Raw genomic sequence first — 72,089 nt, forward strand, 5'->3', positions numbered from 1 at the left:
AGTCTTGAATTAGGTCACTTATCACCTCTCAAGACTAACAATTTATGCTCATCATTAGGGGAGGCGGCATAGGTTTTACAAGTACCTGTCTACAGAAACCGATTTACAGTACCTTATAGACCTTCACGATACTGATGATATGTTTGTTTTTAGAGCAATCACAACCTGATGCAGGTACATTGCCGATAATAACATCTGACGTGTTACAAAATAAAGTACATATGCATGTAGGTTTATTAACTTGAGGCATACGAAAGGCTGAGTACGCCAATTTGATTTTGTAATCTTGCATATGAACATAGATCTCTGCAAGACTCTGAAGAAACTGAGCTACCTTCTGAACAATGGCAGCACTCAAATGTATCAATATACACTTCAACTTTTGCTATTGCACAAGATAAAAAAGAGCCGTGCAGAAAGGTGAGAATGCTACAGGAGTTGTGTCGCAGTGAATGCACAAACTATGCATACAACTGTGAGCACAGAAGGCTTCAGGATGAATTAATCAGAGCAGAATGTACTTGTCAACAACAGACAAGCAATAGGTTTATCCTCAGCAGCATGCCATAACATATCCTGACTGATTTATGTTATGTGAACAATGGAAACTGACTTCTTTAGATAAGCCAGCCGTGGGTCCCCCTCCAATGTGTGGTCACGGGGCAAGTGCCCCTTTTGCACCCCCATAAAGACGTCTCTGCAGACATGGTGTTTGGGTTTTGGTGGTGGGACGCAGGATGCCAGGTAAGAGGGCTTAGTTCTGGTGGTAGAGAGGCAGGATGCACCGTATGGGTCCTGAGCTCTGGTGGAGGGGTAGCAGGAAGCCAGGAGTAGGGCCTGGGTTCTGGGTGGTAGGGGGAAGGATGGTAGTTATGAGGCCCACATTAGTGTGGGAAAACAATCTAAGAGCCCTTTTATAGGCAGCCTCCCCTACTTTTGCCTGTGGCCCCTTCTGTGCCCCCCCTCCCTCCTGGAGACGCCACTGCATTCTGGATGGGAGAATTCATGGGATTTTGTTTATTTTTCTCAATGCGAGGATTCCCCATATCACGTGACCCCCTACCCTCCTTTTGCTACACGCACGCGCACACACACACCCTCTACATATATCAATTTCCCCAAACTATGAACCCTACCATGATGTAAGCTACCACTTTGTAATTTATGCGGATGAAACGACAGAATGAGGCCTCCTAACTTGCCAATGAAACATTCATGTGATTGCAGGCCGTATGTTTTATTCATATTTGTGTATTTATTCATATATTCATATTAATCCCCATTGTTGTCTCAGTGCGCACGCTCAACCCTTCATTAATTAATCGATCAAATCAATGTGTCAGGTCGATCTCGTATCACAGACTACGCTGGTTGGTGCAGTTTGTCTGATGCAAATGTCCATCACACATTTACATTGAAAATACAGCAATAATCTGTTGAGGTCTGTTATCGGAGGTTGGGAGAGTGAGCATTTAGAATTTGTATTCCTCTTCGAATTGGATGTTTTACATCTTTCCTGAAACATTAATTATTCTTTAGTGGCTTTTTTAACTGGTGGTTCCATATCCAAAGAGTGACGTCCAATGTGATGGCATGTTATGAGATGGGAAAAGTCGACCTCCCTAATGCAGATTTTCTAATTTTTAAAAGCAGAATGCACTAATATAGAACACCCGAAAGCTTACAATTTCCAAAGAGAAGCAAAGTTTCCTATTTGATTATCTTTAACAGGGCCATTCCCATTCCCCCGTTTTTATTCCTTCCCAGGTGTACCTATGCTCTTCCTTTCTATCTCTTAGGCAAAACCTACTCTCGAGCCTTAATCCTGCCATTTATATTGATATGATATGACATTTATAACGCGCCTATACACAAGTGTTTCAGGTGCGACGAGGCAGAGGAAGGGAACAAGGGGACACAAGACAACGATCTTACTTTGCCAAGTGACATTGAGATTGCGCAAGTGCAGGGGAGAGGGAAGGGGAAAAGTGTCAGGGGAAGGGGGGGAGCAAGTGCAAGACATAGGGCCTCATAACGAGGTAGGAGGTAGCCATGGCATGGCTACCCCCTTACCGCATTCCGGGTTCCAGAAATAGGCACTTACCGGGTCATTCCAACCCTGGAGGACCCGGTTAGTCCCCATTCCGGGAACCATTCCCCATTCCCATTCGAGCCCCCATAGGGATCAATGGGAATGGGGATGGAGCTAATAACGGTACCGCAATTTGCGGTACCGTTATTAGCCCTGAAGTCCCTTAACGGGTCCCATCCATAACGCCTGGTAAAACCAGGCGTTAAGGAAGGGACACGCTAAGGGGCCTCGGAATAGGGTGGTAAGAGATTACCAGCACCGGTGTCCTTACCGGTGCCGGTAATCCCTTACCACCTACCTCGTAATGAGGCCCATAGTATCGAAACATCGAAAAACAAGAAGTGCAGCCAGCAGGTGGCAGTGTAGGGGTTAAGTGTGGACACAAGTGTTAGGTAAGTGCAGGCAGGGGGACTGTAGGGTTGGAGATACAGCCCCAGGTGTAGGGTCGCCAGGAGTCAATGCAGGTGTGCTACTGGGAGGGCAGGGACCTGGGCCCGTGGTTCAGAGGCTAACCAGGTAACCAATGCAGTATCAGACAGGCGATCAGCAGAGAAAAGGAAGAGAGCAGGCAGAAGCAAAGAGGAAAGTCTTGAGCTGCTTCCGGAACAGGAGATGGTTCTGCTCAAGTTTCAGAGATGCAGGGAGGCTGTTCCAGAGGGAGGCGCCAGCCAAAGAGAGAGATCTGCCCCCAACTCATTGCTTGGAAAGGTGGCTGACCCTCAAGGATTTGGAGGTGGAGGAGCGAAGAGCTTGAGTAGGAAGATACTTCAGAAGAGAAAGATGGAGATTTTTTCGTCCCGGGACCCAGAAATCCTTGTGGACAGTGCAAATGCTCTTGAACCAGATCCTGTAGACTGAAAATGTGGGTTGCCCCTTTTAGAGTGGTACAGCTATGGTGGGGGACTAAACCTGATCCTTGCAGCCACTGGGAGCCTATGGAGCGATTTCAATGCTGGAGAGATACAATCCCTGGGCTTGAGGCCAAGGACAAGTCTTGCAGTCCTGTTTTGGATGAGATGCAGAGGTCAGGGAGTAGAGGTGGGCAGATTTAAAAAGAGGCTGTTACAGTAGCCAAGCCTAGAGAGAACCAGTGCTCTAGAGACAGTGAGCTTCTGGGGGACGGAAACGAAAGGAAGAATACCTCTGGGGAGGTGCAGTTCGTAGTTTGACTTCTTAGAGATGTCGGAAATGTGAGGAGAGAAGGAGAGTGTGGAGTCGAAGATAACTCAGAGGTTCTGAGCCTCACAGGTGGCAGCAGGAAGAGGGCCAAGGGAGGCCAGCCAGAGAGTGACAGGAAAGAGGGGTGCATGTGTGCCGATGAGGAGGATCTCAGTATTGCTGGCATTCAGGCAGAGATCATTGGCGGCGCACCACTCCTGGATTGCAGACAGACAATCCGGGATATGAAAAGGAGAAGAGGCTCAGAGGAGCCTGAAAGTGAAGCTGGGTGTCATCCGCATAGTTCTAAAAGTTGGAACAGAGAGCAGCAATTCAGTGGGCAAGAGGTGCCAGGTATTGGTTGAACAACCAGGAAGAAAGGTGTTAGACCCTTTGGGAACACCGCAGGTGGAGAGATAGATAGAGGAGAGGAAGGACCGAAGTTGGACCTGCAAGGGTCGATCACAGAGGAAAGAGGTCAGTCAGAGCCTGACCAGTGATACCCAGGTTATCATGGAGCTAGTTGAGCAGGATGGCATGGTTGACTTTGTCAAAGGTAGAAGAGAGATCAAGTAGGATGAGGACAGAGAGGAGATTAGAATCAAGGTTAGAGAGCAGCTCTTCACAGATGTTCAGGAGGGCAGTTTCCAGCTGCTCTGAAGCCAAACGGATGGTAATGGAGACATCTAACAGATTCAGTGTGAAGATTAAGCTGGGAGATTTTCCAGGAGTTTGGCCAGGAAAGGAGTGATAGAGATCAGGCGATAATTAGCCAGAAGGGAGGGTTCCGCTGAGGGTTTCTTGAGAAGAGGGTGAACTTGTCAATTTGTTCCTATTTGATGATGCTGGGTCAATATAGTCTTAGATTAGGCAGCCTCTCATTTGAAGCCACAATGTTTGACCTGATACTACTCTCTCTAGGTTGTTTTATAGCATTGCCTTGCCCTCTTCCTTCATCTTTTGTCCATATCTAATTGCCGCGCTATCTCACTCCTCCCCTTTCTCATGAAGTTGGTGGAAGCACTGGTGTCCCCCTTTTGTCCAACTTCCTCGAAACTTCCCACTTCAGTCCAGTTTCCGGCCTGGTAGGGGCACCGAATCTGTCCTAAACTCGGTACTTGATGATCTGGTATGTCTGGTGGACAAGGGTGATGTCGGAGCAGTCCTGCTCTTAGAGCTGTCAGCTGCTGTCGACACTGTCGATCATTCCAATCTGCTTTCTCGTCTCTCCGACGCTGCCCTCTCCGGCTGGGTCCTTGACTGATTCACTTCATTTTTGTCTGATCTTTCCCAGTCTATCTCTCTTCCTCTTTCCGCTCTGACTTGGTTACACTTCTTTGTGGTGTTCCTCAGGGTTCTGCACTGTCCCCTATTCTTTTTATCATTTATATTAGATCTCTTCTGCTTCTTATCCAGTCGCACGGGTTCCATTACCATTCTTATGTGGACGACACACAGATCCTCGTCCGCCTTGACCTTACTCAAGCCGAGACTGCAGCACGGCTCAGGAGCTGCCTGGAGGACCTGGGGTGCTGGATAATGAACAATTGGCTAATGCTTAATGGAAGTATGAGGTCCTGGTTGTGGGTACTTCATCTCCCCAACTATTTTGTCCCTCACAATTCTGGCCATCTAGTCTTGGCACTCTCCCTCTTCCGGTCCAATCGGTCTGAAATTTGGGTGTTAAAATCTCATCCTCTTTGTCCCTGGATGACCAGGTGGCCAGTGTATGCAGTGCTGGGCATTTCCAACTTTGCATTCTGCGGAAAGTCCCGCCCTTCATTCCTGCTGAATGTCAAGCTCCGGTAGTGGCTGCTTTGGTTCTCAGCACCCTTGATTACTTTAACTCCCTTTATTTGGCCCAGCCTCGTTATCTGATCAATAGGCTTCAACTGCTGCAAAATGCTGCCGTCCGCTCCATACTTCGCCCTCCTTTTGGATGTCACCTTTCCCCTCTGCTTAAGAAACTACACTGGCTTCCTGTGGCCAGATAGATTCTGTTTAAATCCCTGTGATTGGTGCACCTTGCCTTTCATGGCATGGGCGCAGAGCACTTTCAAGCCACATTCATTCATTATGCCCCTAATCGTTTGCTGAGATCTCAGTCTGCGTCCCTTGTCGTAGTTCCTCGCTATCGTCTGTCGCGCAAAGGAGGCCGTGCCTTCTCTGTAGTTGCTGGCAGAGCCTGGAATGATCTTCCCATTGCTCTTTGTGCCACTGAAGATCACCTCACTTTCCGCAGGCTATTGAAAACTACTCGTTTTTAGTTAGTTTTCTCTTTCTTTTTACTGTTGTTGGTTTTGCCATTTGTTATCCTCTTAGTAGCCAGCCAAGATGCCTTTGGGTGTACGTGCGCTTTACTAAGTTTCCATTACATAACATAACATAACATAACATTAACATTTGTCTCCTTGATCAGGTTGGCCCAGCTGAATCCTAGATTATAGGTAGTCGTACAAAGTGTCCATAGGATTTACATCAAATGTAACCTGGTTTCTCACTAACACACTGCATCTTGCTTTGGCTTTGTGAACACCATATTTGCAATCCTCTTTTTCCTCGATCCACAAAATACAGCATTCCCCACTATGGTGTGTTTAATATCTTCCCCTTCAGGGCCAAGCATAGAATCTTTCTACAATGGTACAAGCTTTTAGTAAAAGCCAAAAATGACCAAAACTCAAACAGGCTAAATTATTGATTTTATATTTTACAATTTTACATGGTTCAAATCTCTATCATGAGCTAAATGCAAACTTTGGGCAACGGGATCAGCTGGTGGCGGTGCAGGGAATAACTTTGGCAATCACATTGGAATTTGGCACTGGAATGATAATCCCTGTTTAGCACTCATCTATAATCTGTATAATTCTGAGTTAATCTCATTGTCTCTTTGGAGTCAATTTGCAAATTGGCGTAAGGCACACATTGGTACAGTGATTGATATGTTGAACTCTTCCACTAACACTGCATTCTCCAGTTTCCAATCCCAACTCTATGACTTGTTCTTCTCTCACTTTCCACTGCTAACCTTCAACCCTAAGTCTCAGCATCCTCAGCCATGGGTCACCCAATGCATTTGCTCTCTCCACACAGACATGTGTTGGCTGGTGCGCAGATGGAGGCATTCCCATCCCTGTGATGTCCTGAACTCTGCCTCTCTGCACAGAACGCTCTCAAGTGTTCTCTTGATGGAGTGAAACAATAATTCTTTCTCACCCTCATTGACCTTCATCTAACTATCCTCGCTGGCTACAGGAAACACTAAACTCACTCCTCATTCCTCCTACACCTCTGGCAATCAACTCTCACAGCTAATGGCCCAACTGAATACTTTGCTGAAAACCTTTCCAAAATAAGGGACTCTCTCCAGACCTTCCTCGCACTCCGTCCTCCTCATCCTCTGACTCTTTCTCTCACTTTAGTCACACTAATACTGAAGAAGTACTCTCTCTACTGATAAAGGCTTTTTTCTCTTGTGCGCCATCAGACCCATTTGCTCCTCAGATAGTCAAACCCATTGCCCCTTTAGTGGCCTCTCAATACACTGAACACTTCAACCTGTCCTTTGACTACACTTGTTTTCCCTCTTTTTTCAAAATGGCCACAGTCATCTCTCCCGTAAAAACTGTGCCTTTCCTTCCGTAATGCTCTAAAGTTCTTGAAAGGATAGTATTAAACTGTATTGCGAATTTCATAGCCATTCACAACCTTCAAGACCCCCATCAAGCTTGTTTTCACTCCCATCACTCTTGAATGCCTCCAACCTCATTGCCTCTGCTAAGCACTCCAACCTGTCCTCTATCCTTTATCCTAATTCTCATTGACCAGTCTGCTGCCTTTAACACTGTTGATCACTCTGATCTCCTTAATATTCTCTTTCTTCTTGGGATTCACGATCAAGCTGTTGCCTGTTTTGAATCCTACCTGGCACCTCGCTAATTCTCTGACTTCTGGAACAACAGCACACCTCAACTCACTTCTCTAACTGTTGGTGTTACACAAAGCTCTGTTTGGGTCCTCTCCTCTTTACACTTTATGCATCTGCTCTTGGGGCACTAATCTCATCCTTTGGGTTCTCGTAACAACAACATAAAGGTTCTTCTCTTTTCCTGATCTCTCCTCTGATCTCTTATCGGAATTTCATACTGTCTGACTAACATTCAATATTGGATGATTTCACACTCTCTGAAGTTAAACCCTACCAAAACAGAGGTGCTGTTCTTCCCTGCCAAATACTCTCTATATTCTCTTCTATTCACCTGCATATCCAATTTCTATCTGACACTCTCCCCTAATCTTCAGCTAGAAGCCTCATCATCATCTATGACCCTTATCCCACCTTCTCTACTTTTATCTCCAAAACTTCAATGGAGGTTCACTCCAACCTCCTAAATATTAGGAAAAAACCTCCTTCCTTTTAACACAGCCAAGCATCTCTTAACCGCTTGTGTCTTCTCTAACCTTTACTACTGGGCCAGCATCCTCTTTAGTCTCCCCAACTATGCTTTCTGTCCTCTCCACAAGACAGATGTCTTGTGGGCAGATTTACATTTGTACTCCAGGTTCACAAATATATCCACAGTAAGACAACACCATTGTATCTATCATCCTCTCTCCAAATCTAAAAGCTTTTTTGTAATCTCTGCTCTGCCTCCTCGACTACCATTATGGCACCTCACCCTTCCTGTGCTTCCTCTCACCTCTGCACTTTCTCTGTTCTTGCTCCACGTGCATGGAATTCTCTTCCCCCAGGCATCCTAGAAACAAGCTACACTGATTTATTCACAACCAAATTAAAAGCCTACATCCTCGCAACCAAGTTACTCTCCTAACCTACTTCTCATTTCCATTCTAGCTAACATTTGTCCCTAGCCTCTTACCTGCCTGTGTCCCTCACTTTCTCTGCCTCCACTCTAGCACTTCGTCTATCCTAGTCACATCCCTAACATATCTAGCCATACCGCCTACCTGCACTTACAAATGTATAATGGTGGTTGTCCTTAATCTGTGTATTTCCACCCATGTACTGGCCATGGTAACTGTTCCATTTACTCCCCTCCTAATCCTGGTCGGAATGTCTCTCAAACTCACTGCATTGTGATAAGCATACTGCTTCCTATAAAAACAGATTTGCACACTCTTTTGTGATCAAAAGAAAAATGTTCCTCCCTGTATATAAACAAATAAATAACTATATGCAATATAATATGTATTGGTAAACTATTGACAAGCTTTGATTCATCAGAATGGACAACCCCTCTACGAGGGCACCAGGGCAAGGTCAACCATTAAACGAGCAATGGCAATACATCTGACTTTGAAAATATAAAGTATTTTTTTTTTATATAGAGCTTCCAAAGGACAAAACATGTGTACCTAATACATTAGCAAAAGCAGACCTATTGGTTTTGCCATGGCTTGATTTTTTGATGTGTCCTTGAAGGTGATTCTCAAAACGTCCACCTCATAATGCCTACCATAATTGCAAATTCACTGTTTGCTCTGCAGTGTTATTTGTGTTTTAATTTCTCTGACCAGCTTCCATCAGTCAGGTCTCATTTGCATAACGTGAATCCTTTTGTGCGGATTCGGCACGGCATCTTTCTTCCTGTAAATCAAGGTATATTTTCCCATAGGATGGTTTGCAAAGGATTGAGCAGAGAGGGACCATGTCGCGAGAATTAAGATATGTGAGTCTACGTTTGACATTTTTCAGAAGCAGTGATACACACACACACTCACACCCACTCTCATGGGTTCTGTTTTAGAAGAAACTGTTAAGTACAATCACAATAAACATTACAGGCTGCTTTAACAAATGTTACGCGTGTTTCCCCCCGCCCCTTCAACAACTTTAAAAACTAGAAGAAAGCAATTACACAAAGGGTGCACACATATTATTTTTTCTCCATAGGGCCTTGTATGGCGAGCAGTAGTTCAGGGGGACTTTTTCTCTGGACATTTTCTTTTAAAAAAATGGGCACTTTAAGTATATCAAATAAATTGAACGCTCTACGTATAAGTTGTAACCTATCCATCATATCGTATGAAAAAAAAGGTCGGAGAAAATGTGTCAATTTTTCGTGGAAACATAATGAAAACCCTCGAGTAGTTGAAGCCTTACAAATAAATGCTACTGGCATTTCACTCATGCACCGCATCTACCACTAACAAGTAGTTATCTGCACTCTCACAATCTGCTTTTGTTAGTTTGCAGAAAGCATGACGTTTGCAGATGCCGATATGTGGTGCTCTGTGCAAAGATTGGTGAGGCTGAGGAGGAATTGGCACACATAAAGAATGGCTTCTGCAAAGTGCTATGCGTTATGTTTAACTCTAGAATAACGAATCTCAGATTGCACAATGTTCCCAAGTTCACAAGGCTGCTCTTCAATAATGCATTTACTTTCCTGAGCAGATTGTTTCAATTACTCCCTTTGGCTGCTACACGAGATCTATGGATGTAATGTTTTTGTCCAAAATCACAAGGCTGTTGTCAGTACTTTGTCCAAACCAGGTACTTACTGGACTGCACAGCTGATTGCTGATTGCTTGCTTGCTCATACTTCATGACTGGAACACAAGTGCTCAGAATGTACTAATCACCAATAATCATAAGTGTGTTCTGCATTGAATCCCTTTACCTCCATGTTCTGATTCCTTTTCTTGTCTCACCAGGAAAAAGAAAACCTCACAATATACTACTTTCCCTTGGTCACATGGCTGTACTGTAATGCATCTTTCCACCTTCCAGTGTTGATTGCTTTTCTTTTCTCTCCATAGGACACCAAACCTCCAATACACTCCCTGTAAAGATCACAAGGATACTCTAAAATGAGTGTCCTATATCTCAGTACTGACTGTCTTCGTGTACTCCTTATCACAAGAGCTGAATCTTGATGAAGTTTGTTTAGGACTGCAAAACTTCCATCTCTAAATCCTTATTGCATTCCCTTCAGCCCTATAAATAAAACAGCTTTAAATATGTGATTTGTTGCATGATCACAAGACACTACTTACTATGGTCAAAAACAACCAACCTTCTCCACCATTTATTTATTTAAATAAATCAAAGGGAAAGCAATGCATTTGTGGCACAAAAATGCGTACACAATGTACCTTTGATAACAGAGTGGAGGACATTGGGCCTTTACAATGAGGTGAGAGAATGTGACTTGAAGACCAGATGTTGCAAGGGAAGGTGTAAACATAAACTAGAAGATTAGGACAAGACAGGGCAGAATGACATAGAAACGGGATGGTGGAGGAAGTGCTGAATTAAGGATGGAGGGTTGTAGGCTTGCCCATGAAAGGTAGGGAGAGAGGAAAACAGGGTGATGCAGTAGCAGAGTGCTAGGAAACAAAGAAGGAGAGCTTTGAGGTTGGATTTCAATAGTGGTAGAGTTGGATTGGTACAAAGAGGGAGAGCAAGAGCATTAAAGAGTATGGGAGCAAGGAGAGAGAAAGCAGAAATGAGAGGGAGCACAGGGGATTGAGTGGTGGCAAGGAGGTGAGTAGAGGATGATCATAACGAGAGAGGAGAGTAGGGAGTGAGATGAGCAGATAGGTAGGCTGGGGCTAGTCCATGAATAGCTTTGAAAATGATGAGAAGAAGTTTATACTTAGCCCTTTGTTTCATAGCTAGCCAGCCAATCTGGCAAAGGCAGAGGAGGTAGAGGTTAAGTTGGGAATGGCGTAGAGGAGACAGGCACAGTAGTAAGATCTAGAAAGGACTAACGAGAAGATTAGCTGGTTAGCAGTATGAAAGGAAGAAGATGGCAGATTTTTCAGATATTGAGGAGGTTGAGTCTGGCTGCAGTGGTGGCAGATTTGGAGATGAAGAGTGGAAAGTTGTTTGATGGGTCGAAGATGGTAGGAAGTGGAAGCAGAGTAAAGAAGGTAGTCAGGAGAGAAGAGATGAAGAGAGGGAGGGGAAGAGATAGCCTGTTTGTCTGGGAAGTAGAGAACTTCAGTCTTATTGGAGTTGTGCTTGAGTGAGTGAGACACCATCCGATATTTGATGGCGACGAGACAGTTTGAAGTTTTTGGCAACAGCCTTTCAGATAAGGAGAGAAAGGAGAAGGAGAAGATGAGCTGAGTGTAGATAATGTAGAGAGAAGGTCAGAATTGTCAACGGTATTGAAGGCAGCAGAGCAGTCAAGAAGAATACGAATATGCAAGCTTTACTTGATGAGAGGAAGAGATGAAGATGCTGACATTGAGCAGAGCTGTCTCTGTAGAATGCAGAGGTCACAAGCCAGATTGTAGAGGGTTCCAGAGGCTGGGAGTACCAAGGAACTCAGTGAGTCAATTGAATACTACTCACTCTAGGATTTTGAACTAGTGTGGTAGAAGAGAGACATGGTGAATGTTGGCAGGACTAAAACAGCCATAATTGTCCGCAATCATACAACACAGTGATATATTCAGTATAATGTGTCAAAACAAGCTGCAGCTGAATGTTTTCCCTCATAAGTAAAATGCACACTGAATAGAAACATTATTGTAGAGCTGCACATGCACACATAACAATTACATTTTTAGGAATCATTTTAGGATGCAAGGACCAATGAATGGCACTCTCTGCCTGACAGAGGAGATGATTTGCATGGATTGGGAGCCTTGCTATTGTATTCTTTAACCCAACTGACACGGAAAACAATAGACAATTAAATTGCATGTTCCAATTAAAAACAAAATCACCAATGTATCAAGCCTCATAAACAATAACAATAGTAATAATAATAATAATAATAATAATAATAATAATAATAATAATAATAACAATAATAATATTAATTTTACAAACCATTCAATGGAGCAAAAAAGTGTAAAAAAACACAGTACCAAGCAGAATGGAAACAAAAGAGGGTCTTAAAAGCAGCATTTGAGAACTTGCTATATAACATAAACATTTGTCCATGTTTTTACAAAATGGCTGTCAGTATAACAGAGCTTTCTCCATGATGCCGTCATTCTGCATCATAGAGCATCTGAATGGCACCACTTCCCCGCTAATATGTGTCATGAAGACCTCTGGCATAGAAATTAAGCTTTCTCTCTATGCAGACTTGAAAGCGTTAAGTGGAAAGGATGGGAAATGTTACCAGAAAAGGGGAAGATGCATGAGACTTGGCAACAGTGAGGGAAAAAAGTTTCCACATGGGAAAGAAAAAAATACATTGCCAGGAGAGAAGTATAATAGGTTGCCTGTGTGAGAAGTAATGGATTCGGTACACAAGTAATGGTATCATACTTTACACTGGGAGTGGAGTAAGCATTAGAAGAACAGAAGCAAACGTCTTAGCAGGGGGAGTGGTACAGAATATAAGGATAAAAGGATCATCATACATGGGGTCTAAGGAACTGTGCAGTTAGCACACACTCAAGCATGGCGGTTTAGGCAGAGGGTCGAGCATTAGATACCGTAACCTGCAAGGGAAATGAAGACATGGGTCCTCATTACGACAATGGCGGTAGCCATGCCGCTATTGGCGGCATGGCTGCCGCCGAAATCGCGTCCGGGTCCTCAGAATGAGGAATTACCGGGCCATTCCTCCCTCCATGGACCCGGACCCGGCCCTTCGCCATTCCCATTTCAGCCCCAATAGGGCTGAATGGGAATGGGAGATTGAGCAAACAACGGGCCATTACGAGTTGGCCCGTTGTGTAATGGCCCATTGTTTGCTCCCTCTTCCGCTCGCGGGACCCGGTAAGCACACCTGGTTTGACGAGGCGTTGCTTCCTGGGTTCCGCGAAGGGACCTCGTAATGAGGCGGTACGGGGTAAACGGCGCCGGCACCTTTTACGGCGTCGTTTACCCCGTACCGCCAGGGCCATAATGAGGCCCATGGACTGACTGCAAGACCGAAATAAAGAAAGGCAGGCTGACTCCGGGTCATTTGCATTTTAGTTTTTTGCATACTGTGCATAACAAAGGATACCCAGGCTAATTTGGAGTTCAGAATGGTATCATAATCTGTGCGAGTCACTTGGCCAGTATCTCCAATGAGCCCCGAGGGCCTCAGGAACGATAGGGAGGTTGTGATGTGAGCCAGCATGGAAGGGAAGGCACGAACTAAAGGTACATCAAGGATACTGAACCCTAAGGGCAATACTGCTCTGGACTGTCAGTGTACTGAATCTCCACCCGACTAAACTTCACCTCAGTAGAGACATTTTAATTCCTTGGTGGCTGTAAAGCACACGTTAGAAATTATTTTAAAGTATGTTTTACATCCCGCATCATCAAACAAAAAACCAGCACATTAATTTCAGTATATTCATCAATGAAATGCAACCCTTGGAGAATATCCTGTACAATGCAGAAAACAGAATAAAGAATTGCATGTCAATATATGATCATTGTCACTGCCAATAATTATTCAATTTTACAGCATACCCAGCTATTTGTGTGTGGATACATAGATGTGTATGTATGTTAGTGCATGAGTGTCTGCCTCTGAGCATGAGTTAGAACATGTGTGTCTGTGTTTCCTTAAGTATGCCTGCAATTGTGAGAGTGACTGTGTGAGAGTGCATATGTGAGTGCAGGTATCTGTGTCGGTTTGTGTCTTTGTATGAATTTGGGTTGAGTGAAGGTTTTCATGGGCATTTCATTTAAGGTGGAACTGCATAAGCAGAAGCAGAACTGCCCATCTGGTGGGATTATCTGGAAATAGGAGGGGAGTATCAAGATTTAATATCGGGCAAAAGTACATGGTGCGTGCAGCTAGGTATGTACGGGCAGTTCCTGACATTTTCTTATAGGACCTGATTTATAGTGAGAGTACTAGGACATACATTGAGAGTACCTAGGCACATGGTGTGATTTTCTCATGCACGTTTCAACAATAGACCCATTCAAAACTACATAAAATACACACTTAATACAGGCCATGCCTATGTATGTTTTAGACGGATTGTCTCTCTGCCTCTAAACTCTCTATGTTTTGTGCCAAGCAGCTTGAATTGTCTTCTTTGCACCACTGACACGGCCAACAGAGTGCCTGCACCTATGGGGTTACATGGCTCTGCTTCTTGTTATTTAAACATGCTTGTGCAGCTTTGTTCTGTAGTCTTTGCTAATTCTGGTGTTGAGATATGGGGATGCCAAGGTACACAGTGTTGCAGTAATCCAGCTTGGATAATACCAAGGACCTCACAAGCTGTGTTGTGCGGTTTGCACTCAGGAACGCTGATCTCACTTGTGACTGTTTCCAGAGGAGGCCTAGGTTTATGGACTTGTTCTCCAGCATGGCATGGGGCATCACACAGAAAATGGAGTCAAGCAAAGGGAGTGATTTGACATTTTTGTAGCCCAATATTAATACTTCTGTATGTAGATCTGTTCAGGCAAAACCACGTATTTCTCGTGCATTGGTATGGCGTTGCATTTTATTCAATGGGCCCTCGTTCGGCTGAAAGAAGCATCGTCTGATAGAGAAAGCTGTACACATTATGACATATTAATGAACAGTATTAGACAAAATATTGATTACGTATTAAAGTGCATTACAGCAAGCAAGAAGGTGGGATGAAGAGAAGGGGTATTCATCGACAGTCTTAGGATCAACAGTGACCGAACATTAAGGCATATGGGATCAAGTTGTGGATAAGAAAAAAAACTCTAGGAGAGGAAACACCAGAGGCCAGATTACAGAAACTTTGCACCGGTGAAGGTACACAGTTGCACGGTAGAACTACTAGGGCAACGTTTGCCCTAGTTATAAAAATACTGGGACATATAAACAAAAACAATGGCACCATGACAAGTGCAGTTTGACAGTGTATAAGCAATAGGGCAAAGCGCCAAAAAGATACATTTTCAATGCATTTTTTCACCAGGGCATCCGTATTAGCACTAGGACAAACGTTGCCCTGTTGCAATAATGCAATGAAAATTGATCTTTTTTGCACATGGGCAATTTTTGCTCTGTTGTTTATACCACGCCCAACAGTACTTGTCATGGTGCAATCGTTTTCTAAAATGTCCCAGTGTTTTTCAAAATAGGGCAAACTTTGCCTTAGTGCCACTACCGTGCAACTTTGCACTTGCACCAGTGCAAAGTTTCTGTTATCTGGACCCAGGGCTCGGGGTGGACAAATTACCGTACAACAACTACAGGCTCCCCCAGAGTCACACCATAGCCGGATGGCAGAAAAGTAAATTCAGAGATGCACGTCATTATGTTATGATATGATATTTTATTTATAGCGCGCCCATATACAAGTGTTTCAAGGCGTGACATCCACATGTTCCTACCACATTTTCCGGAGAAGCTCAATATTATTAGGATGTGGTTGGAGGGGTGAAGTGGAGGGGCAGAAGATTAATAACATACAACTGTTAACTCCTCTGCCTCAATCATGCCAGATCTAAGCTCCTCCACACACCTCCCACAAACTCTCCATGCCAGGCCTAAGCTCCTCCACACACCTGCCCCAAACGTGAAGGAGATGGTGTTGCCTTTAGCATTTGAAAGGTTGTTTGCATTCCAACTATTCAACCATTTTGGATTTTATCTAGGCATTAAATGGTCATTTGCTTGGCAGGGCTGTCATATGACTGGGTACTCCCATCATGTGATAGCTGTTGCCATTTTATGGCCAGATAGTTGTGCATGTGAGATACTTTGATCTAGAGACCAGGTGTGTATGCTAGAAAGGAGCCTATGGGTGGGAAGCATAGGCGAACGCTGACGAAGATGGCCGCCTGATCCAGCCGCTCCGCCTCACTATATTTTAAAACTGGCATTAAGCACCCTTACCATACAGTATTTACCCTTTTTTCTGTAAATCAGCTGTTCCACCGCTCCATTCCTTATCGCAGAGGTGGTTTGAAAGTTCTACGTTTCTTTAAGTAACACCGTCATCCGACGCTGTAGCCCCGACTGGTGGCACTGTAACGCGCCGCTTCTCATGTGGAGAGAAGCGGCGTTGCATTCCATGTGACGCTCCGGCCCTGGAAACTATCTCATCGTTACAACGCCATCTACTGGCGAAATTATAAGTGAGACTTTTCTTTTTTTCTCAATATTAACTTTCTGGCTTCTACTATACAACTCTAATGGAACTAAAAGCGATTGCTAAATAATTACACAAAAACTATATTACATTGGCGCTCTCAGTTTTAACATAATCTTTCCTCATGATACCTCTATGGATGAAAATGATACTGTGCTCAGCAATATTTTCATCCTAAAAGCAATTGGACTTTATAATATATATCAATAAGAGAATTAATTATTTTCTCTTCAATCAGCATACGTTTTTTTCTTCTCTACTACATGCATGCTTATCTACAAGAGTTTGTTTAAATGATATTTTTCTCATCAAGCACAACTTCTGCCGCTCTCATCTAAATTATACAGCACTAAATCCTAATATCTACTCAGCCTTTTAACAAATTGGACTGCGGAGCCCGAGTGCATGAGATCTTCGCCATATGCCCTCAAGTGAATTGGTGGTTCTATACTACACCTCAATATCTATAGTCTGCTCTTTTTTATTATTTGTCCATTCACTTTGACCTCTTATTATAGGGGATAGACAATCTGAATAATATGGATATAATAATTGCATACTACCAGATACTATAATACCATAATGGTGCACCATTAACTTATTCAGTGCTGAATATAAACTCACAACAACAATAATATGGCATATATACCTGCAGCTGGTATCACAAATATACTTCTGATCTACAACTACCTCCTGATATTGCTTCATCAATCTGCTTTTATACATTTCTATTTTTGTCAATCACTTAATCTACAACTACTGACGAAATGGCCACCAGCAAAGTCAACCAAAAAAATGCTTCCACCACTAAAGACTCCAATATTTTGTCAACCAACCTTAAAAGACTGAAAAGTGACTCGCCACCTCCGCTTGCTATTTCTGACCATGCCATTGAAGCTATTTTAGCTGAAATCAGAGCACTCAAACCTTTTATCGAGACCACTAATCTTAAACTGCAGCAGTTAGATGACAGGTGGATGGCATTTGATAATAGAGTAGAAGAAGTAGAGAAAAGAGTTGGGTTAATAGAAGACCTATCTCCCAGAGTGGTTCTGCTGGAAAAATTAATAAAAGATCTTCAAAAACGCAATGAAGACTTGGAAAACCATAGCAGACGTAACAATCTACGCATTTCGGGCCTTCCTGAAGGTTCAGAAGGCTCCGACCCCATTGCCTTCCTGCAGAAATATTTGCTGGTCATACTACATCAATATCCGGATACAGCATTTAACATACAGCGTGCTCACAGAATTGGTCAACCTATGATCTCCACCAACTCCCGTCCTTCATCCAGAGCACTCATTTTTTAACTTTTAGAATACTCCCGGAACGTAAATCCCTTATCTGGCATGGCAACAAATTATTTATTTCCCAAGATGTGGCTAGAAGCACAGCCCAATGCAGGAAAACGTTCCTATCCTTTCGACCAGCCCTGAAGCAGCTAAATGTACTATACCACCCATGCTCATTTAAGGTTACAAATGAAGGTCCCACTGCAGTGTTTGAAGATCCTGCCAACCTACAAATTTTTATAAGGTTCATCAAAAATGAAGGCATGGACACGTCCTCCCCTACCAATGCATCAACCTAAACTATTACTTGAAAACATGATCCATTTACTGGTATCTTTTTTTTTATTTTTAATAGTGGGGCAGGCGCTGCAACAGCGTCTATCTTCCACTGTGAGTCGTTCATTTTCCTTTTTGACAACTCAGATGGTGTTGTCTATCCCTGCCATGTATTACTTCTCTCTGTTTTTCTCCTTTTCCCGTCTGATCTCTATTGTCATCTTTGTTTCCTTGTATATAAGCACAATGTATGTGGTCAGACTCCCTATCCTCTTCCCAGACCCTCAATGTTTTAACCTTTTGTATCTACGCTTGGGTATTTATGACTTAAATTACATTGCTATTGTACTGTATCTTAACTTATGCTATTATATCAAGCTCTATATCTTTCATTTTTTGAATGATTAATGATCTTTAAGTGTATCACATGGAACATCAAAGGCTGTAACAATTCCATCAAAAGATGTAAAATCTTATCACACCTGAATAAGTTCAAACCATCGGTTGCCTGTTTACAGGAAACACACCTATCTATTAAGGAAAACATGAAACTTAAGTCCCTTTGGGTTAAGGAGGTTATCTCCAGTCCTGCCATTGCCAAAAAAAATGGAGTAGCTATATAAATCAGTAAAAAACAATCCTTTAAAATCCTAGATACAAGGTGCAGACACTAATGGTAGGTGGGTTTGGGTAAAACTTTTAATGGGATCTACACGTTTCCATCCTAAACATGTATGGCCCCGCTATGCCAGATCCAAACTTTTGAACTTCTATCAAACAGATGATACTCAAAAATAACTTTAACAAACTGATCATGTGTGGTGATGTTAATCAGGTCCTTGACCCATTTCTTGATAGAAAATCCAGCTGTATGTTTAAAACTAACAAAACTCATAAGTCCTTTAAGAATTGTCTACATGAAACAGGACTTATTGACACATGGAGATTGTCCCACCCCACACAGCTAGATTATAGTCAGGGTAGAGTCTGAGGAACTGTGGAGCTGGTGTGCTGTTCGTCGCTAGTCTGATTACTCTGTTTACTGTGGGAGTGTATCTTCAAAGACTCGTTCCCTCCGCGGAGCGGGCGCTGAGTCCGGCCAGAGTCTAAGGAACTATGGAGCTGGTGTGCTGTTCCTCGCTAGTCTGCTTACTCTGTTTACTGTGGGCGTGTATCTTGAAAGACTCGTTCCCCCCGCGGAGCGGGCATGGAGTCAGGGCAGAGTCTGAGGAACTGTGGAGCTGGTGTGCTGTTCCTTGTTAGTCTGCTTACTATGTTTACTGTCGGCGTGTATCTTCAAAGACTTGTTCCCCCTGCGGAGCGGGCGCAGAGTCAGGGCAGAGTCTGAGGAGTCTGAGGCAGCCGAGCATCCCTGCGGCCCCATCCTCGGCCGTCCCCCATTTTGTGTCGGACTAAGCAATCATGAGCGGCGCTTTAAGAACTATGGAATCATCTGCATCTGTGTCTGTGGCACCCTCCTGGGCTTCTCCGAAGATGCGGGCACAACTAAAACAACTGAGACCTGCTGAGGACCTGCAAGACACGCCAGACCCGGCTTTACTTCGACAACGAAATCAAGTAAGTCAACTGTCCTGTAATGGTCACAATGCGACGACGATCGGTGACTGTGCTGCTCTCTTGCCACGCGCGATTTTTCAAGTAGGCGCTGCTTTAAACGAGAGCAAGAGCTTAAAGCACAAATCAGTACCTGATCATTTACATGGCGAGTCCTCCCCAACAACCGAATTGCCAACTGAATTGTCAACAAACATGGCTCTAGTTTTTCTGTCAGAGTCTACAGAGATTGTGGGGAAAATGGGAGGAGCGATACCCCTTAGACCTGGGTGGGTCTCGACCATTTGACACTGATACTGTAGTCAACTTGGGCAATTTGGAAACCTGCCCTACTGTATCTCAGCTCTTCATGCCAAAAAAGCCGACGACTAATGCTCACAAAATCGGTATCGCTGAGGGGCCTGATTACGACCTGTCTCAAACTTTGATTTCTGATACGAATGTGGCAGTGGAACTAGACCCAGCTATATCCCCGGCAATGCTAAGACGCTCAATTTACTTTAGTGCCTCTGCGACTCACACGGAGAGCGTCTTTGGCTTCTGCGGTGATAACGTTTTCTTGGACCCCACACAACACAATGACTCTCATGATAAACTGCATGTCATGGCTGTTCCAACCCCCTTAAGTGATGGTCAATGCTTAAACTCCAGTGGAATGTTGCTTGCGCACGTCACGGAAAACAGACGTAACTCTTTGGACATCGCTGACAAGCTGTTAACCGATTTCATTTTGATAAATAAGGCTCGGCAAACTCAACACCTGGAAATAGTGGCCTCTGAAAATGACGACCTAACTGTGCAAACGAAAATGACTGACACCCCTGCTCCTCACTTAAACCTCTAAGGGAAGTCTCAGACAAGAGACACTGGTGTCAGCAGTTCTTCAACGCTGAGATGTTCACAGAGAAAAAAACCTAAATGGGGAGCTCAATTGGAGCAGTATAAACTTGAAAACGACACTGTGCCTCAAGGAAAGGAGTCCAGGAACAAATCTTCGAGATGTGTCGGAAAACAGTTATCAGATTCATCTTTATCTGAAACCTCGTCTACTAATTCTTACATGATGGAACGCCCTTATCCTAAAATCAGGACAAGTACACGCTATTGACGACAAAAACAGGTATCTTTAAATCAGAATTTGTCCAATATCAGTGACCCTAATTGGGCAAGAGACCTGCAGGCTTCCGTCATGGCCTCAATGGCCATATCTATCGCTCCTTTCACCAAATTATACGAACATATAAATGAAAACATTAAGGACCTGACAACACTGATCGCGGTTCTAAATACTAAACTTATTGACATCGAGAGCAAAAGCTCCTATTGTAAAGACGACTTAACATCTCGAAGAGACAAAACCGAGTCCACGTTAAATATTACATTGGATCAAAACAAAAATAACCAGCAAAACCAGCAAAGCTCAACACTCGACTACTTCTTTGTCTCTGAATCACTTCAGAGGAAGGCCTGTCGTCTAGAGGTTACAAGCATGGTCTCCAGCGATCATGACATTCTGAAGTTGACATTTTCCTCTCAAAACACTTCAACGCTGCCGACTTGGTCACATCCTATTTCTTTCCGCTCTGGGCGAATACGACTAAATCTTAAAACCACTTTTGTTAACAGGATCGTGTCCAGTCTTAAACTAGAACTAGGATTGATTGAATATCAACATCTCTTGGCTCATTTCTCTGAACAGAAACAGGGCCTCAAACAGCCAAAGTTCTGTCACAAACACAAGTTGGACATTCAGGTGTTACAGCAAAAACATCTGCTGTACCGCGAGATATGAAAGTTATCTCGTGAGGATCATGGCCTTTATCATACCAAAAAGAAACACACAATGCAGCAATACAAAAACTGGAGTAAGGCCCACAACCTAGTTCTACTTCAGAACGATGATGAGGAAATGCTGCTGAAACTTAAAAAAACAAAAACCATCTGAGTTTTGGAGCCTTATCAGTGACATATCAGCACGACAGGGCGTGGTACAATCCTCACCCATTCCTGAAGAAGTTTGGGTGAAATATTACACAGAAATGTTCATAAAAAACAAAGGTGTCAACTACCAGAATGATCCAAAAATAGATCACTGGGATCTAAAATTTGAGAGAGCAGATATTCTGAACTCAATCAACAAAACCTGTGCATTAAGAGCCCTGGGACCTGATGGGCTTACCAATTACACCATCAAGTTAAACCCTGAAGCATAGGCAGATTTCTGTTTTATGCTGTTCAACAGAATTACTATCAAACGTGCTACGCCAACATCGTGGAAAAGCGCCATCATCATTCCCATCTTTAAAAAGGGCAACTGGTCTAATCCAAAATATTACCGACCCATTGCCCTTCTCGATGTTCTGGGAAAAAGTTACACAAGTCAACTCCAACAAATGCTGCTTAAATGGTCAACCGAAAACAACTATATAGATCTTCGGCAAGCAGGCTTTGTGAAAGTTGTTGGTTGTGGTCTTAAAACATTCTTGCTGAACATAATGAAAATGGAATCTATTAGGACAAATACTAAAATCTATGTAGCAGCAATAGACTTCTCCCACGCCTTCGACAGCGTTGATCGCAAAATCCTGTGGAACAAACTAAAGGCCTGCAAGTGTGCACCAAGTTTACTCGAAGCTATTAAGGAACTTCATTCATATACATACATCAACATTAGACTGGACCGTGGTGGGACATTGTCATCTGCAATAAACACCTATAAAGGCGTGAAACAGGGCTGTCCCTTGGCATTCATTATTTTCAATCTTTTCATCTCGGACATCGGTGACACATTTAACGACGTTGCCGATTTTCATCCTAAGATTCATGGGTCCCCTGTTAGCTGGCTTGTCTACGTTGACGACTTGATTCTTCTTGATGCTATGCCCATCGGGCTTCAACGGATGCTTGATGCACTCGAAGTATATGTCAGCAGGAATGGTCTGTGTATCAACAAACAGAAATGTGAAATCTTGACCCTTCAAAACTTGTCAACTCAAAAACGTGGTTGTAAAAAACATGTTTGGCATCTTGAAAAAACAAGTCTAAGAACATCTTCTAACATCAAATACTTAGGCATATTGATAAGCTCTAATATAAATGATGCACATGGGATGGAAGCAACAAGGAGAAAATGTCAACAGCTAGCTTGCCAAGCAGCCATTATTAATAAAATATTTGGGAAATTTTCGATAAAGCCCATAGTAGCTTTTTACTGCCAAAAAGCCATGTCGGCTCTTATCTACGGAGCAGAAAATATGTTCGGTTGCTCACACGATTTGTGGAATTCGTTGGAGAACAGCTTTTGGGCTCGAGCCTTGCATCTTCCTAAAGGATGTCCAACAGCGAACTTAACGTATGAATTAGGCCTGATATCCATTCATGCCAGAGTGTGTTGGAACTTATTAAATCTGTACAGGAAGACTGTCATAACAACTCCAGCACCACAGTTCAATATCCTCCACAACCCAAACAAAGACCTGGATCACACAGTCTTTTCCATGTGGGGGCAAACTTTGTCTCGAAGTTCTAGAGGAGAATGACATTCTGGTTACCACCTTGATAGACAATCCTGATAAGGCGAAACAAAAACTATGGAGGTCAGATTGGCAACAAACCTGTGCACAACGTTTAAGCTCCCGCATAATGAAAGACGTGTCTTCTGAAGCAAGAGCCTATGACGAACTGCAGCCTTATTTATTACTATCGCCTGACCAAAACTCGAGACTGCTCTTTATGCAATTTCGACTCAATCTCTTCTTCACGAAAGATCGCACTAGAACTTGGAACATAAAGGGAAACAAAAACGTAATCGGCTGTTTTTGCGACTTATCAACAGTCTCTTGAACACCTGACTCTTTTTTTGCCCTAAGCTACGAAGCCTACGAACTCGCCTATTTGGCCCCATTTTCTGGGCACGGCAAACTTACTGTGCAGATGACTGGTGGAAATCCATGTTCGAGGTGTTAGATCGAAAACTTATGTTTTGTGTTGGTATCCTTTTTGAAAGATCTAAAAACTTGCCTAACTGAATGAGACTCCTCCTACTGAGACTCAACAAACGATGTACTTGTTATTCTTGTTATTCTTGTCAGTATATCTAACGTCCATGATGAAAGTCACTGCTCTGGATGATGAGAAAGTGGAGCATTCTTGCTGTTTTGTATGTTAGTCTGTCTTTTTAAAGGTTTGTACAAACCAATACAAATAAATAAAAAATAAAAATAAAAAAAGATTATAACTTTCATTCACCCCCTCACAACACATTATCACGCCTGGATTATATTTTTTCCACCAAAACTCTTACTGGTTCCATTGTTGATTCTAACATTTCCAATATTATTATTCCAGCCCACGCTCTAGTAAGCACCTCCTTTAGTCTTTCTCTACCTGCTGGAAACTTAACAACTTCTACCTACAAGACCCATAAGACCCATTGTTCATTCAATCTGTACACTCACATTCTCCCAACAATACTTTGCTGACAATAAAGGCTGTGATATTTCAGTTCAGTTGTTAATAATTGGGATGTATTCAAAGCAGCCTTAAGAGGTCACATAATGGCTTTCTCGGAAAAAAAAAGAAACAACAAAAAAACACTTAGATGATCTTTATTCTCAACTCACTCAAGCTGAACAACATTACTACCAGAACCCTAATCCGGTTAACATCCGTCAGGTCTTAGATTTACGTTTCCAAATTAATAAAAATATCACTGATCTCGTTGCAGGGACCATCCTCAAATATAAAACAAAAATCTACCAAACATCTAATAAAGCCAGTAAGGCATTTGCCTCATATTTAAAAACAAAAAAGGAAAGGTTCCACATATCCCATATAAAAGACACCTCGGGCATCTCACATCATCGCCCTAATGACATACTCAACTTCTTTAAAATGTTTTATGCACACCTATATACTCCCGAAAATCCTATTCCTCATAATAACATTGTGGCTTTTCTTAATGATATTAACAGATCATCATACCCAAAAAATGACCTTTCCCATCTAGATCACACTTCAGGAGATCACTAAAGCTATTCAAGGCTTGGGTAAAGGTAAAGCACTAGGTCCCGATGGTTTATCCACTGAATTCTATGATAGCCTATCTGAGTCTCTTACTCCGAAACTCAAAACACTTTTTTCCTACTTTATCTCTAAAAAAGCAACATCTGGCTCATTCTCAGAAGCTTTACACATCATATTTCCCAAACCTGACAAACACCCTACAATACCCAGCAATTACCGTCCCATTTCCCTTATCAATATTGAAAGTAAAATCTTTGCAAATATACTCGCTAACAGAATAGAATCCTCTCTCCCAACCCTTATAAAATCAGACCAAACTGGTTATGTAAAAGGATGCATCATCTTCTCAAATGCCAGGCTGCTTCTCAATGCCATTCATGTAGCTGAAAATGACAACAAAGATAAACAAGGCTATGCCGCCATTGCATTAGATGCAGAAAAAGCATTTGATCATGTAAATTGGGATTTTATGTTTCAAGCACTACAATGGCATGGATGAGGTGATAAATTCATTTCCCTGGTCACACTTCTATATTCTTCTCCTACATATTCTATCTATCTTAATGGCCAAACTTCATCTTCTTTCCTCTACTTCGAGGCACTCAACAAGGCTGCCCCTTCTCCCCTATTCTATCTATTCTCTCATTGGAACCCTTATTAGAACTAATTAGATCAAATAAAAACATCCTGGGTATTCCTGCGGGAAAGTCACACTTTAAAATACCTGCATATGCGGATGATATCCTTATCCTTATTAAGAATCCTAAACTCCATCTCCCAACCCTACTAAACACGTTATTTCAGTTTGGTCTTGTTTCTGGATACAAACTTAGTAAAGATAAATCAAAAATCATGCCCCTGAATTCCTATTGACATAAACACAAAATTGATTCCTTCGGCTTTAAATGGTGTAGTATCTCTATTAAATACCTAGGCATCCGTTTTGCCCGCACTATCCAAAAAACAATTAAACTCAATACCCAGATTATGTTAGAAAAGCCTAAAGACCTAACATCTAGATGGTCTCCCCTAGATCTTTCATGGTGGGGATGATTAGACACTATTAAAATGATGCTTTCTCCTACTGTTTTATACTACTTGCAACTCCTTTCGATTCCCTTAGCTCAGTCCTTCTTTAAGTCTATCTATTCTGTTCTACTAAACTTTTTATCGGGTGTAGGAAAAAGTAAGAGAATAGCCTTAGCCGAGCTGAAAACTCCTTATAACATGGGTGGTGTCAAATTTCCCGATTTCAAACTTTATCACTCTGCATTTCTACTAAAACAATCCCGTCACTGGTTTGCTGACCCAGAAATATCTGATACCCCCACATGGTGTATCCCATATGATATTACTGACCTTATCGACTTATTTAAACGGTCATCCATATTTATATTGGATCCTGTTAAAGCCTCCGTCACAGCCTTACAAACCTTTCTCTTTCATCATTCTAAAACTCCCAATAAGAGCCTCTCCCCATTACTCTGGTGTAACAAGAATATTGTGGTTAATAATAAGGCCTTAAATAGGAGAACATGGTTAAAAAAAAGGGTATTAGATTTATTCAACACATTATACATGGTCCATCCATTCTCTCCTTTCAGCAATTATCACTTCAATTCAATATCCCCAAAGCAGATTTTGAATACTATAACAAGCTCATCAACTCCTGCCTTGATGCACTTACTAACTTCTTCAATGAGGTTCTCTCTCCAGACCCCTTCAGACTATTACAATTGACCATGATGAAAGATATCAGAGCTTCAAAATTCTATTGTATTCTTGCCGATACATCTGAAGTTTGTTCAATCCGTCTCAAGTGGGAAAATGACTTTGGCCGTACGTTGGATGACCACACATAGTCCCTTCTGTTCTCCAAAACCAAAAATGTGTCGGTATCATTGAATATTACACATTACTTCTTCTTTATTCATAGGGCATTTATTACCCCTGCAAAACTCGCAAAATCCAAAAATAATGATGATTTCAAATGCTGGTCTTGTAACATGACACATGCCTCATATGTACACATGTTCTTTGAATGTCCGTTTACCTTCAGCTTTTGGCAAGATGTTTGAAAGTTCATTAATCTAGTTTTTTATGTGAATATACAGCTATCCTTTTTTAAAAATGTCTTAGGAAGTTTAGCTATCACAACTAACATCTCACCTGACTCTGCCAAACTGTATGATTTATTTATTGCAACAGCTTTGAAATGTATTACTGCCAATGGGAAATACTTCAAATCTCTTTCTGTTAAAGGATGGTGGACTTTTATTGTCACATTCAAAGAATGTAACTCTGTATGGCTAACAACCTTAATTCTACTCCTAAATACAATGCTAAATGGTTTATTTTTACTCAATATCTCAACTGTTTCAATAACCACTCATGGGACCTGAACCTTCTAATTCACTCACAACTTTACAGCTTTCTTATAAGAGTTTTTTTTGACTGACTTAGCTTGTTGTACATTAACAGTCTACATGTATTTTTGATTGATATAGTGTCACAATATACCCACCCTTCCCCCTTTCTTTCCTCCCTTGTGTCTCTAGTATGTACCTTGTTTGTTTCTTTGTTCGTCTCCCCATATATAATCATTATCTTTGCAGACCTCATGTAATTATTTCTTCCTATAAATGGTTGATCCTTCATTCAATTATAACAACATAACTGTTACGTTATGCTTTTATCATATTATTAATATAGCTTCTAGTAGTAATCCAAGAATTTCTGTTAATCTCATGTCAATCATATGTCCTTTATTCATACTTACATCTGCATTGTATTGATATTTGTATTATCAACATACTATTATACTAATAAAAATGTATTAAAATAAAAAAAAATAAAAAGAAAGGAGCCTATGAGTCTGCTTAGGGAAGCGACAGGTGTCAAATTGAGCCCCATGAGTCTGTGCAGATTCAGCATGAGGTCCAGTTCAGCAGCTTGGCCGAGGAAGAGCTGTTGCATAGTCAGAGTACATTTATGCAGCACCCGTGAATGAGGGCAATTGGTTAACTTGCGTCTGCCAGCCTTTTTCATGATCAGATCGCTCTGCCCATTCTAAGATGGCCTCCGCTCACATAGTTATTTCCTTTTTTTCAGCACAAACCAGTAAAATACTTGTATTTATTTTGACTTGCTTAATATAACATGCAGTGTTTCACTGTTCACATCATTGCCAATGAAAAAAGAGTTATTGCTTCATCTTCAGTACAAGTTTTTATTTCCAGGTTATTCTTGCAAAGACCAGCATTCAGAAAAGGCTGTGCAAGGTTCAAATATTTTAGGCATCAAGAAGTTGATGGTGGTGGTGACAGGTGGATTGGAGGGAGTATTGATGCAAATATTGCAAGGTGGATAAATGAATGATGGTTTGTGAAGAAGAGTTACAGTGGTAATGCAGGGTGGTAACAAGAGAATGGTGAGAGGATGTGCAAGGTGGGACAAGTGTTACCAATTAAGCAACATTGTGTATAGTGTTACAAATAGTGCAGGGTGGGAAGTGGTAGATGATGAAATGGATTGGTAGTAGTTTTAAAGGGTATTGGTCTCGGTTATGTGTGTGAGGGAAGTGCATCAGATGCTGAGATAAGAAATGCCTGTCTGTTTGAAGCAATGACGGGTTCGGAGCTGAGTAGTGAATGTTGTGAGGGGGAGCTATGTTGGAAATGTTGCATGTAGGGGAAGTTATGTTATGTTATGTTATGTTATTTTGCATTTATATAGCGCCTTATATACCATTGGTATGGTCTGAAGGCGCTGGTAGGTTGAACGCCCTCGGGAACCGAAGTTCGGGTCAGTAGAGAGAGAAGAGAGAGTGAACAGGTGCGTGTGTGCACCAGGTATGTGTGCAGCTGGTGCGGAATTCAAGTGGTAGCTGCTTCTTAGCGGTAGGTGTGGTGGTTGAGAGATCAGGAGTATGTGTTCGCTCTGGCTGGCTTTATCCAGGACGAGTGTGGCTGCGTTAGGCCTGAGGAGAACGCCTGGCTGGGGTGTGTGAAACCAGCAATGTTTACTTAGAGTGTTGTGGAGTGAGCGGGAGATGTAGATATGAGAACAGTTATACCGAATGGTGTCATAGTATCTCTGTGTTCTAGTTGAGTGGTGGTGTAAGGGAGAGAGTAAGCGTAGGGTGTGTTATGATAAGTATTCTTTTCAAATGTTCCCTGCATTCCAAAGCATATTATGTATGTCACGCAGTTCCGAGCGGGCAGGTCCGTTCTATTCATTTTGTTCGTTTCAGGCGTTCGGGATTGTCCTACACATTCATGCTTGCTTGACCTATTCATGTACTCTGGTTCACCTTGCGTGCTCAAGATTATCCTTCATTCTCCAGTGTGCCTCACGCATGCTCTCATGTGTTCCATAAGTGTGCACTCCTGTCCTTCTTGTGCATGCACTCCAGTCTACCCAGCGCATGAACTCCTGTCTGCCTACGTACTCATCTGCTCTGTATACTCAAACGCTCTCTATACACTCATCCGCTCCCCACATTCATCCGCTCCCCACACTCATCCGCTCCCCACACTCATCCGCTTCCCACACTTATCCGCTCCCCACACTCATCCGCTCCCCACACTCATCCGCTCTCCACACTCATCCGCTCTCCACACTCATCCTCTCTCCACACTTGCTCTGTGCTTTCCACATTCAGTCGCTCTCCACGCTCCTCCGCTCTCCATGCTCCTCCGCTCTTCTTACTCATCCGCTCTCCACACTCATCCGCTCTCCACACTCATACGCTCTCCACGCTTATCCGCTTTCCACGCTTCCCACCCATCCGCTCTCCATACTCATCCGATTTCCACGCTCATCCGCTCTCCATGCTCATCCGTTCTCGACGTTCATCCGCCCTCCTCGCTCGTCCTTTCTACATGCTCGTTCACTCTTACATATTCGTCTGGTTAAACGTCGTCCGCTCCGCATATTCGTCCGCTCCGCACATTCGTCCCGTCTACACACTCGTCCCGTCTACACACTCGTTCGGTCTAGACACTCGTACAGTCTTGATACTCGATCACCCGGTCCACCCACACATTGGCACATCATACTACTCGTTGGCTTGATAATATTACTTGTCTGTTCTGCGTGGTGAAGAGTAAGACAATAATGGTAGCAGTTGGGTGGAGTTCAATGTTAGGAGTCATGAAGGCTAATGATATCATAACAGTAGGGAAGTGTAAAGTACAATTACAAAGAGCAGGGCACAGTGATGACATGAAGACAGTGGAGCGATGTAGAGTGTTGTTATACATTCAGGTAACAGACTGATGGCGTAAGGACAGCTGGGAAATACACAGTGGAGGGCATTGGCTGAAGCAAACGTATCATAGGAACTGTAGAGCACATTTACAGAGAGTAGTTTGCCAACAGATGGCTCTAGGTGCATCAAGTGCAAAGAATGAGTGCCAGAAATGCCTTGACCGACATAGGGTGCAGTTACACAGCGAGGGTTTCCAACAGATGCCTGTAGGTGGTATTTGGGACATGCAACAATTGCCGGAAATGGATTGACAAAATGGGATCAGAGCGACATAGGGTGCAGTCGCAGAGTGGAGGCACACTGCGGCAGCAGAAAGGGTGGAACACAGTTATACAGTAGAGGGCTAGCTCTGCTGCCAGATGGGCTGCTTGAACTTCTGTTATCGTCTCTTGAGTTAATTTGCTCTAAGAGATTAAGAGCAGTCTGCCATGTGACCAATGCATAAGAGACATTGGGGGTCATTCCGAGGTTGGAGGGAAGTAACAGCCCTTACCGGCATGGCGCAAATAGCGTGCCTGTGTAGTCAATAGCCCGCTAATAGAGGGCTATTACGACGTTGCAGGCACAAGCTTTGTGGTATGCCGGTAAGGGCATTACTGCCATGCCGTTTAAGGCACGAAAAATTACCTTAGCGGCATCATGCATAGCGCAGATAGCAAGCACTATCGGCATGAACCAATGCGGCGTTAGCGGTGACCGCTAATAGCGGTCACCGTAAATAAGAGGAACCGGAAGTAGCGTCATCGCACAGGAACAGGAAGGAGCACTGCGGCCATCTTTAAAAACACAATCCATTGCCATCCTCAGCACACAGGACCTGTGGGACTCTGCTGTTTGTTTGAAAACCTTCATCCAACACACCACAATGCCCAAGGCCCTTAAGAAGGGAGCTGCCCGCCAGCGCAATGAGCGCTTCAACTAGGACGAGTTGGAGATGCTAGCCGGGACACTGCAGGAACATGCAGAGATTGTTTTCACCAACAGCATGAAGAGGGAGGCCATCATGAAGAAAAAAGAGGTCTGGGCACTTGTGGCACAAAATGTGAGTGCACTTGGAAACACCCCACGCACCATTAAAGACTGCCAGAAGTGCGGGGACGTCTTGCGGCTCAGAGTAAGGAACATACTCTCCGTCAACAGGAGCCAGGCAATGGAAACAGGTGGAGGTGCCAGCTCCCCCATCAAGCTGACCCCATGGGAGGACATCTGCGCCAGCATGATTGGTATGGAGGGGATCGAAGATTTAAGTGGGCCTCATTACGAGGTAGGTGGTAAGGGATTACCGGCACCGGTAATCCCTTACCACCCTATTCCGAGGTCCCTTAGCGGGTCCCTTCACGAACACCTGGTTTTACCAGGCGTTATGGAAGGGACCTGTTAAGGGACTTCAGAGCTAATAACGGTACCGCACATTGCGGTACTGTTATTAGCTCCATCCCCATTCCCATTGAGCCCTATGGGGGCTCGAATGGGAATGGGGAATGGTTCCCGGAATGGGGATTTACTGGGTCCTCTAAGGTTGGAATGACCCTGTAAGTCCCTATTTCGGGAACCCGGACCCGGAATGCGGTAAGGGGTAGCCATGGTGCTAAAAGCACCATGGCTACCTCCTACCTCGTAATGAGGCCCAGTGACATGGAGTGTGGCACCACAACATCGGCTGATGGAGGTGAGTGTCCTAAGAAAACACTGAAATGCAGAGTCTGATGAAAGTCAACCAATATGTCCGTCCAAAGAGGCAAGCCATGGCCCAACACACACACACTCCCAGCAAAGTAGCCGGACGCATCACAGACACATGCAGATGCCTGCAGCAATGCAATGTCGTACCGGACACATACCACAAAAAATGTAAATGCCATAAATCACACAGCATGCAGGCCCCAACAAATATGCATGTCACATAGCATAGGTCTTGGCCAATATGAGTGACCCCGATGTATGCCTGCATAACCCACCCATGTATCAAACAATGTGATCATCCAAACTCAATTGCCTATTACCCTCGATTGTGTGGAAGATCAATTGTCCAAATGTATGTATGATGCCTATCAAAACATCACTCATGCCGTCCCTCTCTTCGACCCCCACAGGCTCTGACCATGACAGCGATGGCCAGGACTCAACCCCTGCGAAAACCACACTCTGGAAGAGGTCCTGGGATGACGCCAACCTCCCTTCCACCTCGAAGGGCCAACCCAGGGGCCGCCGAGCACCACCAGTCAAGACACCCCAGGTTGCCAGTGCACCGGTGCTGCCAAGGGCTGTAGAGGTGGAAGCACCAAAACCCATTGCACAGCCAGAGGAATTAGCCCAGGCACCACACTCGGAGGAGTCAAGTTTGGCTGGGGAGGTGGCAGCCACAGCACCACAGACTGTGGAGGAGGCACAGGATGAGGTATGGGTGCCCGTTGAGGATGATTCCTCAGAACTGCCCCTCACGCCCAGTCCACAAGCACCCCCCCAAATCTCATCCCTTGAGACAGACCACACCACCACCCCAGAGCAGTCTAGGCGGGAGCCAATTGAAGTCCGATAGTGGCGAGTACTGAGGCCGAGCAAGACACCCAGGAACCGTCAACCTCCACAGGTGCACCCGCAGGCCCTCAGCATGCAGAGCAGCTGACTGCCCTTATGCGGCAGTTCATTGAGGACAACACACAGGCTAGGCAGGAGTGGCGGGAGAACATTGCCACTCTAGGCAGGACCATCTCCGACAACACCGCTTCCATGGGCAAAATATTTGCGGAGAACACTAGCCGCCTCTGCGAGGAGGTATCCGCCTTGTGCCAGGTACTAAGCCGCTTAGTCATTGCCATGGAGTCAGGGCGTCCGGCAACCCAATTAGAGCAGGCGGCCACACCATCCTCGTCTAGCTCTACCCAGACGAGCCTGCTCCGCAGGTCATCACTCACCCTGCACCAGCCAGACATGCCGCAACCAGGTCCAGGGAGTGAAAATGAATAGTCTGGGCAGCCTGATGTAGGCATCAGAGACTTGATGGGACATGTGTGGGGGAGTTGTGGTGGGAATGTGAGGGGGGGAAGTTGTGTGGGGGAGTTGTGGGGGGAAGGGGAGTGGGGTGAGGGTGTGTCGGGGAGTTGTGGGGGGAGGGGGTGAGGGTGTGTGGGGGAGTTGTGGTGGAGGTGGAAGGGGGAGGGTGTGTGGGGTCAGGGGGGAGGGGGAGGGTGGTGGAGGGTTACTATCATTTTCATTGTTAAATTAAATACACCCATTGTGTCAAAAGCAAGACCTGAGTGGAAATTCATCATTGCGCATGGGTCATTTATTCATATACAATGCATAGTGTGCATGTACCCACACACCCAGTGGGCTCTGTCAAAATATCATGTCACCCTCTGCAGCCATGTGTGTCAGTCCCTCCTGTGCATCGGCACTGCAATGATGTGCAGCCACTTCTTCTTTATCCCATTCATCATCACCAGGTGGTTGCAGTTCAATGTCAGGGGTCAGGGGCATGTTGCGTCAGATACACATGTTGTGCAGCACGACACATGCCATGATGGTCTTGGCCACCTTCTCATGCCTGTAGAGGAGTGCCCCACCTGATGGGTTAAGGCAACGAAACCATGCCTTCAACAGGCCAATCATCTGGTCAATGACCACACGGGTAAGGGTATGGGATCGATTGTAGTCCTCCTCATGCCTGTTCTGTGTGTTTCAGACAGGGGTGATGAGCCACGGCATCAAGGGATAGCCACTGTCACCTGCATGGGAGGCATAAAAAGCTATATGTCAGTCAATTGATGATGGACAGCTGTACTAGTCACACATGTAGGCAGATTGTTGTTGGTCACATGCACATGTCCCTGGTTGTATGCACGCCATTTTTAGGCCCTCAATGTGTCCTGTTCCATGGAATAATGGTGTGGGTTGCAGCTTCAAGATTATACACGGTGTGCTCTGCCGTCTTGTAGCTCAGGCATTGTGTACGCATACAGCTGTGTTTGTGTAAATTTAGTGATGTGTTGTGTTCTGTAGGATTTTCTGATGGGGAGCGTTGGCAGTAGGCTCTGCAATGTTAGGCATTCTGCACTGATTTTTGCCATTGTGATATGCAGCATTCCTGTGGTTGATCCGGGATATCGGGCACAACAATGTGTGATGATCGTGCTTGCGTCGCCTTCCATCTGCACCTGTTTGTAGTGGTATTGCTTGCAATTGCGGTAAACCACCTACATGGCATGGAAGCCACCTTTTGTTTCAAGAATCTCCTGGGGAGTCCGTGTTAGGGATATGTATTCAGTTGTGTGCTGGAGGAGGGCATCCAGCACTTGCTTCAGGATGCGAGTGAATAAGGGTTGTGATATGCCATGCATGTACCCCACTGTGTGCTGGTAGGTGGCTGTGGAAAGGAAGTGGAGTACTGACACTACCTTCAGTAGAGGGGGGATGGCGGTGCGTATTTCAGTGAGGCTGACAATCGTGTATCATGTCCACAATGGTGTTGATGGTGTCCTGGTCCAGACGGTACAGGGTGTGGTTGTGCTCCGGGGTTGGGTTGGAGGGACTGGCTCTGATGTTTGGGATTGGAGGCTGCATGCGTGGTTATGCTGGCTGCACTGGTGTGGCATGCTGGGCCTGTCTCACCCTCCTTCTCCTACTGCGTCTCCTCTGAGGAGCCTGCTGTTGGTGTTGTTGCTGGTGTTGCAATGCATGCATGCCATCCAGCTGAAGTGTTGATGCTACTATTGAATTGATCTTGGTGTGGAAAGGGGTGTGGTGTGTGGGTGTGCTCCTTTTGGTCAGGCCCAGACTCCATTGCCTCTACCTGTGCTGATGGTGTGCACCTGTGGCAGTTGGGAACACTGCACATGGCATTTTACGGTTGGTCAGAGATGCCGGTATTTACGGCATGCAGGAATCCAATTTTAGTGGCTTCATGATGCCGGTATTTGAATGTCCGCTTCACTTGTGATCTCCTCCAGTTTACGGCATGCCTCTATTGCCGGTATGATGGCCTGCGTACCTGCGCCCATGCCGCTATTAGAGGCACCATTATTTACGGTGCCGCTAATAGTGGTTTGGCTGGACGAATATCCCAGAGCGGTAAGTGATGCCGGTAATCCTTTACCGGTATCGTTTATCCCTTACCTCCATACTCGGAATGACCCCCATTAACTATTTGCTAGTGGTTAGAGAAAAGGGAGTGCTGCATTCTTTAACAAATACTTTATTAGACTTATGAAATGAATAATACATTTTATTTATTTATTGTGATTTGCGTTTGTGCCAAATGTGACAAATTGCTTCAGAAGGAAAGTAAAAGTTGGGGAGTGTATTTCAATGGTGTTAAATACCTTCTATTTCTAAGTACTACAAAGGGTATATATCTGTTTTTCATTACATGCTTTTCTTTCACTGTACCCCACAGGTGGTGGAGGCAGCTTCTAGTCCTGAGGGAGTAAGGGTTTTTTAAAGGAGCACCTCCACTCTAAATGATTCAAGGTCAATGTTCGCAAGTGACTTTTTTCAGAGAGCCTAAATTAGTCTGAGGGACTAAGCTATTGAGATAGCTTCAACAACCCCAAGAGTGTTCGGTGAGTTCCGCACAAGAAATGTTTTAAAATAATGGGATGAAAAGGTGGATTTCATTGTACAATATTCAAGAAAATGTGTGCAAAAAGCCATACAAGTTATGATAAGTCCCATTGTGAGCCGCATGAAAAAATGCAATAGATGCCAGATCATAAACTGCACATTTGTATGATCCCTGTGTCCAAAATACATGCCATAATTGCCAATGTAAAACACACATTCACTATACTGTCCCCACAATGTATTCTAGCAGTGCCACTGTAAATTATTATCCTGCTATCCAAGCTCACAATATGAATGAATGCATGGTCATATGTTTGTATGTATGGCATGTACACAATTCAAATCAATTGGGTGTGAGGTGGTAGCAGAGGACCATGGATGTGCAAGGGGAGCAGGGCATGGGTGGAGCTTGAGACAGAGAGAAATAAAAGTGAGCGGAAAGATCAGTTATTGGTGAGATGTTCATTATAAACCAGCAATGTCACTATAAAACACATGTTTGTAATCACATGCCCAAAGCATACACCAGCATTGCACTGTAAAACACTTTCATGATGTCTTTCCCAGAATATATACCAGCAGCATTCCACCATAAAAGATGTTCATGAGAACGCAGGATGTAATCATAGCATTCTAAAGTACTTTCATAGTCTGTGCATATTCAATGTATTAACTTACAAATGGAGTCACAGGGTTAACTCATTCTGTCTCAACCCGGATTCAATGTAACACAATATAGACAGAATCGCTTTATTTATAAAGTTATTCCTACTGCTAAAGTACCTACAACAAACTGAATGCCTCTAAAAAGAGGCTCTCGCTATCCCTGTGTATGGTGTTCTACTCCTAGAGAGCGCGTCTGTAATGCCTATCTAGGTTCAGGGATAGACAAGATGCTCACCCTATCCTCTCTCAATACTTTCACTAGCCACTAAAATTCAGTGCACACTCTTTGGAATTCGATTCATTCCATTTGTATTTGTATTGCTTCCATTGTGTGTGTTTTACCAATTTATAAATCAAATGATCTTTTACAAGTCAAGTGGTAAAACACAATCCTTCTCCTGGATTGCTTAATGTCTATGTTAATTTTACACTTATCTAAAAAATGAAGTAATTTTACCGAGCTCACAAGAACTATTGTTTGTCTCGGGGATCAGGTCAAAGGAAAATAGGCTAGAGGGCTCCTTAAGTAGGGAAAAGAGCAGCAAGCAGGAAGGCACTAGGTGGGCGGGGCTTGCTAAGTGGTGAAAAAGAGCGGCAAGCAGCAAGGCACAAGGTGGGCGAGGCTTGCTAGGTGGTGAAAAAGAGCGGCAAGCAGGAAGGCACCAGGTGGGCGGGGCCTACGCCGAGTGACCTAGATCCACTTACACCTGCTCTGCAGCTGCAAAGGAAAAGAGGCTGGAGGGATCCTTAAGTAGGGAAAAGAGCGGTAAGCAGGAAGGCAGCAGGTTGCCGGGGCTTGCTAAGTGGTGAAAAAGAGCGGCAAGAAGAAAGGCACCAGGTGGGTGGGGCTTAGGCCAGGTGACCTAGATCCACTTACACCGGCTCCCCAGCTTCAAAGGAAAAGAGGCTGGAGGGCTTGTTAAGTAGGGAAAAGAGTGGCAATCAGGAAGGCACCAGGTGGGCGGGGCTTGCTAAGTGGTGAAAAAGAGCAGCAAGCAATAAGGCACCAGGTGGGCGGGGCTTATGTCAGGTGACCTAGATCCATTTACACCTGCTCCCCAGCTGCAAAGGAAAAGAGGCTGGAGGGCTCCTCAAGAAGAGAAAAGAGCGGCAAGCATGTAGGCACTACGTGGGCGGAGCTTGCTAAGTGGTGATAAAGAGCGGCAAGCAGGAAGGCACCAGGTGGGTGGGGCTTGCTAAGTGGTGAAAAAGAGCAGCAAGCAGGAAGGCACCAGGTGGGCGGGGCTTAGGTCAGGTGATCTAGAAACACTAACACCTGCTTCCCACCTACAAAGGAAAAGAGACTGCAGGGCTCCTTAGGTAGGGAAAAAGAGCGGCAAGCAGGAAGGTACCAGGTGGGCGGGGCTTAGGCCAGGTGACTTAGATCCACTTACACCTGCTCCCCAGCTGCAAAGGAAAAGAGGCTGGAGGGCTCCTTAAGTAGGGAAAAAGAGCGGCAAGAAGGAAGGCACAGGTGGGTGGGGCTTAGGCCAGGTGACCTAGATCCACTTACACCTGCTCCCCAGCTGCAAAAGAAAAGAGGCTGGAGGGCTCCTCAAGTAGGGAAAAAAGTGGCAAGCAGGAAGGCACCAGGTGGGCGGGACTTGCTAAGTGGTGAAAAAGAGTGGCAAGCAGTAAGGCACCAGGTGGGCGGGGCTTAGGCTAGGTGACCTAGATCCACTTACACCTGCTCCCCAGCTGCAGAGGAAAAGAGGCTGGAGGGCTCCTTAAGAAGGGAAAAGAGCGGCAACCAGGAAGACAACCCGTGGGCGGGGCTTGCTAAGTGGTGAAAAAGAGTGGCAAGCAGGAAGGCACCAGGTGGTTGGGGCTTGCTAAATGGTGAAAAAGAGCAGCAAGCAGGAAGGCACCAGGTGGGCGGGGCTTAGGCCAGGTGACCTAGATCCACTTACACCTGCTCCCCAGCTGCAAAGGAAAAGAGGCTGGAGGGCTTGTCAAGTAGGGAAAAGAGCGGCAAGCATGAAGGCACAAGGTGGGCGGGGTTTGTTAAGTGGTGAAAAAGAGCAGCAAGCAGGAAGGCACCAGGTGGGCGGGGCTTATGCCAAGTGACCTAGATCCACTTACACCTGCTCCGCAGCTGCAAAGGAAAAGAGGCTGGAGGGCTCCTTAAGTAGGGAAAAGAGTGGCAAGCAGGAAGGCGCCAGCTGGGCGGGGCTTGCTAAGTGGTGAAAAAGAGCAGCAAGAAGGAAGGCACCAGGTGGGCGGGGCTTAGGCCAGGTGACCTAGATGCACTTACACCTGCTCCCTAGCTGCAAAAGAAAAGAGGCTGGAGGGCTTGTTAAGTAGGGAAAAGAGCGGCAAGCAGTAAGGCACCAGGTGGGCGGGGCTTAGGCCAGGTGACCTAGATCCATTTGCACCTGCTCCCCAGCTGAAAAAGAAAAGAGGCTGGAGGGCTCCTTAAGAAGGGAAAAGAGCGGCAAGCATGAAGGCACCAGGTGGGTGGGGCTTCCTAAGTGTTGAAAAAGAGCGGCAAGCAGGAAGGCACCAGGTGGGTGGGGCTTAGGCCAGGTGATCTAGATCCACTTACACCTGCTCCCCACCTGCAAAGGAAAAGAGGCGGGACGGCTCCTTAAGTAGGGAAAAAGAGCGGCAGGCAGGAAGGCACCAGGTGGGCGGGGCTTAGGCCAGGTGACTTAGATCCACTTACACCTGCTCCCCAGCTGCAAAGGAAAAAAGGCTGAAGGGCTCCTTAAGTAGGGAAAAGAGCAGCAGGCAGGAAGACACCAGGTGGGCGGGGCTTGCTAAGTGGTGAAAACGAGCGGCAAGCAGGAAAGCACCAGGTGGGCGGGGCTTGCTAGGTGGTGACAAAGAGTGGCAAGCAGGAAGGCACCTGGTGGGCGGGGCTTACGCTAGGTGACCTAGATACACTTACACCTACTCCGCAGTTGCAAAGAAAAAGAGGTTGGAGGGCTCCTTATGTAGGGAAAAGAGCGGCAAGCAGGAAGGTACCAGGAGGGCGGGGCTTAGGCCAGGTGACCTAGATCCACTTACACCTGCTCCCCAGCTGCAAAGGAAAAGAGGCTGGAGGGCTCCTTCAGTAGGGAAAAGAGCGGCAAGCAGGAAGGCAACAGGTGGGCGGGGCTTGCTAAGTGGTGAAAAAGAGCGGCAAGCAGGAAGGCATCAGGTGGGCGGGGCTTAGGCCAGATCTAGATCCACTTACACCTGCTCTCCAGCTGCAGCAGCTCCCCTGTTATTACAGATTGTATAACTTCATTAGATGTCTGATTATTGAAATATCACATAATCTCTTTCATTTCGTTCAGGTCCGTTCTCATATTTCTTTTATCTCAGATTCTTTACTCCTTTGGAGGAGAAATGCTGGGTTGCCGACAGAGTTCCCCACTTTTTCAAATGTAATTGTCACTATTTTCTCCTCACCAGATTTTACTTTGTTTACTTTTATCTGATTTTATTTCTACCAATAAAGAGGGTTCACCTTTGGCTTTTGCCAGTTTTTCAGAACTCTGAGGGCATGGAGTCATGTCATATCTTGTCTGTTGCATCCCCCATTTCCCTTTATCTTTGTTTAGGTTCCTGTGAGCATTCAAATCAGGATTTCCCAATAGGGATGTCATGATTTGACAAATGCTTTCTTTCAATTTGTTATCCTGTCGCTCAAGTTGTGAAACCTTTTCTCCACTCTTCAAACTGGGGTGGTGTTTAATCATATCTCTGTTCTTCCCTAGAAGGGTAGCTATCCGTTTGGTATGGTAGCGTTGATAACTGTTATTGTATATATTGCTTGGGCTTCACTGACCCTAGAACTGGCATCTGTTATCCTGATATCTGAGAGGAGGTTCATTTTCTCGATAATTTGTTCTAGGAGGTGGAGATTGGTTTATCTAAGCAAGTGAGTGTACCCTTACTCTTAATAGTTAGAACCACAAAGATTTTGGATGGACAGGTACTTGAGTTTAGAGCTGTCCACTGTTTTTTTCTGGAAAAAGAGATTAGGTTTCCTAAGTTGGAAATCCTATGATTAAATCAACCACTATTCATAATCACCACCCACTGTATCAGTGTACTGAGTGCTCTTAAACATGTGTTTATTCTGTTCTTCAGAGAGAAAAACATGAATATCTAAACAAGTAATTGTGACAAGACATCAACATACAATTGTGACAAAATGCAATAATATTTTTGCAAGAATTGCAGTGACAAAACTTAGCATAGTGTGCATAATTATGTGCAGTTTACAATAATGCTTCATATACAGAAAATAATAAAACCACAAATAACAGAGAAACAATGCTTGTTAGTTCTATCACTGTCAAAGCAATTTTGCGGGCTCAAGTGCATTTTGAGAGTTCAGTGTATCCACTGCAATATTGAGCCTGGTGAGGGTACAAAATTACCCCTAAGAAATCAATGTATTTTCGAAAAACAATCAATGTTGCAAGGTTGTGGGGTAAAAGATATCTTTGCCTTGCCAATGTGGCGAAGATTGTTGGACAAAAAATCTGAAGACAGGGAAACAAGTTGTCTTCAAATGTTCCCTGTACTATTCACGTTTCGGCAGTGGTAGAGTGTGTCAAGTCTGCCTTCATCAGGGCTCCTAATCTGGGACCCTGTGGGGGCTACAGAGATATCTAGTGAGTGGGGTTATAGTGCTTGTGCCCATAATTATTGGGCACTAATATTGTGAATCTATTCTCGGAGAGCTGGTCAAATGTCTTACCTGCCGGTGCTGCAGTTCCCAAGTACTCAGATTTGTTCCCACATAGGCTTGGTGTCAGGCAGCAAGGGTAGTCATATGGATACCAACAGGATGTAGGCTTCCAAATGGAGTTCGAATACAGGTATTTCTATATGGGTTCAGAAAATGAAACTGGTTGAAGTGGGTACCAATACCCCATATAGTAGAGTAGAGAAATAGGGTCAGCTCTATGTTGAGCTCTAGTTCCTTGAGTGAATAAATGAGAGAATCACTTAGGGGTACCTGGTGCCTGTGTGTGTCTGGATACTGTGTCGCAATTTAGATGCCTCTGTCCGTAGACATCAGGTACTGGCTTAAATCATTTGTATTGGCTCCTGGAAAGAGTCAAAGGCAAGGTACCAGAACCCCGTTAAAAACTGTGGCTTTGCTTAGACTCAGGTCACTAAAATAGTATCAAGCGTGGGTAGGGAGAGGTGTGACTAAAGTTTGTTAGTGCGCCAACGTTTGCCATGTTTTTCAAAAAGTCGAGGGTGGGGAAGATTATATTCAGTTAGCTGGTTACAGGAAAAGTACAGAATAGCCCAAAAGATCCCACGGGTCTACGTGTGCATCAACGCTCCTGTTTGTTGTTGTGCCTGTTGTATGTAACTCGAACAAAGGCTCCATCTGGTTAATCTGTGTGAGGTGGAGGATAGCATGCATGGTACCATACTTGGTATACAGGCTTACCTTTGGTCAGCGCTTGTCTGCTAGAACCGCGAGGAGGGAGAGCTGCCCGATGCTCGCATCTGGAGCCGGACGTGTACGCGCGCGACCATCTCTATTGTATATGTGAGGTAGTCATGGAGATTGTGCGGCGGGGCTTGCTAAGTGGTGAAAAAGAGCGGCAAGCAGGAAGGCACCAGGTGGCCGGGGCTTAGGCTAGGTGACCTAGATCCACTTACACCTGCTCCCCAGCTGCAAAGGAAAAGAGGCTGAAGGGCTCCTTAAGTAGGGAAAAAGCAGCAAGCAGGAAGACACCAGATGGGTGGGGCTTGTTAAGTGGTGAAAAAGAGCGGCAAGCAGGAAGGCCCCAGGTGGACGGTGCTTAGGCAGACCTAGATCCACTTACACCTGCTCCCCAGCTGTAGCAGCTCCCCAGTTATGACAGATTGTATAACTTAATTAGACGTCTGATTATTGAAATATCACATAATCTCTTTCATTTCGTTCAGGTCCGTTGTCATATTTCTTTTATCCCAGATTCTTTACTCCTTTGGAGAAGGCTGAAAGAAGAAATGCTGGGTTCCCGACAGAGTTCCCCACTTTTTCAAATGTAATTGTCACTATTTTCTCTTCACCACATTTTACTTTGTTTACTATTATCTGATTTTAATTCTAGCAATAAAGAGGGTTCACCTTTGGCTTTTGCCAGTTTTTCAGAACTCTGAGGGCATGGAGTCATGTCATATCTTTTCTGTTGCATCCCCCCTTTCCCTTTCTCTTTGTTTAGGTCTCTGTGAGCATTCGAATCAGGGTTTCCCAATAGGGATGTCATGATTTGACAAATGCTTTCTTTCGATTTGTTATCCTGTCGCTCAAGTTGTGAAACTTTTTCTCCACTCTTCGAACTGGGGTGGTGTTTAATCATATTTCTGTTCTTCCCTAGAAGGGTAACTATCAGTTTGGTATGGTAGCTTTGATAACTGTTATTGTATATATTGCTTGGGCTTCACTGACCCTAGAACTGGGATCTGTTATCCTGATATCTGAGAGGAGGTTCATTTTCTTGATAATTTGTTCTAGGAGGTGGAGATTGGTTTATCTCCTTGGGAAATTTCCCTGTAAACTTACTCCTGGTTTCTGATTATTTTTCTCTGAAGGAGGAACATAGTTGTAGACAGGGATACGCCTACAACCTAAGCACCTATGACTAAATTAAGTCTCTGATTTTTTGCATTCCAGCTGGAGGACTAGCTGGATGGACTTACCTTGGGTATGTGTCCTTGACGGCAGAGGAATACACATTTGCCCTTCAGTCTCTAATTCCAAATGATAAGTACTCTTCACCTCAAGCTACAATAAGAGTGGTTGGAGTAGGGTTCTTTTCCTTAATGTTGTGGTGCTTGCTTCTGTACTTGGTCAATTCTCATAACTTCTGTGATGATCCACTTCAGGGTTCTCAAGTAATCAAAATCACAAACTAAATGCATCACTACATATTTTGGCGAGCCACAGAAGAATAGGGTTTTGAAATCTGGACTTTTGGTATCGACATGCCGAGAAATTTGGGCAAATGCGCTGGAGTGCTTGAGTTCTTGAGGAAACTGTGTAGGAGATTAAGTTAATCAGCAAGCTACCTAGGATATTGATCCTAAGCACACATTAAAATATAGAAAGATTGGGGCTTGGGAGAGTATCTCGCGCTCTAAACCACAAATTTAAGATAGTCCATTAGTTTCCAATAATGTAATAGTGTTACTCACCACTCCGAATAGGCCGAAGATGCAGAGAAAATGACCTTGGAGATGTTGGTAGTATAAGATTCCGAATTCAGCCTTCCATCCCAGCTCCCCTGAGTACAAGACTCAGGCTTCCTCAAAGAGGGGCTTTTTTTCACCATGTATCTCTCTGCTGTTTCAGTTAGAACAGACAGAGATGTCAATTGAGTAAAAGAGCGGGGAGAACACACACCGCCAATACCAATGCTGCAAAAGAATACCAAGATATTAGACAGTGTTGATATTATACAAGTGATTAGAACAGTTGAAATGATTGGACAACTACCTAGATAGATATTGGAGTGGAGTTGAGTTTCCCCGGGATGATCTACAAAGAATAACACAAATGAGTGGAATTGAACTAAATCAGTATCGGTTCCCACCATAGTTATAGAATAGATAACAACTGACCTGAATAAAGATAATAGAGTAAGAGGAGTCCAGGATACTGAAGACAATGACAGGAGAAAATAACAAACAGGGAAGTAAGTACAGGTAAGTAACCCCGAACGGCACGAGGGACGCACTAGTGCCGGGTTGGTGCAGTTCAGGAGGGCGTTCATATGCACTTAAGAGCAATCTCACAGGAAAGTCACTCAATGTCCCAGAATCCAACAGAAGACAATATCCATGGAAGACAATAGGTATGTACCTGAGTGCAGGAGTATAGTTGAGTAACTGTTGAGATGATCCGGATAGTAGACAGCAAATTGATGAGCAGAGTGGCAACCAGGAAAGAACCGCAAGACACAGAAGAGAGCCGTATCCAGTAGCGTTCCGAGTCCAACAACCAGACGAGCACGACAGGAATAAAGGAGGAGACGAGGCAATCCAAAAGCCAGGCAAAAGGTCAAAACCATGAGTTCAGATAAGGATTTGTGTAGGGAGACACGAAGAGGAAACGGACGAAACCGCATGTAGCTGGTAACGCTAATTAGCAGCAACGAGCCCCTTGGAAGACGGTGGTTTTATAGTCGAAAGAGGGGCGTGGCTTGCTTTACATCTTCCACGTACAAGACGTGTCAGGTGACCTGGAGTGCATCGACGTTTGTACAGACGCCATGGTAGCTTGTACCTGGGCCATAGAGGAGCCTGTAAAGAAGTTGTATTCTGCAAGGAGGCCCGCGGGGAAGCCTGAAGTGTAACAAATAGGCCAAGTGATCCGGAAAGTGATATGAGGGCTTTCGTAAAAACAGTAAAATCTGCTACCAACAGCTAGTAGGTAACTATATGAAATACCTCTCAAAATAATTTCTTTCCAGAACGTCAATATATCAGACCACTAATTAGTCACCATGACTGAACTAAGCATCACAAATTTTGAAACTTCTAAATAAGGGTTGATCATTTCAGAGAAACGTAAGAAGGGTGAGCTTTATTCGATATTAGCAATTTTTGCTTGATTAATATATCTCTTCTTATGCTCACTTTTTAACATTCCATAGTTTACCCTTTCTAATATGAACATTAGACAAATTGACATTAACCCATATCTAATATAGATACTGAACTTTAACAGAAACCTACAGCTTACAGTAGGTTGTTGGTGTTTGTGGCTTCACGGTCTCAGAATGATGGGAAGTTAATGATCTGGTTTCAACCTTTTTAATCAGAAATTATTCAGAGTGGTGTTAGGCAGAAACCTGTGCAGTTCCCTTAGGGACCACTGCAAAAGATTTAGGATTACAGGTGGTTGGCAGTAAACCCAATTGGTAGCAGTCTGTACCACCCAGATTTACCTGGTAGCTGTGGCTGAGCAGTCAGACTTCTCTCAAGATGAGTTAGGCAGTATATAGAGTATACACAATAGGTACAGAGACACAGTAGCACAAGCAAACACTGACCAGAGCTTTTGGTGTAAAAGTATATAATTATTTATTTAAAGACACACTTGTTTGTTTTATTTATTTATAATGCGCTCCTGACCCTTAGGTTACCGGGCGCAGCAGCAAGTATATGCGACACTTACAATGTTACAATGTTACATGAATGAATTTCAATATTACAAAATTACATGAATGTACAATTAGCGATTGCAGTATTTACATGAATGTACAGTTAGCAATATACAGAGTTAGCAGTTATAAACATAAGGGTTACTAACCCATCTGAGTGCATTAAGTAGGGCTACACTTGTGAAGGTTCAGGTGTCTAGTCGTTGTTAGCGTTAATATGTTTGATGAAGTTCCTTCTGAAGTGTGGGAAGGGTTGCTCTACTCTTAGGTTGGGGGGCAAAGTGTTCCACAAGTTGGCAGCTCTCACAGGGAAGCTTGCACCACCGATTTTAGCAAGTCTAAATCTGGGTACTACCATGCAATTGGAGTTGGCGAGTCTCAAGGGTCTATTAGATGTTTTTCTTTTTATTTTGTCCGTCAAGTAACTAGGAGCACTATTACCTGTAAATTACACTAGCACAAAAAGAGGCAAGTACATTCAACACACAGTCACTATTATATATATACAACCCTAATTACTTATTAGACAAGTCTTAGTGAGAAACACCACTTATTTTCAGACAGAGGTGAGTGCTTAACATAAGATGGCAAAGTTATTTAAAAAGGGAGGGAAAAAGGCAGAGTTATGAAAGCACACAAATCTCAAAACTTTTCAAAGAACCACAGTGAGGCAGGTTAGGCAAAGTCTACTGGAGAGCAAGGAAGTTCAAATGCCAGGCCCACTCTTAGAGAGAGCAAGCAAAATGTGTCCAGGATCACACAGTGGGGTTATGCCCAAAGAGTCTTTGTAAATAGTTCACCAAAGATTGAGATCAAGTCAGGAAAAGTTAGTTAACAGGCCCCAGACTAACCCAGGTTAGAAAGTCGAGGATTTACTGTCACCCCGAACGATCTATCGCAAGGCAAGCCAGGCGGGACACAGTACCTGTAATGGGAAGAACGCTCCAGCGGGGACTGTTGCTCCTGGCAGCGGGTGCAAGTCGGTGTTTCGTCCAGAGGAAGAGGAGGTCACGACGTGGAGGAAAGATGAAGGTCGTTGCACTGCCAGGGAAGAAACCAGCCGCGGAGTTTCCCGGTTACAAGGTACTACCCTTTTTGTCACGGTAGTGGTAAACCGTGGTATTCCGGTTGCCGGGGTGCTTGGCAGGGGCAAGGCGGCCATGAGATGGTCCAGGAAGGCGAAAAGACGGGCAAACTGGTTATCCCCACCAGTCAAAGGAAGAAAACTCTCCGGGCTGGAGATCTCCTCTGTCGTTGGGAAAAGTGGTGAGACGGTTCAGCAGGGCTCCACCGGTGGTTTCGTCGTTGCAGGTCGGCTCGGCTTCTCCCTCCTCAGATTCTTTAGGTCCTGTGGCGACTTCTGAAGTTCCAGTCCCCAAAGCCCTGCTTTTATGCAGAAAACCCCCATTCATTCAGCCTAGCTGTCACTCAAACATGGTAAGTGGTGAGCCGGGCGGCTCACCACTTGGGCCAATCACACAAGAGTGCGACTTGAGTTGCCGAAGCAACTCAGTCCAGGGTGCCTAAACCCCCTCCCACACCCCCTGTGGTACCCAGACAGAGTGGCACCACTTTTGGAGGCTTCTGTGGAGAAGCCCACCAAAAAGTGGAACAAAGGGCTCGACTTGGGTTGGAGTCACAGAAGCGAACACAAATGCCATTTTGGAACCAAGAAAAAAAATACCAACCGGTGAATTTATATTAATTTAATAAACTGGCGGTATATTCGAGGCTATTTTAAAAAGTGGTAGCCTCGAACAATGGGAAAATCCCATAGGGATATATTCGCGGTCGAATATAAAAAGTAGTATCCACTGCCACCAGCCAAAACTCGGTTGGGGGGAACTGGACAGTGCCCCCTCGAACAACAGACCCCGGGGCAATCAAATTGCCCCGACCAGTACGTCCACAATATGATGGTTTGTACTGGTTCTGTTCACAATTTGAGACTAGTAAAGCCAATGGTGACTTTACATGCCCTGGGAGACAGTAGTCAGTCCCAGGGTATGGAGTCTATGGTTGGGGGTCGCTACGACACCCCTGGGTTACTGCACGGAGGGTGCTGTGTAACCCATATATCAAAACACATGAAGCCCTATGGGGTAAAGTACCATAGCCCATAAAACACATACAAAGTCAAAGGGACACCTCAAATCATGTCTAAGAGAGGGAGAAAAAGAGTCTCACTCTTAGCAGGAGAAAAAATAAACCCCAAAAATCCAGCAAAGCTGCTGGGGGACTCACTAGGTTTGGGAAATTAGCCTTTACAGAGAATTCTCCCTAACAAGTGATATACTTGGTTATACTAACACTAGGAGCACTGGGTGTGCGTGACAATTGTACATATGGTTTCATAGGAAACTATATTTGTGACCTTTTTTGTGAAATTTTCTCCTTGTTCCCATTTGAAAAAATGTCTCTAACCAGGACTTATCCCTTCTTTTGGTTCTTTATTTTGTCCAGCATCTCTCCAAACCTGGGCTGACGTGTGACACAACATGGTATGGTTTATCACTGTTCTATTGATACTGTAATTTTGAATTGTATTTCTTTTTTGCCATGGTTTATATATTTATTTATTTAATCTTTTTGGATGTATAAAGCGCCCAGCGGCGCGGAGGCATTGAGGCGCTGTTACAGAATGTTCACTTAACAGGTTTAGGAACGACATTACAAAGCAGTAATATAGAATCAATGACATTGTTACAGGGCATCCCGAGGTTACAGAGGAACAGAGTTGGACACAATATCTTAAGCGTTCTATTTGAAACGTTCAGTCTTTAGCATTTTTCTGAACACTGTGAGGGATTATTTGTTTCTTAAGCTGTGCTGGAGGGCGTTCCAGGCTTTTGAAGTTAGAACTTCAAATCTAGTGCCGTCAGCTTTGGCTCTGTTAAAAGCTGGGACTGTGAGTAGGTGAGAGTATTGGTCTCATTGTGGTCTGTGAGCAGGAGGCTGGTGTATTCTTTCTGCTAGGTAGAGAGAGGCATCTGTGAGTGATCGTGAGGGCCTTGAATGTAATGCGTTCTTTGATGGTGAGCCAGTGGGCATATTTTCTCGCCTGGGAAATGTGATCTCTCCTTGGGATACTGAGGGCAGCTCTATGGGCGTTGTTTTGCGCAGTTTGAAGTCTGTTGGTGTTCTTGGCGGAAGTGCCTAGTAGTAGAATGTTGCAGTAGTCTAACTTTGCACCAATGGTGGCTCTGGCAATGTTGAGGCGGTTGTTTGGCGATAGGTGGGATTTCACTGCATTTATGATTTTAGTAGTGAATGCGGCAGATGAGGAGATGGCGCTGACTTGCCTTTCTGTTGATAAGGTGGAGTCAAGGCATACCCCTAGTGTTTTCACTGCAGGAGAGGCAGTGATAACAGTGTTCTCAATACTGAAGGAGCTGTATTTACCATTGTGTTTTTTTGGGGACTCTTTAAGGCCTAGCAGTAGGATTTCTGGTTTTTCCCTGTTTAGACATAGGCCATTGGCTGCCATCCAGGCCTGTATGCGAGCATATGTCTTCTGAAGGGTGTTGAGGTCTTGTTCATAGTCCCATGTTAGGGGAGAAAAATTTGTGTATCGTTGACATAGTTAGTGAAGGTTATGCCAAATTACTCTAGGCCACTGAACAAGGGAAGTGTGCATAGATTATAGAGAGTGGGGGATGTGCAGGTTTCTTCTGGTACTCCACACCCAATGGGGGATGAAGAGGCTGAACCATGGTCAGAAAAGACTGTCATGGCTCGGCCCTCTAGGAAGGAGGTGATCCATGCGGTAGCTTCTTTGGAGAAGTGAGCAGTGTCAGTGAGATGTTTATACAGGATTTTGTAGTCAACCAAGTCAAAGGCCGCAGAGAGACCCAGAAGTAGGAGGAGTGAGGATTTGCCTTTGTCCATGGCTTTGAGTAGTTGATTCTTAAGGTCAAGTAGGGCTGATTCAATGCCGTGACGAGGGGGCGGAAACCAGACTGTCTTTTACCAAGGATGTTGTGTGCTTCCAGGTAGGACTGAATCTGTAGATATGCAGCCTTATCCAAGATTTTCAACAGGAATGGCACAGTAGTTATTGGACAGTAGTTGTTAGGGGAGTCAGGGTCAAGAGTGCGTATTTTTAGTAGTGGCCGGACCCACGCTTCCTTAAGGGCAAGTGGGTCATTGCTAGAAGTGAAGGAGGCATTGATGAAGGTGGTGACATTTGGGGCCAGGTCTGTCGCACAGTCTTTGACTAAATTGGCTGGGCATGTGTCACCTTTACAAAGCGATGGTTTGATGCGCTTCATGATCCCAAGGACCTCAGAGGTTGTTACATTCCCAAATTTCCCAAGGAGGAGGAGGAGGGCCAGACAGGCACAGCAAGCACCACCACACCACCTAATTATACCACAGAGGCACCCACCAATTCCCCCGGATCAGAGCCAGTCCATTTAACCTAACACCTGAGCAGATACACACCCTGTACCGTCTGGACCGGGACACCATCACCAGCATCGTGGACATGATACACAACGATATTGTGAGCCTCATAGATATCCGAACTGCCATCCCCTCTCTACTCAAGGTGGTGACAGTGCTCCACTTCCTGGCCACAGGAACCTACCAGCATACAGTGGGGCAGATGCATGGCATCTCCCAACCAGTATTCTCAGGCATACTGAACCAGGTACTCCATGCCCTCCTGAAGCATGCACCCGAACACATATCCATGCCATGGACTGCCCAGGAGATTGCAAACACCAAAGTTGGCTTCTATTCACTGGCAGGCATCCCAAGTTGCATTGGGGCCATCGACTGTACACATGTGGAATTGGTCATCCCACATCACAATGAAGTAGTGTACCGAAACAGGAAGCAATTCCACTCCATCAATCTCCAAATGGTATGTGACGCAAACAAGATAATCACACATTGCTGTGCCCGATTTCCAGGATCTACCCATGATTCCATGGTCCTGCGGAACTCAACTATCCCCCGCTACATGGAGCGAAAAATGGGACAACGTTTGTGGCTACTTGGTGAGTTCCATGCCAAGCACATGGCAGTGTGATTGGGGGGGGATAGATAGATACTCCAACTGGGTCTGCATTGGGGGGGGTAGATAGATACTCCAACTGGGTGTGCATTGGAGGGGTAGATAGATCCTCCAACTGGGTGTGCATTGTGGGGTAGATAGATACTCCAACTGGGTGTGCATTGGGGGGGTAGATAGATACTCCAACTGGGTGTGCATTGGGGGGGTAGATAGATACTCCAACTGGGTGTGCATTGGGGGGGTAGATAGATACTCCAACTGGGTGTGCATTGGGGGGTAGATTGATACTCCAACTGGGTGTGCATTGGGGGGGTAGATAGATACTCCAACTGGGTGTAGCCTGTAGTCCGTCGCCCAAATGCACATACAGATGTACGCTAATGGGCATCTGTGAGGGCAGCAACGTACTTGGGATGAACGAACATGCAAGTATATGCCACACGACACAGCTGACAACCCAAATATGGTTACATCAATTTATCAATCCTCATCCACATTGCACGACACTCCACGCCACGAAATACACAAATGTCATCCATGCCGCCAACATAGTCATGCAGCATTCCTACAGCACAACATCAACAATGCATTGTGCCCTTGGATGCATGCAAAGGTATATACCCTAGCTATGGCAATGCACCACAAACCCATGGCACCACTGAAGTGTTGCCTCTCAGCATGGCAACAGCAATGTCGGAAGGACAGTACACCACCAGTGTGGTACCAAATGTGCCTGCCACAGGGACACCAATGACCTGGCCTCACCCAGGACATGGCAGTCACTGTTGGAGACATCAATGGGGCATGTCTACTTGCATGCTTGTGCTCACCTTTCCACAAAGCAGTCACACAGACCATATTCATTGATGCAGTTGAATGTGTACATGAATCACAATGATAGGCCAAAGTATATGACATGAACAGGCCACACATGTGTCAAAAAGTAACAGGAACCCATTCCTCCCCCCATGTAAGTGATGCCGGCTATCCCCTGAAGAGGTGGCTCCTCACACCTGTACAGAACCCACAGAACAGGCACGAAGAAGAATACAATCATGCACATACCCGTACCCGCCTCGTCATCAAGCAGACTTTTGGACATCTGAAGTCACGGTTTAGGTGCATTAGCAGGTCTGGTGGCACCCTCCTGTATGGCCATGAGAAGGTTGCAAAGATCACCATGGCATGTGTCATGCTGCACAATATGGGTATGAGACGGAATGTGCCACTGCCCCCTGACGTTGAAATGGAGGCACCTGATGAGGATGATGACGGTGATGAGGATGGAGGTGAAGGGGATGCAGGTCATGCTAGAGGGGATGGCCAGGAGGGACGTGCTGTGAGACAGCATTTGATCAACCAAATATTCTGAGTAACATGTAGTCATACTGTCACCTGTATATGGCTGGTGATGCACTGGTGTCTGTTTGTTAGCTCACAATGGACCTAGGTGTGAATAAATTGATCATACACAATGAAGGAGTCAAGGCCTGTGTTTTGCTCAAACAACACTGTATTAATGAACAGAAACAGAAAAATGTGCAAGTCCCCAACCATCCCGCCACCCTTACGCCCCCCACAACTGTCCCATCACACCCTTCCCCCCACCCCCCACAACTGTCCCATCACACCCTCCCCCCCACAACTGTCCCATCACACCCTTTCCCCCCCCACAACTGTCCCATCACACCCTTCCCCCCACCCCCCACAACTGTCCCATCACACCCTTCCCCCGAACCCCCCACAACTGTCCCTCATGAGTCTCCAACAATGTATGTGTCCAGGCATGCACAGAGGTCAATGGACATTCACGCCCTATTGTTCATTGCCAGGGCCAGCATTTGGGGGCTGGCTGGAGGTGCGCCTGGTGGTGCGTGTAGAGCGTCTGATTGGGCTTGTCTGCCGCGAACTGCTGGTCGAAGAGGTGGCAGACTGTCCTGGTGGAAATTGGCGCTCCATAGCATCTGCGATGCTTGTTAGCACCTCCCGGACGCGTATCAACTCCCCACACAGCCTGTCTGTGCACGACTCCATTCCCTCCCTGGAGTGCCTGGATGTCTCCCCGAGGTCAGCCCTGAGACGGGCAACCTCCTCCACATGTTGACCTACGAGGTCTGTGAGAACCTGCTGGCGCTGGATGACGCTGGCCAGGTCAGGGGCAGTGGCGGCCTGTGGTGGTGTGTCTGCTGCGCATCCTGATGCTGGCTGGTGTCCAGATGTCGCCTCTGGGGGGCTACTGAAGGCCTCCATGGACTCGTGAATGGTGACGTGCGAGCAAGGTGGGTGTAGGGGTGATTGCTCGGGGGTTACAGCAGGGCTTGTGGTGTGCATAGGCAGATCGAGTTCTGTGGGCTCATCCACGTCGGACAATGGGGCAATAGCTGCCGCCTCCCCTGCCGAACTGGCAGCAGCTGAGGGTGGACCCTCGGTGGCGGTGATTTGGGGGCGGAGTGGACCTCCAGGCGGGGCAGTAGGGTTTTGCGTGGCACTGGCAGTGGCGCACAGGAGTTGTTTTGGACGCTGCAATAGGGGCCTTGGCCTTTTTCCACCTGATGTTGTTGGTGCGTCCTCGCTGGGCTGTGGCCTTTTCTTCTTTTGCACAGGGGGTGCCTGGGATGCTCCCTCGCTGTCTGTATGCGACCCTGTCGGGGACAAGAAGGGGGATGTCATTGGTTATGGTCGCATGTACTCAATGCAGGCTACATCATGAATTCATTTGGGGCCGTTTGAACTTCATTGTGGAGGAAGCAGGTGAGGTGTCATTTCAGTGCCTCATCCATGCAGTGTTGTGTGTGGCACTTGGCTCTGTTGATGCATGCATGTGTGTGTTGGGGTCTGGCGCTGACATGCGCAGGGTGGGATGCATGTGTGGATGCCGGGCCATCCATGCAGTGATCCAGGGCTGCCATTTGTGGGGACTTGTACATTCACATTGCATGCTTGCATCAGTGCACTTACCTCCATCAGAAGTGTCTGGCACGCCGTGCTCCATCCTCCCGACTCCCTCAATACATTCTATCCCGATGAGGTTTGCACATGTCTCCTCCCACTCCTTCAGCTTGATCGGTGACCCTGATCCTCCAGCGGTGGCAGTCTTGCGGTTCTCGGCCAGGATCATCCTGACCCGGAGTCTCAGGTCGTCCCATCGTTTTCTGCACTCGCGTACAGTGCGCGTGCTGGTGTCTACAGCACTCACTTTTGTTACCACTTCGGCCCAGATTGCTTTCTTCTTTAGGAGGGTCTCCCGCCGCATGTCATTTGCGAAGACCACTTCTGCATTGTCCGCTAAGGTCTGAGTCAGCATCACTAACTCCTCAGTGGAGAACTTCTCCTTTCGCTGGCGTTCTGTTGTTTCTTTTAGTGCCTTGGGCATGGTAACAGTGTAGCAATGGGTCTCAGGCAGCAAGGTAACACAAACAGGTCCAGGGGGCAGAGGATGGCAATGGATTGTGTTTTTAAAGATGGCCGCCGTGCTCTTTCCCGTTCCTGTGCGATGATGCTATTTCCAGTTCCGGTATTTAACGGTCATCGCTATTAGTGGTGGCCGCTATTTGCACGATGCGTCAAGGCGGAGTTGCTATCTGCACTGTCGTGGAAGGAGGTAAGTGACTTTTGGGGGAGATTAGCGGCAAGGCTGGAGGGGCATTACCGGCATGGCGCAAAGCTCCTGTCTGCATACTCGTAATGGTACGCTATTAGCGCACTCCTATGAGGGCGGACACGTTAAGGCCGCCATGCCGGTAATTTGCGGATTTTACCGCACAACGTGTAATGAGGCCCTTAATCTTTTTTTGGAGGGTTTTAATTTTATCTAACATGGCATGTTGAATGTTGTCACACCATGTTTCATTTTTCTCTGTGGGTTGTGTAGAGGGTGGGGTGGTTAGCTCATTATATATGGTGAATAGTTCTTTGTATACGGAGTTGGCTTTCTCAATTCTGTAGTTATAAGTGACAGCTTTGGCTCTGGAGATTGCCTTTTTATAGGCTTTAGCGATTGCAAGGTAGGTGTCTTTTGTGGTTGTGGAAGGGTTAGTTTGCCATGATGTTAGTGCTGCTCGTTTAGCAGTACGCGTGTCAAGGAGTTCTTGTGTGAACCACGAGTTTGCATGAAGTATTTTCTTCACTTTTTTCTCTTCCAGTGGGGCTACCACGTCTAGTATTTCTTTGAGAGTGGTATTGTAAAGCTCTACTAGTTCTGTGCGGTTGTTAGATGTGGGTTGAGCTAGCATAGACGATTCAATGAGAGGGAGGATTCTGTCTACAGTGAGTAGTTTTTTTGACCTTGCTATAGTGGCTGGTGCCGGTGGGCTTGGGTTCACTCCTGTTTTTGGGGGTATAAAGAAGTTTAGTAGATGGTGGTCAGTCCAGGGGCGTGGGGTGTTTGAGCTGATGTCAACTGCTCAGTTGTGATCTGCTATCGAATCTAGTATGCAACCTTTGGTGTGGGTCGGGTTGTTGACTAGTTGGGTGTATCCTAGTTCTAGCAGAGTTTTAGCAAGGCCTTGTCTTTCTTGTCTTTGGGGTCTCTAAAACCTAGGTTGAGGTCTCCTAGGAGAATGGCTCTTGAGTTGGTTTTGAGGTTGTCCCCTAGGATGTGAGTGACGTTGGCTTGGAAGTTGAGAGTTGGGCCTGGAGGGCGGTAGACTATGTGTAGTGTTATGGTGTCATTGGGTGAGGGAGATATTCTTGCTGACAGCATGTCAAAGTTGTCAGCTTCTGCGATTTTGAGTTGTCTGGCGTTAAGGGTTTCCTTGAGAATTAGGGCGACACCTCCTCCTTTACTAGAAGTTCTGTCTTGGCGCAGAATAATGTAGCCTGCTGGGAGGGCTTGGCAGACGGCTGGACCAGAGGCTTCATGTAGCCAGGTCTCCGTAATGGCTAATATGTCTAGATCTAGATCAGTGATGAGGTCATGAATATATGTAGTCAACTGGTATTGACTATTTGGTACTATTACACTTTTGTACAATTTATGTTTTGACCAATTTATTTCACAGCCTTGACAACGACCAGGGGTCGAAACACGTGTCAGCTGTTTTCATCCTACAAAGAATAAAATACTTCATATCACTTACTGGATCACTTGGACTATTACATTATTGGAAACTAATGGACTATCTTAAATTTGTGGTTTAGAGCGCGAGATACTCTCCCAAGCCCCAATCTGTCTGTCTAAATGTTTACAGGCTCTGTGGGAATTCTGAGGGAGTTAGTGTTCTCGCTGCCACCTTGTTGTCTCTTTTAAATTGTGATCACTAACTAATATAGCAATAGTGGTAACCAGTGCACCTCTAGTGATTGATCCCACAATTATTATTTAATCACATTAAAATATATAGACTGCCTTTCTGGCTTCCTGGGGATTTCTGTTTGTGGAAAAATATTTCAAAATCGCCACCATGTAAGAAGACCATTTACAATGATTTTGATCTTGCAGCCCTGAAAAGAAACTAGACAACTTTGGTGGAGAATGTCCATGTTATTAATTTAATGTTGCGTTGGTGATTCCTCAATCCAAATGGCCATCATCTGTTTGTGCAAGTCTTAATATTCCCAAACAGAATATTTGGCATTTTTATGGTAAGGGGTCATAAAGTTTTGTATGACCTTAATCTGTTTGATTAGGTCCTTCACAAACTGTGATTGTGTTTTTCTTTTTCTGTGTCCCTTTACTTTGGTCCAGAATTCCTGGTCAGAGTCCCTGCTTGCATATTTGCTCCCCATCATAATGACGGTAAGGAGGTTTCCTATGTGGACGGAACAGAGGATCCTATCTTTTCTCTCTTTCCTATTGGTCATCTCGGTTATGGGCTTCAAATCTTTCCTGGGGGTCTTGATAGTATGTTATTTCTTCATACTGGTACTCATAATCAGTGTTTGCCCATCTAAAAAAGGGATATTAGGTAGCAGTGTAATCCTTGGCATAAATAGGGGTCTTCAAAATGCCTTTTTGGTTTGCATATTCTCTCTCTCTGAATGTCAGCCAAATGTGCCTCAGCAATGGAGAAGTAGTCTAGGTAATTGGATATGATTTCGCCTTTCCATGAAATGTATCTCTAAGCTTTAGATTGTAATTTTAAACTCAACTGACAAGCTTTGATTTCTAGTCTCAATCTAGCCTCGTGGTCCATTTTAATTTTCAACTACTGTTTACTTTGTACCAATTGTTCCCTATATTCATTCAGACTAACCGGGCTAGTGTCAAAAGCTCTAGTTTTCTTTTTTTCTAAACTTTATTTACCATACAACTAGAATAAGACTGCATACATGCATATGTCAATTAGCATCAGGACGGCAATCATTAGTATGCATATATCAATGGAGCAATTACATTTACATGCCCAACTTGCCACACCGCTCCCGCTCCTGCTGTTTACTCAGAGATATCTGTTCTGGGCCCCCTATCACTGTGTTGCAACAGATAAGCTTGATAGTTTAAATGCTCTCTTTTTTTAAAAGGCAATATTTCTTTCATGTTTTGTAGCTCCTTCTGGAATTAATCTTTTTCTTTTTGGTCAATATTCTTTTCTTCTGTTTTCTCTTGGTGTATGGCCTGCCAGCAAGCCAATACTTTCTTCAAGTGCTCAGTATGTAAAATTGCATCATCAAGATCTTTCATTAATGTTTTTTCAGTCACATTTTATTCTATTCTTTGCATTAACTCTTGTGCAGTCACCTTACTTTAATCACCGTATTCTTGTGCATGTGGCAATTATATGTTGATCTGGTGTATTTTGTGCATTGCTTTTTCCTGTGCTTAGTCCTTTTATTCTCAATGATTTTCATATCATTATATAGCTGATCAAGTGCAGATTGTAAATCTACATTTTTCATGATAGGATTTGCTGCTGTTCTTTACTCTCTTTCAAATGCATATTTATATTCATCATGTAATTTAATTATCCTTTGGTGTGTATCTTGATCAGTAATGTTGGTCTTTAGCTTATCATTTATCTGTAGGCACTGGCTATGAATGTCATTAGTGTTTAAATGTTCTCTTTCTGAGCATGTTTTGGCCTCCATGCACACATTCTGTTCATCTTGAATTTCCTCTATTAACCTGTGCTGCTTCTGTAGTGACATTTGCTTGTCACTCATAAACTCATTTAACTGTTTAATTTAATTTTCACAATGATCACTAGCTTGTTGCATGAGTATTAATTCTGAGGTTTTGAATAATTCTTTGTAGTATTGTGCAAATAATGTAAATTGTCGGCCAATCTGTCGTCCGCCAGCTTAAGGCTAAAGAACGGAGGGTCCGAAGGATTCACACAAATGTGTTTCTCCTTAGTAGCTATGGCAGTTATCTACATGTTAGTAAGGCATCATCTAGTGGGTCTTCTGTGGCCAAACTATCTATTAATACGTTTTGCATAATTTCTTACATTTTATTATTCCATGACTAAATAGCTTGCATCAGCCATTGCCTATGCAGGAAATATCTAGCCAATGCATTGTAAAGGGCAATGTTCAAATCAGCACTGATGTCTTGTGAGATCATGGATATATTGTTTATCTGAACACAAGTATGACTTAAGATATATCAATTACTAAACTCAAATATATAACACACCTGCCTGAATTATTTTTCTCACTTCAAAAATCCATGATTTAAAAAATAGCACAATTTCACAATCTGTAAATCAATTCAACTTCTCAATTAAATCTCGAGCATTGTAGAAAAACATGCCTCTGTTAAAGGGACTATTAAACAAGGACCGTCTAACTCCACACACTAATTCAACTTCACACACACTTCAGTGATCGTCGACACATTTTGTTATACGTAATCTATCAATGTGTCGACATCAGCAATTGCATCTATTTAATGACCTGCTAATGGGCCCCAATGTCTGTAGAGATATTAGTTGATATGCCACTCTTTTCACCAAGAATCTAGCATTTCCTAGTGTACAGTCTGTAAGGAAGGCATGGTATCAAACAGTAAAGGCAGACACAAGTGATCACAGTTCAAGGATGTTTATTGAACTTGAATGCGTTGGTTGAATGCCTATTTAAGCCGAAACCTATGGATGGGAGCAAGCTACAACCATCAAATAATAATAAAGCAGTCCTAGTGGAGTCTCTGTCAAAATAAATGGGCCTATACTAATAAACCTATTGCCAATCCTTACTTCTAAATACAAAAGGGGTGAAACAATAATGTATGTAAACAGAAAAGTGTTCAAGAAATAACATGCCAGGATAGTGGAGTAGTGGGCTTCCCTTCTCCACAGTTTCAGCATGGTGCAAGGTGGCACGTTCAAACTTTGCACACACTTTGGCTTCTCTGCCATGAGCATACAGTTCAAAGCATAGGTATTAGGGCCTTCTGGCAAAGCAACTTTCCCAATAACAGTCTCTTACTTCCAAGGGCCTGTCGTAACAAACAAGCACCAAAGTTTCCTTCTAAACAGAATTTTCACATTCACAAGTTCTCACTTCCAGTGTTCCTCATGGGTCTCCCTCCTTCAGGCTCAGACCACTTTTAACACAATGTTCACAAATGGTCTCCCTTGATCAGGTTCAGACCATGGATCTCTCTTGTTCGGGTTCGGACCCCTTTACCACAGTGTTCACAAATGGCCTCCCTCGTTCAGGCTCGGCCCTCTTTAGCACAATGTTCACAATTGGTCTCCCTCATTCGGGCTCGGACCATGGATCTCCCTTGTTCGGGCTCAGGCCCCTTTTGCACAATGTTCACAATTGGTCTCCCTCATTCAAGCTGGGACCATGTATTCCCACTTTCTACGTTTTCCTCTTTATATCAAAAATGAAAGATTTTCGAATGTGCAATGGCTTTTGCTTAAACCATCGCAGGACCACTTAGATTCACTTCACTTGTCATTCTTACCAATCTTCTATTTTCGTTTCTGCCACTTCTTGGCTGGATACCTTACAGAGACCTCCGATTGAGAAACCTTGCGGTGTCAGACCACTATGTCATTGCTTTTGTATAATTTTCAGTTAATGTTCAAACATCCATCAACAATTAAGCTTTCCTCGTGTCTTTCATCAGAGGAGTTCCCAATCTTTGTTTTTGCACTCTTTATACAATGTTGCCGCTTGCAACCTTGACCTTAACACAGCCCAGTCTTGCATCGGTCTCCCCAACTCACCGGCTGTGTTGATCACTCTGCAGCTGCTTTGATCTTGGAGCTAAGGACGGTACCACAGCAGCTGTTGTTCCTCCCTGACTTGGTCAGCCATGCAGGAGGGCCCTGGCTATATCCAGCACACAATACAGGATTCTTCAGTCTTGTTTCCTGGCCTTATGCTTTTTAATCTGAAGGGTTCTGAAAGCCACAGTTTCTCGTGGGAAAGGTCAAGGGTATCTCCCTCCTTGCACACCCTTCTTGGTTTGCCGTCTTTCTTCCCTCATTCAGCTGCCATCAGGAAAATACGGTTCCTTTGTGTGCTTTGCCTTGCTCAGAGTGTGCTCTTGTGCTGCGCCTTTTATCTGTGTGAGGAGGTATCATGGAAATCAGGTGTGAGTGGTTACCAGTAATTGCCTCGTCTTGCCTGACCAAAGTAGTGGGGCATGTCAGGTACAATGCTCGGGTGCGAGACTGTTTTCTCCCAGAGCGGGCTGTCTGTATGAAAGTGTTCATGAAGGGAAAGGGGTGGGTGGAGTGCCTAAATATCTTACCAGGTAGTATGGGGTAAAGGTGTTACAGGGAGGGGGATGCCACATCTCGCCATCAGGTGTCCCACTCCCCCAAGACCCCTCACCCAGATGATCCTCCCGCACTGGTCCACCCCCAGGGTCTAGATCCAAAGTTGATGGCTGTACCCTGACCACCTGAGAGAGCAAGACCCCTGGGGACAAGCAAGTGCTACACCTTTTGGTTTCTCACATACTGTTCCCCTATGTGATATCACTGTATCTGTTTCACAGGGAAACCGGGAAAGGAAATCAACGGTCCCCTGGTATTTACCTTTTCGGTGTTCCACAGTGAAACAGTAGGGTTGCAGGTCTAAGAACCATTGCATGACTTGAGGGTCACAGTCCTTTTGTGGACTTATCCATACTAAAGGTGAGTGATTGGTGACCATTGTGAACTTTCTTCCTAAAAGATAGTATCTTAGGTGAGTGTTTGCCCATTTGATGTCAAGTGCCTCTAATTGCAACACAAAGTAGTTATTCTCTGTGGGAAGAGTTTTCGATTAGTGAATAGGATAGGGTGTTCTAATCCATCATTAATTTGCAATAAAACTGCTCCTAAACCTGTGAGAGAGGCATCAGTTTGTCACACAAATTCTTTCAAAAAGTTTACTACCTTTTGGATTGGATTCTGAAATAAGGTTTGTTTTAAGTTGCTGTAACATGCATCGTCCTCATCAGTCCAATGGATCTTTTGGGGTTCAGTGTCCTTAAATGTATCTGTCAACCTAGCAGTTCTATCTGAGAAATTCAGGATAAATCTACTGTAATAACCAATCAATCCCAGGAATGCCCTAAGGTCTCTCTTGGTCTTATGCGTGGGGTTATCTAGGACGGCTCTCACTTTTTCTTGTTGGGACTGGACACGGCTGTTCCCTACAAAGAAGCCAAGGTATTTCATGGCTGATTGGGCCAGCTTACATTTGGAAGGATTGGCAGCTAAGCCAGCTTCTTTGAAGGATGTCATAATAGTAGAAAGATGAAAAAGAAGGTGAACTGGGGTTTCTCCCAGCCCTTTATGATGGGTTAGCAATACCTTAGAGATGGATGGTGGATGCAGATTTTACTCAGACATCCAAAATAGAAACAACTCAGGTAGTTGTCAAAAGATACTAGGCCTCATTATAAGTTTGCCGGTCCGGGAACTATGGTACTGGTAAGCATGCCGGTACCGTTGTTCCTAGACCGGCAAACTACGAGTTGTGCTCCTGGGTGCCTTTCTGCCCGCCAGGTCGGACCTGGCGGGCAGAAAGGCACCCGCAAGCACAGCGTGTTGGATGCACCGGCACCGTTATAGACAGTGCTGATGCATTCGACCTCCCCATTCCCATTGAGCCCTGCAGGGCTCAATGGGAATGGGGGGTAATGGATTCCAGCCCCTGGCAATGGGGACATACAGGTTCCGCCAAGGTCAGAATGGCCCCGTACGTCCCCATTGCCAGGGGCTGGAAAAAATGCAACTCCAGCGGCTGCCGTGCCTGTGTGACAGGCACGGTTACTGCCAGGGTTGTAATGAGGCCCACTGTTTTAATATTAATGATCTAAAACAGGGAGTACAACGGACATCAACAGACATCCCTCATCATGAACTCTCTCTCGAGTCTTCTCAAAACATTTCATAAAAAATGACATTCTTATAGTAAAAAATCATCATAGGTGACATTTAACCTGCATTTCACTAACGTCATTCTACGTGGCAAACTACAAAAACCTAATGGGCAATGTGATAGGTTCTACAAGGATCATCTAGATATACGATCCATACTCGTTTAGGGCAGTGGAACAATGTGATTTGCTTCTTATCATCAGGTGGGGCAACTAAGCCCTTCCCTAAAAATGTGTCACTATGAACGTTGCTAAATATACAATGTCTAATTGGCTTCACAACTATAGGACCCTTGATCACGCGGTCCTCTATCATTGGTTACTTTCTAACCTCTGTCAGTGCCTTCCCAACATACGTTAGCAACACGCAGGCTGAAATTCTAGGTGCACATGAGCTAGTCTTAACCATAGCTTCCCACCAATTAGCATATCCATCCATCATCACCTCAGAGGTCCACTGTCAATTAGGTCTTTGAACTTGGCCTTGAACATGTTCTTTGCTCTAGGAAATTCAGGGAAGTGAAGGCACGCTCTGCCTTCATGCGTAGGTTTGACCATCATGCTCGTCCAACTTCCTCTCCCCACGAGACTAAAAACCACAAAATTGAGCTTTCAGTGTATTAAAATAGTATTCTTTAATAGATCTCTGATGTCTTATATCAGCTTCGTTCTTTCACATGATTTTTATCCAATGATAGCCCACCCCAGTCTGATATGGCCTTGGCTCATCCAATCTCGCTTTTCTGAGTTTCACCTGTAATTCACTTGTTTCCTAACTGCGCCACACTTGAAATCTGGGAAAAGCGGCCTTCCTTGTTTTCATGAGCTCTGCTATCATACATAGTGGGAACATCCATCCTTTACGGACTCCAATATGTATGTATATATGTATATGTTGTCGCATGCCGCAATCTATTCACTATAAAACTAGCCTTTAAGAATACTTAATCTACTTGCGTTTCTTTGCATGTGTACACGTGTGAAGTAGCTTGATATCTTCATTGCTTCTGCATCATATGTTTCTTCATCTTGATCCCAAGATGTCATGTGTCTCAATACTTTCTTGATGCCTTATAGAATTGTCTGCATTCTCTCGTCCCTGCATCTCTTTTCTATATGTCACTTTTACACTGTATTACGGTGGTGGTAACGTCACCATTCTTCTTTGTCATCCAACTGTCCTGTTTCTTCAGGGATTTCATTCAGATGACCATCGTATTGTCTCGTATGCAAGTATGGTTTCCTCAATGGGAACCTTGCCTCGCAGATTCTCCTAGGTATCAGTATTTTCACTGGTTCTGCACATGTCTCACACTCTGACATCCAGAATACAGGTGCTTTGGGCAAGATGGTTGAGGTGGCTGTTCTTAGCTCCTTCTCTACAATGGTCTTCTCAAATCTTACTATAAATGACTATGTCGTCAATATAGTCCCCACGTAAAACAGAGTAGGGCTGTAATATCTTGTCCATAAGCCATTGGAAAGTGGCTGGGCCCCCATGCAGGCCAAAAGGGAGGACTTTGAACTGGAATAGTCCCAGGGGCGTCAAGAAAGCTGTCTTTTCCTTAATAGGTCCGTGTACAGGGACCTGCCAATACCCCTTGTTTAAGTCTAGAGTTGAAAGGAATGTAGCAAATCCGAGTTTGTCTGTTAACTCATCGATGCGTGGCATAGGATAGGCATCGAAGGCGGAGATGGTGTTGACCTGCCTAAAGTATATGCAAAACCTCCAAGAATTATCAGGTTTATTTACCAACACAATAGGGGAGGACCATGGGTTTGAAGAGGGCTTGACAATGTTTGCCTTTGGCATTTTTTTCACTTGCACAACTACTACTTGTTTTCGAGCTTCTGGTAGTTTTACGGTTTTAAATGGACAATGTTTCCCTTTGGAGTTCTGATATAATGATAAGTTCCATGTACTCTCACTGGTTTCTTGCAGAATACATTGGTGAATGCCATAACCATATCGTTTAAAGATTCTTGCTTCTGCCTAGATAGTTCTTGGGGAATAAGCTAAGAATTGTCTATCTCCTCCAGTATAAGACAAGACACGAGAATATCAAGGCGGAGGCAGTGGAAGGATTTTCTTTCCACTCCTTTAAGAGATTTACATGGTAAAGGTGGGTCTTTTGCTTCCTGTCAGTTGGGGCTATTTTATAGGTACAGGTCCCTTTTTCTCCAGTACCTCATATGGCCCATGCCACTTTGAGACAAGTTTATTTTCAGAGCTAGGTAAGGGGACTAATGCCTTTTTTCCTACTGAAATGTAACTTTTTGTCATAGGTGGACTTCTGCTGGGCTTGAGTTTTTTCCATGCGAGTATAGACTAGATTTCAAACGAGTTTCATATGTTCTCGCAATCGGATCGCTGTTTGAGAGAGAGGAATACATGCCTCTTCCCTCTCTTCTCAGGTCTCCTGGAGCATGTCTAAGAAATCTCGTGGTTCTCTACCATAAAGTAGTTCAAAGGGAGAGAAGCCAGTGGATGTCTTAGGGGTCTTTCTTACTGCAAATATGGCCCAGGGAGCGATGCAATCCCAGTCCTTTCAATCCTTATCTACCAATTTTCTCAAAATCATTTTAAGGGTTTTGTTAAATCTCTCTACCAGTCTGTCCATTGGGGGATGGTAAACTGAGGTTCTTAAGGTAGAAATATGTTGCAATTCCTTGCTTTCACCCATTCGTTTGCTCATAAAATTGGATCGCTGATGCATTAGAATTTCCTTTGGGAAACCAACCCTAGAAAAGAATGGTAGTATGTGGTGTAAAATATGCTGGGTTGTACTGTGCTGCATGGAGAATGCCTCCAGGTATCGGGTAGCATAATCAACGAATAAACCCAGTCTAGAGGCCTCCAACGGTCCAATGATGTTCATCCAAATTCGGCAGAAAGGGACTTCTATGATTGGTAAGGGGTTTAGAGGGGCAGGTAAGGGAATATGCAGACTGGTTTTCTGGCATATTTCACATGTCTGGATGAAGTTCTTCATGTCAGCATGGATACCTGGCATTTAGAATTTCCCACTAATGTGAGCTTGAGTTTTAGATGGTCCTAAATGTCCCCCTGTCAAGTGAGAATGTGCAATTGCTAGCACAATCTTAGGATGGGTTTTTTGGATTACTAATTGAGTTTTACTTCTCTGGAGGTTTTCTTTAAAAATAGTAATCCCTGTTTTAGGAAGCAAAAAAGTGGCTCCCCTTTTCTAGACCTTCTCCCTCAGGAATCACTTGCAAGAAAGTCTCTGCGAGTGCTGAAGCATATCGGTGGACGAAGGCTAGATTGGTAAGGATCGTAGGTTCTTCTTCCCTCGTTGCCTCAGTAATGGATAGTTCATCAGCCTCTCCAAAGCCTAAGCTACCTCTCTCAGTTCCTTCTGGTTCAATTTCTTCCTAAAATGGGAAAATAGAGACAATTGGTCTCCCTCATTCGGCTCGGATCATGTTAGCTCACTTTCTTCGTTTTCCTCTTCATATCAAAAATCAAAGACTTTCAAATGTGCGATGGCTTTTGCTTAAACTGTCGCAGGACCACGTCAATTCACTTCACTTCTCATTCTTACCAATCTTCTACTTTCATTTCTGCCACTTCTTGGCTGGATACCTTACAGAGACCTTCGATTGAGCACCCTCACTGTGCCGAACCACTCTGTTATTGGCATTGTATCGTTATCCATTAATGATCAAACATCGATCAGCAATTAAGCATTCCTCACGTCTTTCATCACACGTATTCCCAATCTTCATACTTCCGCTCTTTATACAATGGTACCTCTTGCAACCTTGACTTCAACACAGACCGGTCTTGCATCGGTCTCCCCAATTTACCGGCTGTTTTGATCTCTCTGGCACTGCTTTGATCTTGGATCCAAGGATGGTACCACAGTGATCTGCTGTTCCTCTCCAACTCAGTCTACCGTGCAGGAGGGCCCTGGGTATCTCAGACACACAATACAGGATTATTCTGTCTGGTATCCTGGCCTTATGCCTTTTAATCTGGAGGGTTCTGGAAAGCCACGGTTTCTCACCGGAAAGGTCAAGGGTATCTCCCTCTTTGCGCACCCTTCTTGGCTTGCCGTCTTTCTTCCTTCGCTCACCTGCCATCAGGAAACTACTGTTCCTTTGTGTGCTTTGCCCCACTCAGATTGTGACCTCATGCTCTGCTTTTTATCCGTGAGGGGAAGTTTCATGGAAGTCAGGTGTGAGTGATTACCAGTAATTGCCTGACTTTGCCTGATCATAGTAGTTGGACATGTCATTTACAATGCTTGGTGTCAGACTGTTATCTGCAGAGCAGGCTGCCCATGTGAAAGTGTTTGTGAAGGGAAAGGGGGTAAAGTTCCTAAATATCCTACCGGGCAGGATGGGGTAAAGGTGTTACAGGGAGGGGGATACCGTGCCTCGGCATCTGGTGTCCCACTCCCCGAAGACCCCTTACCCCAGTGATCCTCCCGCACTGGTTCACCCCAAGCATCTGGATCGAAAGGCGATGGCCATGCCCTGGCCACCTGAGAGAGAGAGACCCCTGGGGACTAGCGGGTGAGACACCATCTGGTTTCAACAGCACAATTCTTGGACAATGAAGAAGTTATTTTTGATCAAACAATACGAGTTCTGGGAGCCCCTCTACCAAGAAAGAACACAGTCAAATAACCTGTTCTTTGGGAATGTGTCCATTCGAGAGGGTCTACAACTATCTTTTAGCTTATTGTACCTTTCACAGAGGAGAAATATCCATTTGCATATCAGTCTGGTCCCACCCACTTGGGTAGTCCAGCACTGAAATTCCAGGCAATTCTCCCCTGGACAAGAGTACCAACAGCAGCCCATAGCAACATGACACATTGATAAAAACATGTATTTACATAATACCCAAGCCTATACGCATGCTTTGACATGTGACTCAATTATGCTCCATTTATTCTCATAAGGTTATCATGAAAAACATAACAAATTCAGATGTAAACTCAACAAATAGAGGGAAATCTTACAATCACAATGCACCTTTTGCTTTGATCCTCCTTTGTAACATAGCAGACGTATCGTAAACATCACTTTTGAATGTCTTCAAATAATGCTACATTTAGATTATGCATCCATCTGAACTGTGGATATGGGACCTGGTGTTAAACACAAAGACTCATGTAAGCAATCTTTGTAATCACTTTAGTCAATGATTGATTTGAGTAAAATGACATAATCTACTTTTTTCCTTCCTTTAGGCTAGACATCTGGCTGACTTTATGGAGAATGCAGGGTTGAAAGGTGACATGCTAAGTGCAAAGATGTCTCTTTCAAGCATGGTCTATAGGAGAACAGGCTGAGTTGTGATGGGAGCAATTCTGATTCTTATCAGCTAGCACACCATATTCCGACCTCTGATGGTATTTTAACCTGTAATTATAAGAATATCTTCTTCTTAGATGGAATTGTAAAGGTGGTGGTCGCTCATTAACTCAGAGGGTCTGTTCCACATGGCCTTTTGTTCTTCATTGAGCTTAATGGGTTTTTGATTGTAACAATGAATCTTTTCAATCCAGGTGGACCAAATGAAGTCTCATGTGACACATAAACCCAGCAACAGAACAAAAGAAATCAGTTTGTAAGAGATTTCACAGGAGAGCTACACAGCATTGCGTACACCAACTCATTACATCATATGATTTTGTTTAGATCAATTGATAAAATGTAAGCAATTGCTATCAAATACCATTTCAATTACTTGAATCCTCTGTGTTGAACATTTATTTTCAAAATGAGAATAATTGTGTAATGTAATCACTGCCAATAAAATCAAAAGAAAGTATACTGTCAGACTATTCACGTTGAACACATAACAACACTTTAGTTTGTAGAAAGATTCTTGAATGCATAGGCTACTGTTTTCTTCAACATTTATGTTTTCCTGGTTTGCAATTGGTGCTGATTTTCTTTAGCCTTCCAATGTGACAAGGCACCATGACTGAAGACAGTTTTACATTATGAATATTTTCAGTGGTTTTTGTTGTCAATTTATAATCCTGCAGACCTTAGTTTGTGGGTGTTGAAGACAGTACAGTTCAGCTCAATCCCTGATGTGTGAAAGTGTTGTTTGTTGGGTTCTATTTCTCGAGGAAGCAGGTAACTGTTTGTTTTGCTTTATAGTGGTCACCTGTGGGGGTTTGGTACCTACGTTCTCCTGACCCTTGCAAAATTAGTTATTGGACTGAGATAGCAAAGAATTACACAGAACACATTGGTTATAGTTATATGAAAAATGGCACATTACAAGCCCTTTAATCAATTATAACATTCAGAAAGAAAAAATAAACACATAATCTGTTATACATAGACAAAGAAAAAATGCATCACGTTATGATCGCCACAGAAGACACCTTCATCTCGGCCACTACGACACTGCTTGGTCCCACAGCAGGTAGGCAAAGAGATTCATCATTCTAACAGGGTCAAGGTCTCAGTGAGACTGCATCACCCAGGGTCCAAATTCTAACTCTGTATTTCAAGAAGAAAAACTGTGTCTCTTATGTGGCTGCTTTGGATCCCTGCCCCTAAGGGTTGCCATGCTGCCCTCAGCCAAAGAGCAGACAATAAGCATGAGGTGCAAACAGAGTAGAATATTCCAGCTAGAAGTGGTAAAAACCCATCTTCTCTCCTTGCCGTCGTTCCCACTACCCCTTATCCCTGCACCTGCAGCATGCTCTGATTCCCTTTCTAGCTTGTTTGACATAAATTTGTCACCTTGTCTTCGCAGCAGAAATACATGTTTACTGGCTCTACACTCCACCACTTGGATATTCAACTGCCATAACCAAAAGGACGAAAAGGATGTCCCAGAACCTACAAAACAAACACCACAGATTTGGAATACAAGAAATACAACAACAACAAACTAAAACAGCAAAAATGCCAAAAACCCAAACCAGAGCCGAGCGCAATGCTACAGGAATCCAAGAAAACATCTGACCCCACTAGTCCCAGTTCTTATCTTGTGTCACTTTGGCAATTAAATCTTTCAAGTCCTTAATATGGTCCTCAATAGAACAGGAGCGTTCTTCCAAGTCAAAACAACACATTCCTTCTACAACGCTACATCCCAAATTATGTTTCAAAACAGATAATCAATGGCTGCTCTATTTTGTAAAATAGCTTTCCTAAAATTTCTATCATCAAGCAGTAACTCAGTTAAAGCCTGCAAAGTCTTGTTAAGCCCCTTAACTAACAGGCAAGCTAACTTAATCATGGTTTTATATCCCGCAGCTGCTAGTCCCCAAATCCCCCCTAAGGAAATAGCCAATGGCAAAACTTCAGTTTCAGACAAGAAACATATATCAGAATTGCAATCGGATAGTAGGGCGTTATAGGAGGCGGAGTGCGTTGACCACCAAATAGCAGGGCATAGAGGAAATAGCATTACGCCAGGGCATGTTAAAGTACAAGGACCACCTGAAAAATTAGCAGGAATACATGCATATGTTTGATTCCACAGGTAAATAGCCAACCTGCAGGAAGTTTCACATGGCTCAGGTGACTGGCTGTCAGAATAGTAAAATGACACCACATATTATTGGAAACATCAATGCAAATAGAAGTCGGTCGAGCGCATAGGTGGCACTCAAAATCCATCTTCTCCTCATCATGATTTAAGTCCAACTGTTGGCATTTGCCAACAAATTTCGGGGCACAAGTCATTTGGTAACAGACATTGGCAGTGGCAATATTGTGAGTAATAATACTGGTCATGTTTCTCCATTTGCGGTCCATGTCTGCACAGAATTTACAATATCCATACACGGAAAAGGAACCTCGCACATCAGAGTTCTCAACCAAAGGATCCTTATGCAAAACACAAAACAAGGTCCGTAATACTGGAACAGGCGTTGGTATTGCCACAAGGCACGTGGAAACCAAAGTAGCAGAATCATGTACATCCGACATGCAAAAATTTGAAACGTTCAGCACCCGCCGGGCTAAGTAAATCCATATATTATCGGTCTGCCCGACCAGTGTGGAATAATTATTTTGCACTGAGGATATAGAAAGAGCGGAAAGGTGTAAAGCATCATGCTTTCGTCCACGTTGTTTCCTCAAGGTGCTGTGGTACGCTGCAATGGATGCATCATCAGGGTCAACAGTAATAGCAGGCGTGTCAGTCTTGATCCAGATCCCCGACTCCACCGGCAGAATGGACACATTTACCACTTCTCCAGCATATCTCCGGACCGTCCCGAAAAATACTCCACCGTGCCTCACACAGGCACTCAGCATACACAGGATCTATAAATCAAAGTTCAACAACAAGATATCAGTGGAATGCATCACTCACGTAAATAACATTTGTCAGCGGGAATATGAGTCCATTTCCGTTTTCCCGGTTACATCACAAGAACAACCTGAACCTCCTCTGCTGCAATCACATCTGCCGGAACGGGCAGACCACTAGGTTTTTCGACCCACACCTTTGCACCCGGCACCATAGTATCTGACAAGCCAAAACACTTGCCCCCATGAATGGTTAATACCGTGGACGTCTCTCCTTTCCTTACCATGGATAACTTTACAGGCACTAATATCAATTGGGCCACTCGGTCTCCTTTATGAATGGGTAACATGTTTTTGCCACTATTTATGAGAATAACCTTGATTTCACCTTGATAATCTGCATCTACAATCCCTCCTAATACCTAAATGCCTTTTAGGACTAGTCCGGATCTAAGGGCAATCAATCCCATATGTTCAGATGGAATCTGTACCCCAATACCCATGTAAATTACCACAATGCCTCTAGGCTCAAGTCAGATTTCTCCTCTCGCATGCAAATCCACTCCAGCAGATTCAGGAGTGGCACGATAAGGAGCTAATGCACCATCCTCCTTATTTTTGCGTAACTGTGCTTTCAACAATCCATTCATTCTCCCAATTAACCCAAAGCCTCCGGGTGATAAGAGACATGAAAGATCCATATCAATTCCTTTTTCCTGACAATTGTCTGAAACCAATTTTCCCTTAAAATGGGACCCATCGTCACTCTGTATTTGCAAGGCAACACCATAATACACAGCCACTTGATGTAATAATGTAATCTTATTCAATTGTGTGGCTCTTTTACATGGTAATACCATCAAGTAACCAGAATATGTGTCCACAATAGTACACGCATATTGATATCCCCTGCTAATGCACATTGGACTGATGTAATCGATTTGCTAAATTTGTCCAGCCAATTTGCCTCTTTTCAATGTGCCATGAACAATATGTGGGATAGATCTTTGGTTGTGATGTTGACACATAGGACACTGCAGAATTATTGTTTTCAGAATCTCTAATGGGATGCTAATTCCCCAATGTGGCGCCCACCTTATGGTATCTTTCTCTCTGAGATGTCCTCTCTTTTGGTAGGCCCATTTAGCAATCCTTTCCAGATCCTCCTCCGCAGCCCATGATTGTAATTTTCGCATGTTCATCTGCAACAAAATTGAACCACAGTTCTAATTAAACCGTTGCACAATGTGCATCTACGTGATACACAGTTACTGTAATATGCATGTGCATCTCAGCAATGTCTTGCCACACTTCCTTCTCCCATACTTCTTTAGCATGGATCTTCCAACCATTCTTTTGCCACATAGGCAACCACATCACCAAGCCATTGGCAATGGACCATGAGTCAGTATAAATGTAACAACTCTCGTTTCAAAGCCTGATACACTGCATATAATTTGGCAAATTGGCTACTCTTCCTTTTTCCCAAGGTGGTTAACATCCTTTTGGGTTTGGAATTATAGGCTACTGCTTTCCAATGTCGTTCAACTCCCAAATACTTGACTGAGCCATCTGTAAAGCAGGCATGCTCAACTTGCTCTTTCGACAGCTCTTCATAAGGGATTCCCCATTTAACAGGAGACTCACCAATTATCCCTTCCTCCTTTTGTTCCAAGTCAGCTAACGGAATACCTGCCACTTGTTCGTGTAGTTTGGCCACACCACCTTTTCCTGTTTTGGCACAATCTTGTATGTACCATTTCCATTTAATAATGCTCGCCACTTGTGCGTGCCCGACCCTATGGGTCTAGGAGAACTCAGCGCCCATTGCATAATTGGTATTTCCAGTTGGGTCAATACAGCTTAACCCACCGTCATTTGTTCTGGGTCCACTAGTGCCCAATAACAAGCCAACAGTTGCTTTTGAAATGGAGTATATCTGTCACCAGCTTCAGGTAACATGTGACTCCAAAACCCTAAAAGCACTAATTTTCTGTCCTGTTTTTGCCACAAACTCTATGATTCCTGGACAGATACATTTAGTTCAACCTTGCCATCCCTCAGTGGCCATAAATCCAGCACTTTATAAATGGTGTCTTTGGCTAATTGGAACTCCCTCTCTTGGTCCTCACCCCATTCACAATTGAATTTCTTATGTGTTACTTTGTAAATTGGCACCAAGATTTGCCCTAAATGGGATATGTGTTGTCTCCAAAATCCAAACAACCTAATGAACTGCTGAGCTTGCTTTTTAGTTTTTGGAGTGGAAAACTCAAGGATCCTTTGTTTGGTTTTAGGCACCATTTTGCGATGTCCATTGTGCCACTGAATCCCCAGATAAATCGCGGTCTCTGCCAGACCTTGAATTTTAGTCTCATTTATTTCCCATCCTTCCTTCCTTAAACCATCCATAATAAAACCTAAGTGCACTCGCACACTATGCTCATCGTTCCCTTAGATCAGTGTATCATCAGTATAGTG

The sequence above is a fragment of the Ambystoma mexicanum genome, chromosome 6p, assembly GCF_040938575.1.
Source record: "Ambystoma mexicanum isolate Mex_15411 chromosome 6p, UKY_AmexF1_1, whole genome shotgun sequence".
NCBI classification, from domain to species: Eukaryota; Metazoa; Chordata; class Amphibia; order Caudata; family Ambystomatidae; genus Ambystoma; species Ambystoma mexicanum.